Genomic DNA, 72,089 nt, shown 5'->3' with positions numbered 1-72,089 from the left:
ATAAACTTATAACAAAAAATGTGAAAGTTGAGGGAAATTAGACATTGACCGGCTGTCGTCTGCAAGTCGGTAATTAAGAAGGGGGAACGAAGGAGGACTGATGGAGGTGGGAGGTCGATTTTCAATTTGCATTTGAATCACCGTCAGGGCGCGTGGGACCCATGCCACCAACAAAGGCCACAGATTAATTTATATGCAGTACAGTACACAGTACGTAACTACACAACACAGGCATAAAAATGAAACATTTTTACAGCTAATCTTGGTATGTCTGTGATGAATTGACGATTCCTCAAGGAATTTAATAAAATGAAAGCGAAATCTTTGTAGGTAGAGTTCATGAGTTTGGCACTCTTCGTGTTGACTTGATTTGCGTACTTTGTATCCTTTAGGGATTGCCTATTCTATGGGATCTGAGAATTGGTTGCTTAGCTCCAGAAATTTTCGTTATGGTGAAAACACTGTTATGACAATTGCAAAAATTAAAATTAGTAATTTATGTTAGTTTAGTTACGAAAATTAGCGAAGTCCAAGGAACATAAACTTTTTTGATGATCAGATCATTGAAGGTGCTCTGGCAGTTCTGGCACTGACGCTTAAGTGCCAATATTAACGCTGTACGCCGATGCATGTGCTGATACCGCACTAAATAAATAAATAAATAAATGCCTTGCATCGCAAAATGTACTTTTACTGCTTCTGGCTACGTAGAGTAGAAGAAGGTATACAATCATCAACCGAACGTTGAAATTATACAAATTGAATCAGTGGAGATAAGCACTTAAAGTTTGTGAGGCACGTTTGGAAAATTTTAGTGACGTTATGGTACCCACCTACTAACGTGTACGAGTAGGTATCTACCTAACCCACGCACGGAGCCTGGTTCTGTCTTTCCAACTTCTGAGTGCTTATCTCGTTTAACCGAAACAGAATTCTCTCAGCCAGTGTTTCTCAATCGGTAAATCGTGACCTAGCGCTGGGACTGAAAAAAGTGCTGCTGAATATATTATCCATCCTAGACTGCATCCCACTTAACATCAGGGGCGGTTGTGGTCAAATACCTGCCTTGTTATGCATAAAAAAATTATTTTACTCATAATGTGAGCATCTACTGCTACTATTTTAATTATAATAAATAATAAAATCTTTGGACAATTTCACACAGCGCCAGCTAGCCCCAAAGTAAGCAACTTAATGCTTGTGTTATGGGTGCAGCTTAACGGATATACTACTTATAATATACTTTTTTTTTAAATACATACATATTATACATAGTAACACCCAGACCCGTCACAGAAATTAAAATTCATCATTTCAATTTCTGCCCGGCCGGGAATCGAACCCGGGACCTCTCGGCATAGTAGTCTGTTCTGAACCACTACACCAAACGACCGACGAAATTATAGTAGGTAGTTTTAAAAATCAGTGCACATTCGATGATCACAAAGTGGTGAAAACCACTGACAGTAGGTTAGGCTTAGTAGTAGCTTGATGTCGGCGGCTTTATTTCAAAAGAATCATGTCGACCACTTAAACTTTCTATGACTTTTGAAAACATGTCAAAAGTCGACATTTCATGTTTGATGCCTTTGGTTGGTTTGGTTTCAGTTTCAGGCGAAAAAGAGTTACAGAATACAGCTTTAGTTTTTTACAAAGGATGCATATAAAATAACCGGGAACATGCTTAAAAAGTTTGGAAAGCGTTGCTCTAAGCGATGCAAACTTCGCTAGTTACATAACGGCCTAATTACGCTATTAGGGCAGTTACACCGCAAAAGAGACATTCGTTTCTCTGCGCCCGACTTGCTGTAGTTTTTGCGCCCCAAATGTGCTCCCGCGAATATTCCATAACTCAGCATTAACATTTAGTTAATGGTTTTAAACGGGAAGTTTACCTACAGATGCTGAAGTTTTTCATCGTTTTAGTTGTAGGTAGGGAGAATTTGTGGATTTTAGAGAGAACAGAGGTGAGCTCGTATCTTTTATTGTACCTATTGTATAATACAGTAGGCCCAAAGGACTAGGAAACTAAAAGGGCAACGATTCCTTCCGAATCATTGTGTGCCCATAGCCTTGGGTGTACCGCGGTTTTCATTTCAGAATCCGAAACTTACTCAAAGTAGACGCAAAGTTCTCGGGATTATCTCGGCCGCCCGATACAAGATTACTCTTCGATAAAGTATGAAAAACGGGAAACTCATTACATGATAAATCATCATTATTGCAATTGAATATTTTGAGCGTGACAACATATTAATTTGCTATCAGTAGAATCTATTAGAATTTGGTTTGAGTTTCAATATCTATCCTTTAAGCGGATTATCTTGAACACATTTCGCCTATCTAATGGATACGGGAACGGCGTCTTATCTTATAATCAACCGATTCACACGCTGGTGCACACCTAATTTAATGGCTTTGTGTCTTAGGTACAAAGAACGTGCTAGTCTATTTACCTAGTTCCTAGACTAATTATGATATCTCGTCTTTTGTAAGGATTTCCTAATATTTATATGGCGTTGAATACCCTAGTTACCAATTTAATTGTATACGTTTGAAATCCCTCGACGATTTTACAATTGCCTTCAGTAGAACACATCAGCTGTAAGCCGCGCGGTTCGTGGATATAATTTATGAACATAATTGAATAAAATGAGAGGAATCTCCAAAGGAATCCTTGAAATAGAGATTTAATCTTCGATCGTATTTTAATAAGATAAGGGACAGGCATGGAGTACAGGTGCGGAATCTATTGATATTCAAAGCAGCTTTTAATCAAATCGAAGCAGAACTCCGTTCAATTTGCTCTTAACTGTCGATCGGTATTTTTTATTTTATTAAAATCTTCCAGACGATGTTCTAGAGCTCTCACCTCAGAGAAAATGGAGGATATTGAACAAACTGCGCTGTTAGAATGTGTGAGAGAAAAATATCGTTAGACACTTTTGGGGTATTATTTGGCCTGGAATTTATTACCCATCAAGTAAACGGAAACCAAAGTTATTATTTTTTTATTGTTTAACAAGAATACCACCATTTTTATGTAATCTAACTCTGCAAAACTTTTTGAGATTAGGTAGTCTACTTATGTTAGCCAGACGTGGCCAGACCGTGACTGGGATTGCATTACGAAAAGGCGTCCAAGACTGATCAATTTCAAGTATAATAGATTACCTATTACTATGTTACATTGAAATTTAACCAATCACTGGCTTAAATCTATTCTTGATCCAAGTTCAACTTGGATCATTGTTTTATAACACGATCGTAACCTAATTTTTTGCAATGATCTTGGAATTTCATGAAAAGTAAATAGGTAGGTAGTCGAGACATCCATTTTATTAGTAAATCCGGAACACGAAGTCGTTGAACCCCTACTTGCCGTACATTGCAGTTCGACTGTACACCGGAAATATTTTTATTTAGAATATCCTGTAGAGAATATTTTACAGCCCTGCAGTTTACGATTTCATATTTCGAATTTATTTGCGCGGAAAATACACTCACATACCCCTCACATTTGTGAGTTTCACACGTAGTATTAGAAGCTGTAGCTATAATAGTTCATGCAGTCAAGGACAACCAAATAGTCATGACAGTTCCATTCGTGACTTAATTATAAGGGCCCCATAATTATACTTCGGTCCCTTAAAGCCTCAAACCATTTATTAACGGTTGTTCCGTTATTGGACAGCCTGCAAACTATGTGGTAATCACTTTAGGAGTGACGTCGCTATCCGTCGTCAGTCACATTTTTTTCAGTGGAGACTCGAGCAGTCATCTAACTGTCTACAACTGTGTAAACTCAGCTTAGAATTTTCTATGATTTGACGTGCTACAACGTGATGGCCGCTGGGGCTGAAAAGTTCTCGAGTGGTGATCACGGGCTAGAAGATGTAGAGTGGGCAGGCCCCCTACTACGTGGACCGACGATCTGGTGACGGTCGTGGGAAGTAGGTACCTGGATGCGGGCATCGCAGGAACGGTAGTTATAGAAATCCAAAGAATCCTGGACGCAGGTTCAGCAGTGGCCGTCATTTGGCTGGAACGAATAGGAACAAACGAACGAAAATGCCGAAAAGTCGCAAGAGTCAGCAAAGGTGAATAAACCTTTTGTGGCATCTCCTTGACCGCGAACCCTAGAATCTCTATATTGTTCATGCATATTATTGAGCTCATCACATTACCATTTTGTCCCTTGAGGGATCCGAATTTGTAGTTTGATATGAACGAACAGGCCAGACGACAGGTTATTGAAATGGTATCGTAGTAAGGTTTATAAGTAAAATAATTGAATACTTGTAATTTCTTTAAAAAATCCTTTGGGCCTTTAATTACATTACTGGAACGCACTGAATATGTAATTAAAACATTTGTTTACATGATATTATACAGCGAATACTTTCAAAAGGCGATTCTTGGAATACCTACTTGCAATAGAGATATTATTTACTAGAAACACTCGTTGCGTCCCGCCCGTGTAATGTAGTCAAAGGAATCTAATGGCTAAACACCTACAGAATAACAATGCGTTGGATATTTGATACCGTTATTCCGTTATTATCGGATAGGTGCTGACTGGCAGTGCATTGGCGTTGTGTGGCACCACAGAGGTACTGTGGTAGCGGACGGAAGCGGCAGGACGCACACGACCGCAAGGCGCAACTGTATGCTCATATGTAGACTTATGATATTACTAGACAGGCTACGAACTGACGCTAACTTTGTGACGCTTATCAACGAGTCTAGTGTGAACAAGGGAGAGGAGAAATTATTATGCTGTAATGCCCTGCGAAGTAAGTCAAGAAACTAAACATTCGTATCAATTAATATTGGGAATCCTCTTAGTTTACATTACGTAGAACAGATTTAGAGACAATAACTGGACAGAACATGTTTTTATTCTTAACGAGGAAGTTCTTGCCCTTCATCACACCTGGTGGAAACTGATGATTAGGCTGAAGGTGGAAGGGAACTTCAACTACAGAGGAACTATGGCTTCCTACCTCCAAATGCTGACTGACTGACTGACTGACTGACATAGTGATCTATCAACGCACAGCCCAAACCACTGGACGGATCGGGCTGAAATTTGGCATGCAGGTAGATGTTATTACGTAGGCATCCGGTAAGAAATGATTTTACGAAACTCCACCCCTAAAGGGATTCACGCGTACGAAGTCCCGGGCGACCGCTAGTTGTATTACACTCGGCATCAAANGAGTCCAAAAAAAATGTATAAGGGCTGTCTGTGGTGCTAAATTTAGAGATTCTTGCAGACCACTGTTCAAAAAAATGTCACTATTGACTCTTACCTGCCTATACATCAAACAGATTTGTATATTTGTTAAAAATAACTTAGGTCTTTTTTCAGCAAAACAGGTGGTCACTGTAAAACAATTGAGGGAACGTCCTATAAACCTACTTCAGATTCCCCTTTGCAGGTTGACAATGGTCCAGAAAAATTGTTATTATATGGCCATTAAAGTTTTTAACTCATTGCCCGCGGAATTAAGAGGGCTTAGCGGATCTCAGTTTCAAACCAAACTGCATGCATGGCTTGTGGAGAGGTCGTTCTACTCATTAAATGAATATTTTAATTGTAATGTTAAGTGACATACAATAAGTACATTATTATCCTGAGGTGACATTTTCAATATGATATGACAATAATTATTCAATATGACATTCTGTATTAGTTTATAATTTAATTAATGATAATTTATTAGTTTTCTGTTTTTAATCAATTAATGTAATATGACATGTTAGTATTATTTTCGATATAAAGTCTACTACACTTTTTAATATTTGCACGCTTCCTAGTTTGAGCAAATTTCAGTGAAACCTACCAAATCTATGTAAGACCACTTATGTACCTGGAATTACGCAAATAAAGAAATTTGATTTGATTTGATTTGATTTGATTTGTAGTACGTGCGTTACTTAGCATTACTACGAGAACTATGACTTTCATTCTCTTTTAGGTATACTCATTATTAAACAATTTGGTATTTTATTAAAGGATATAGCAAATTATACGTACATAATGTTTCACAATATAGCGGTTCGAAAACAATCCTAGCAAATACACGAACCGCAAGAACGCATGTACCCACCTGATTTAATATATTTATTCTAGTGCTTCCAGCTAGCTTAAAGTTCAGAGCTTTTGCGAATTGCGACAAACACAGGACATATAACAACTTTTGAACACAACCTTACTCACTATGTTAGTGGGATGATGCTGTTTTTTGCATTTCAGGAGGTGTAGATTCCCCCCCAAGCTTTCAGGTCACTCACAAAATCATTCCTGGAAAAAGCTTTCAGGAATTTCAAAGAGATTTTGTTTTTCATCGTCAAGCGTCAGATAATCTGAGATGATGTGTACTTTTGTCCTAAAATCTTAATTACTTTGCGCCTGTTTGATTGCAACATCGGACACTTTATAATGAACGCCTAAAACAAGCAAACAAGTTACAAATAGACAAATAACAATTTTCGCTCAGTTAAGTGAGTTGATTATTTAAAGTTTGTGCTAAACTAAAATGTAAATAGGGTAAACCAGAGAGTGATTGCCCACTGGTAGTGATTGCCCGCTTTAAGAATAATATTGTCAGGTGCTAACTTTGAATCACTCTAGTTAGATTTGAATTTACTAAGTAGATGGCTCCGAGATCAATGTACAGTAGATTTAAAATTTACAATAGGAAACACTAAAACAAAACAGTTATAGCGGATTTTGTCAAGACGGGTGAAAATGTTACTCAAACAGGTAAAGACTTTAACAATTTTACTAAGGAATTACTTGCTTAGAGGTTAAATTTTTTTTGCAAGTTATTTAATATTCAACTAATGGTGTTAGTCATGATCAAATTATAAGTGTTTTCTCCATTATCAATGAAAATAACTGATAAAATTTGATTTCTAACGGTCATTTTAACGGTGGGTAATCACTGCACGTAAATCTGTATATTTTTAGTTATTGCCCACCATTATTTCAGTTATTGCCATATGTTAATGTATAGTTATTGCCCAGGGCAATTATTATTAGAGTGTTGCCATCATGCAGTAGCAGTGTTTAAGTTGCTCATTGCTAGACTTGTTTTGCAATTTACAGGCTACATTTTATTTTCAATGTTGAAATGGCTTTTAATGTTTCATTTTCAGTATGCCAAAGACTCCAAAAGTTCAACATAGCATAGAAAATTTGCAAAAAGCGATCGAAGCTGTACAAGATGTATCCAACAATTTATTTACAAGATAAATTGCTGAAAAATGTGGTTTGGCTTGAAAAAAATTATAAAAATTAAAACGCAAATACAAAAAATGAAAATCCTACGTTAAATCTACTAGTGAAAATGTTAATTGTAAGGAAATACATAGATACAACTTTAGGGAAGAATAACCAACAGCTAATTGAACATTCTGAGCAACCACTTGAACTGATATCAAGAAGATAAAAAAATAAATACATATAAAATTTACATATAAAATTCAAATTTTTGCGTCATCTATGTTTTGAAGTAGATGATTCCGTCTCTACCGATTCTGACTCATCAACATCAGCTCAAGAACTATTTGATAATATAGTTAATAAGGCCAAACGCAATTTATTTTGAAGACTGTACTACTAGAATTTTAGTTTAATGTTTTGTTTTGTTTATTTAAAGCCTATTTTGTCATTTTAAAATTGATTATTTTATTTTAAGATACTGGGCAATTACTGTGCTTTGATGTGGGCAATTAGTGTAAGTAATGGGCAATGACTGTACTTTTTGGAGGATTTTAAATTTATTTCAATATTTTTTAAGTTACGTAAGTTTTAACTAAAAACTGTTAATATTCTGTTTAACAGTTTATTGAGTTATAAGAAAAAAGTCATAAATGGTTGATAATTAAAATACTTTCTTTAATTTTTCATCTCAATGTGTTTGAAATCCCTAAGTGGGCAATAGCTATACGGTTTACCCTACATACACTTACGAATATTTAAAAATTATGTAGGTATGTATCGAGTAGGTTTAATGCTTAAAGCATAAGAATGGACTTTTAGTTATTAAGTCTTAAGAGATGGAACACCACATGTGCAAGAAAAGTCTTTATATATAAAAATCAAAGCTAGTAATCAAAGTAAATACGGCCCTGCAATATAAACAGAGGGATGAGTGTGAGTTTACAACAAACGTTGTCACTAGTGAGCGTGTATGACGGATTGTACAGCGCCCCTAGCGGAAACTTTCAAGTACTAAAATCTATTCTTCTATACTCTATACTAATATTATAAATGCGAAAGTAACTCTGTCTGTCTGTCTGTCTGGCTTTCACGCCTAAACCACTGGACCGATTTTTATGAAATTTGGCATAGAGATAGTTTGAGTCCCAGAAAAGGACATAGGATAGTTTTTATCCCGGTTTTTGAAACAGGGACGCGCAAGATAAAGTTTTTCTGTGACATACTAAATTCAACGCGGGCGAAGCCGCGGGCGGAAAGCTAGTTTTCATATAATTTTTTAACGCGCTCACGGGTGAGAACGTTTGGTGTAAACTCACACTAAATCCTCAGGTCCACGTGAGCGAGCGTGTGTACTTGCCTTAGCTCGGAGTGGCTCGGGCGTGTGTGCGCACTTAACTCGTTCCACGCCACGCGATCGGGGCACGCTGAGCGCCCGCTGACAGCTGTGAGTGAGGTCCCAGCCTAAATCGTGCCGAGTCCCTATTGTATCCACTGTCTCCAATAAAATATGCATTCAATTGTAACGGACCATTTTAATTTGCTTCTGAATTTGAAAAATGATACTCAAAGTTACGTACGAAATCCTTCTGGTTTGTGATGATTTTCTTTTAATGCTGAATTTTTAATTTCATTTCAATAATTTTAAGTTTCTTGCCTCAATAATTTTAAGAACGCCTAGGGTCAGTCGCTATGATTGATATAATAGTGCCTGCATAGATGAATGTTTTAATATTCTAACTTCAGCCACCATAAATCTTCAGAACTCCTAAGGAATCATAAATTCTAGATATAAGATAGTGATATACAAAAGTTATAAGTCGATGCACTGGCACTTGGCACATCGAGATTACTGAGTTAGGTTTGCGGTTTTAGAGCGTTTCAGTAGCGTCTAGGTGTATACGAGTATGTACCTAGTATTAGGGCAGTTGCAGATCAGGCGTTTTTTACTTATTTAAAAAAATAGGCTTTAAAAAAATGCACATGAAAATGTTTTGAACGATAGAATAAGGTTTGAAGTTTACATGCAACTGTACTGGTCAACTCTAACTTTGGTTTAAATCACATTATGAAAGATTTGTAGAACGACAACGTACCTACAGTTAATAATTTTAACACAGCAGTTGAAAATAATATAATAGATTTTGGCTAGGGTCACGACGACAGCGTCAATTAATGTTTACAGACGTCCATACGCCGACGTCAACGTCTGAAGGAGAGTCCACACTTTTTTAAAGAAGTTGTTGGCGACAGACCTTTTTTATATGCGTTTTTTGTATTTTTTCTTTTGGAATGTTTTTTATATTTTGACGCTTTGTTTTTTTACTTTTTTACTTCAGTTGTTCATTAAACACCATTAGACAAAGACGTGTTTCAATATAGTAAAAAGTGGACATCTCCAAATCAATTAAATATATATAGGTATAGTAACGGGCACACCCGGTGCCCAACAGAAGTGATAAAAATAGCGTAGGTACTTTAATTAAATTCGTCTCATTATAGTAGTGATACCCAAATAGTAAAATGACCTATTTAATATTTTACTATCAACACAGGCCTTTCGCTTGCAAATTGGTATGGATACATAAGTATAATTTTGGTTCGTATGCATATGGTAAGTGGAGCAAGATAATATATTCCTTGGGGTGCGATGGTGAGGGACCTCCTCGTGGTGCACCCTGGGCAACGTCCGCGTGGTCTGTTCACGCGGGCGGCTAACTTCTCACCTGCGCGGCAGGTCTCGTCAACTCGGCGGGCCTGTCGGGCAACCCGTAACCCACAATTGAGTGGGCCGGGGGCCGTCGAGGCATTTGCCCGGGCCACGATGCAGGGGACATCTTTAAAAACTCCCACAGGTGGGGGCTGGCGGGGCGTTTGCCCGGGCCCATTCTTTGGAGGGCCGCTCTCGGTACCTCTCTGATCAGCAGAGCTGACCGAGCAGCGGCATAGAGCAGACCGTAACCCGCTACGGCGGGCCGGGGGTCCTGTTTTACCAGGGCCGTGAGGAGAAAACCTCTATAAAAAANAAAAAAAAAAAAAAGATAATATAATTCCTTTTGTCTATAAATCAAAATTATATTATACCTATTGTTCTGTGAAATTCGAATATTTAAGACAAGTGGAACAATACTAGTGTTTTATGAGGTAGACTCCCTTAGCATAAAAGCGGGAACCATCCTGCTATTTTGACGTTTCTAGAATAAATTACGCCCATATTCACAAACGATACTTGCGTAAGTGAAGCAGCAAATCGGACGCACAGCGTTGAATAGAGCTCTGTGATTGGTTCGTGTGTCACCCTGTGCGTCTACGCGCACTGTGAGACCTCATAGTAATGTTTGTGAATACGGGCGATTGATATTACCTACTCGCACACAACTGACAGCAGCTCTCAGGCTATAACGAAACCGATATGTTTTTGTTTTTTTGACAAAAATAACACTACCTACTCTCAATTGAAAGCTGTCCTAGATACTATGACAAAGTGCACTGGATAAATGAATATAATGTTGAGGTGTACCTACTATCCGGCACCGTTCCTGCAGCAACAATACGCGAAAGGCCTAAGATTCTGCGAAGGCGTAAAATGTCACGGAATGGCGTTGATAAATGACGTCCTACTTTGGCAATTTTCCACTGTTACCGCGTCTACTCGATTTGCTTTAATCTGTAAAAGAAATAATGTGACAAAGACGTGACGATTTATTCCGAGAGAAAATTCCATCGCGCCATCTTTGGCCTGAAATAAAATTGTAAATGCACAGAGTAATCAAGGGTCCAAGCGCAAAACGGTCTTTGTTGTTCGTTTAAACTGACTATTTATTTTTAAACTTTGTACCTACTGTATGGTTTTAATTTAATTTTGACAGAGTAATTAACGCCAACCTGTTATTATTTTAAGTAAAATAAAAACTTGGAAAATTCCTTTTAAACTTTAAGAACTGGTGTAACAAAGACGTATGCGGTATTGCGGTAACGCAGCGCACTAAGGGTTCGGACAAACCAACGCGATCACACCGCGATCAGCCGGCGTGCAGCGATGGCGACCAGTACCTCTAGTAGGAAAAACTTTCGAGTTCGTTTCGTTGCGTATTCAAAGTGTCATAGAAAAATTTTGTATGAAAAATTAAACAGCGCCCCCTATATTATAGCCGCCCTAGGGGGCGCTGTTTAATTTTTCATACAAAATTTTTCGATGACACTTTGAATACGCAACGAAACAAACTCGAAAGTTTTTCCTACTAGAGGTACAGACCTAAATGCATTGATCGCCATCGCTGCACGCCGGTTGATCGCGTTGGTTTGGCCGAACCTTAACGACGAAATGTAGAAATATCCAAGGAGTTTGCTGGAAAATAATGTTCGTAAATGCAAAATCACAAGGGATTCAACAGGAGGCCTGCTTTTCCTTATCTGATAACGCATTTTATTTTACTATTATTTAGCCAAAAAATATTGTGCATTCAGTCAGTGCGTGATTACCATATTTTCCTACTTCCGAGTTAGTTCCCTTGAATAAAAATCGTTATCGCGTAGCCATAGTAGAATATTTTTAGGTAAATATACATTATTATTTCCTGCCTGTTATGTGGTTAGATTACTTCTTTAACAACGATACTTAGAGCAAGCCATTTCTATACACTGAAGATATCTCTAGTTGATCATGCTTTAACCCCCATTAGTCGTAGGTACGCCAAAATTGTTCCCGTATATAGGTTAGTTTACGCAATCATCATTTTAGTGCGGATTTGATGATTCCCGGAACTCTATTCATAGTGCGCTGAGGGAACCTGAGCTGAGCTTATGCTTACATAGGCCTAGGTAAGCTGCTTTGCTGGACATATAGGATATTAGCTCTTGCCCGTGGCTTCGCCCGTACGACATTTTGTCTGTCAAAGAAAAACTTTATCACACGCGTCCCTGTTTCAAAGACCGGGCTAAGAACTATCCTATGTCCTTTCCCGGGACTCAAACTATTTCTGTACTTTTCACCAAAATCGGTTGAGTGGTTTAGGCTTTAAAGAGTAACAGACGGACAGAGTTACTTTCGCATATTATAATATACAAGTAGGTCAAGGTAGGATATAACAGATTTTGCTGGAACAAGACGAAATAATCCATCGGCAACAGTAACATAAAGTATCAAGTAACAACTCCGGAGTAACAATACGCTTCTTAATTGATATTTACACGGTAATATTCAACTCGTAGCTGGTACTATTTGTTCACGAATTCCTTTATCGGCTATTTGTGTGCCTTCATTTATTGCGGTTTCACACGAACGGGTGTGCTGAAATAACTACCAATCTGATATAAAGTACGCACGTCACGTTATGGTATTTAGTTTCACTATACCAAGCTTCAAGTTCCGTCACGTATGTGTTTTGTTGGGAGCGGTCATGGTTCAAACTTTTCTCTTTTATTAATAAAAAAAAGAAACAAAAAAATTATTTATTATTGGTCTAGTAGACTCTAGAGCTTAACTACTTGATGTTGCAAACTTGACCTTCATTGGTTGGGTTTTTATGGCGGTCAAGCTGTAGATCCTGGCTACACAGGAGTTGCAGTGGTGGGAACGAGAGGTGGGAATAGTCCCGTTTACTTGATGTTGCGGGTTTACCATCAGGGATCCGTCTGCTCATCTGCCACGGTCTATCACATAAAACACAGTCTCTGAGGTATGAGAGCGGCACGGGACACCCCTCACATTGACATACTCGTATTATGACGTGACAGAGCATTCAAATCTGAAGCATATCTGAAGTCTCGTTGACGTTTAATGTCTCAAAAACACCCTCCCGTGCCGCTCCGATACCTCAGGCACGGCCTCAGGAGTTATTATTATTCTGTGCCTCAGGCACTGACTGAGTTAAGCGCCAGAACTGTAGTATGTGAGACCCCTTTTTAGAGTACTTATGCCGATATTTTTGGACATATCGGCTAGTGCTGGCAAGAAGTGGGGGAAAAAGCTCAGTCACCTTTGTCATGACTAAAAAGATTCAAGAAATCCACTGGTGATAACCATATTTTACTACATCCCTACATCACTATGTTTTGGACATGAATTACGAAGGTTCAAATTTACAATATGGCCTATTCGATTGAGGTTGATCGAATCAACAGAAACAAAGTTTTAAAATTTAGTAACTTATTTACTGCAACTTAAATTGGTGTTCATACATCATTTAATTTCGTCTCACTGATGAATTGATGAGCTTTCAAATTAATTTAGGTACTTTATTTGTTTTAAAAAAATAAAGTAAATTAATTTGAAAGTTGAAATTGTAAAAATACTTGAATGGAAATTAATTGATGGTTAATTAAGAAATCCAAGAGGTACCTACCTAAAATTACAAAAAAGGCATTTTTAATCCTTTTTCGTCGTGTTTCAGGGATTTATTTAACTGGATAAATACTTAGGGGACAGGAGAGAAGACTTTGATAATAAAATTAAAGCTGCTTCATTGACTAGTCCCTAGTTTAATTAAAACCGAGATCGGGAGGTAGTATTGGTTTTGCTGCGCCTGGCTAGCTGTTAATAGTGTATTTTTAATTATAGCCTCCAGCTTTAAGTTTTTTACTGGAATGAATGTCTTATCTAACTACTTAGTTCTAGTCGTATTAAGGTTAGGTTGACTTTGCGAATATAACTCGAGGACAAATTACCTAACGCCCGTATTCACAAACGTTAACATTATTATGAGGTTACTATGGACGCACGGAGTGATACAAATCACAGGGCTCTATTCAACACTGTGCGTTCGATTTGCTTGCTTGCTTATGTGAAGCAGCATCGTTTGTAAATACTGGCGTAAGTGGTGAGTGTCAAAGACGATTGAATCAGATTAGATGAGTTTAATATTTAAAATGAGACGTTTAAAACAATTAACTGTTTCTTTCTTCGATAGGTTTTAAATGCTTGAGGACATACTGTTTTTTTATTGATAAATGATTAATAACTTATAATTTAAGGCAGCGAAAATAGTCAATAAATTCCCACCTTTGGCAATAATTGGATTATTTCAAGTTATTAAAACTTTAAAGATGTGGGTCGAATACGGAATAACCCGAAGATGGGTTGAAGATGGGTAACGATTAGATTCTCTGTCCGGCTTTACTCATTATCCTTATGATCCATTTTTGTTCCCTAAATGTCTGTAATTTGTAACAGTGTAGAGTTTGCGGTTTTATTGGCCAATGGTCAATGTGGGCGCGTTGTACGGTCCAGCACATGATGTGATTGTTTGCTGCATTTCATTGATTATGTTAAGCGATCCATGCTCGCTGTGTAATGTAGATACGGACGAGACGGCACGTCAAGCTTAACACTGCAGCACTCTATCGAGTTGGAATACGAGCGATTTTCCAATGAAAATTTATAGCGTGATGTGCAGCGACTGTATTTTGCCTATTGTCTAGCGTCCAGTTTGTCTCTATTCGACCTTCCCACACTCGGACAGATACAGTGTGGTCGTGTAAACGTTATTGGCTACTTTAGACCACATGTCCCGATTAGTAATTCTAAAGGGCAACGAAGCATTTGTCTAATGCTACCATTTAGATAATTCGTTGGTTCAGTTCAAACTACTTCTGGTCTAAATAGACAATGTATTTCGGTATTAATAATGAACTATCATAGAACACTGTAGGTGTTATAAATATAAAATGGTTAACCACTGATTTTATTTTTAGTACAGCTTCGAGCTACCGTTGCAAAGACTGTAATTACATACGATCTTTAGAAGAAGCAAATAATTTATAATGTCTAAGGGTTATAAAAAGTTCTATATTAAATATAAACTGTATTACGAGAACAAGACTGTTCGACTTTGTATCGTATTCTGAGAAGGTACGTATAATGCAAATATGTTATTGCCCTCTAAGCAACCGTTTCAGAGACTCAAATGGGTTGTCTCAAAGGTAAGTAGCGCCCTAAAGTAAGAACATAAGTAAAGTTGCACGAATTCATCGTTTGAAAGGCAGGTTAATGTTTCGTCTTTAAGTAGGCAAATAGACAAAATGTAAAACACATTTTCCCGTGTATTTTTGTCAAAGGCTTCAAAGTTACGGGGTCTTCGGTTCCATTTATTTCGTTTTAACGTACCTACAATGGCAAAAGTTAAATGTACAAAAATTTACGAGCTTTCCACATCCCACGATTTTACCCTAAAAATGATTTCGGATTCGTGGAACTATCGATGGAAATAACAGAATAAATATTTGTATGAAACAGTACCATATTGTTTAACACTTTTCAACAACACGCATAGTTTAGCAGGCAGGATTCATTCAGCCGCCGTGCGTATCGCTTACTTTTTTTTCTAAACATAACTTTGATCGTTTGCAGAAGTATTTACAGTGTGACGGGGAACATTTTCCTTTGATTATAAAAAATAGCAGGAGAGGTAAAACTTCTAGTGCCGTGCATTACATGTTTTTGTTGTAAGTAATGTTACGCAGCTCTTTAAAATAGTTTAGCTTTTAGTTTGCAAATGCCTTATAATTATGTATCAGTTTAATTAAGGAGTATCGGTGAGATAGTGGACTTGTCATTTGCTGTTTTATGTCTAGATAGAGAAAATGCGGACTTCATTAACTTTACTTCAATAAAGTTTTTATTTCACATTCAAAATCTGAAATAAACTCTATATCATTGTACCTGCTTATATCAAACTACTAGCTTTTGCCCGCGGCTTCACCCGCGTGATATTTAGTTTGTCACAGATAGTCATAAATTATAGCCTGTATATTATTCTGGGTTATAAAGAATAATACTGTAAAGTTTCATCAAATCCGTTCAGTAGTTTTTGCGTTAAAGAGTAACAAACATCCATCCAGACATCCAAACTTTCGCATTTATAATATTAGTATGATTTTAGCAGCTGTAATAACAGCAATTTATATTGATATTCAAATAACATAATACTTGATTTAAATCAACATCGACATCAAGACATGTTGTAATGGACCAGTTAACGAGATTCTCAGTTGATAATTGCTTGTCAGGAAACTAAACTGGCGCCCAACGTGGTGTTCTTGACAAGCTATAATTAAACATTCTCTGAAAGAAAACAAGATGTGAAGACTATTAAGATGAAATAATAAGTAAACAATATGCAAGCAAACAATTATACGATCATTACACCCTCCCTAACTTGGCCTGATTCTTATCTCGTATAATAAGGGCATTGAAATCCACCCCAAAGGAAGTCAAATTGGATTGGAAGGTTGTACTGGGAATATTATCTCTATGTAAACAAACTATGGGTACGGTTAGTGGATACATTAGTAAATAATGAATACCAAGTCAGTGCTTTATTTTATTTAGTTAATAATATCGACTTGCTATAATTGAATTACGGGCAAAATTTGGACATTCCAAAATACGGAACCAGACTTATGGGCTATTTCTCTTTTAACACAGCACCCCTGTAAATATTGATGTTGAATGAATTATTTACACGCTAAAGCGGAGATATCTTCACTGCTCGAGGCTACAAAGTTGCGAGTAAGTGAGATTTTTTCAGGATTGAAGGCGTCTCCCAAGTTTAGAGCCTCGGCTAAGCGTTTATCTTCGTGCCCAGGGAAACTTTCCCTGGGTAATTGGAGTGGTTTTCAATTCACCAACACTTGTAATGTGAGACGCGCCACAGATTCAGTTCGCAAGATTAGACATTGTTTGTCGGAAGCTAATAAGGTTAGGAACTTCGGAGTTTTCGATGATTCGGATTGTTGTATGCTACTTTTGATAACCAATTAGCACAGATTCCGTGTACTGAGCGTTTCGTAGATCTTTGGTAGAGACTAGGGTTGCCAGGTCCAAAAACACAAAAGCCGGACTCTGTGCTTAATTTGGCCGGACATTTTACCTTAAAAACCGGACATNCAATTAGTGTCATAGCTCACGAAGTACTATCATCATCAGTTGCCTAACTTGATGCTTGATATTTTTCTATCGCTTGGCGCGGTAGCCAAATAAAAAGCCTAACAAAAGCCGGACAGGCCGGACAAGACAATATTTGGCCGGACAAGACCGTAAAAAGCCAAAAATGTCCGGTTAAAGCCGGACACCTGGCAACCCTAGTAGAGACTGCATTTTGCTGCGGATTACGCCAAGTCGCTCTTCGTATGCGCGTTGATTAAATTTTTCAAATTGAGTTGGCATACAGAGGAAGACTTGAAGAACTCGAACAGGAGATATGAATATCAGGATCTGGAAATAAGTTAAATTCATAAGCAATTTTTAATTTGGTTGCGCCATGACGCAATTCTGAGTTGACTCTACATGATAGCTGAACTAAATTGATACAAAAATCAAGTTATTTTTGCTGAGTTACCTACCCATCTCTTTTTTAGTATGTACTTAACTCGAAATGCAAAATAAAATAACGGTCATTCTAATTTCAGAAAGGGTTAAGCTTGCAGTTTCATATTACAAAACGATGGTCGCCAACTTAATTTAGATGCTGTGAGAGTATGGAGATGAATGGTCGTCGAAAGAACCTGTAGTTGATAGGCATCTTAATACTGGCCACTTACGGTTAGGATAACCGTTTTCTCCACGAGTTAAACGAGCATTTGTCCTTGGAAATAAAGATTCGCACACGCCGTGGAAACCGTAATACGTAGGACAGAAAATAGGTAGTAGGTATTGAAAAGAAAACGAAACATTTGACGTAATCGATGCGTTTCAGTTGTTCAAATTAAAAGGACAGACGTCTGTCCATGAAAATAAAGGTAACTAAATCATTATTATTCTAATTTTAACTAAAAAGAAATCCTTATTATATTTTTAATCGTCAAAGCAATCACTGTATTAGTATTTGTTAAAAACAACAATAAATATCAATGAGGAATTTCAATGTAGAAATGGTGTGAGGAGCTCTAAGAATTTCAAGATAAAGCTGATTTGATCTTAAGTAATATTGGTGAAAAGTCTGAAGAAATTACAAAGAAGCGGGAGCTCTGAAACCACGTTAGCTAGCATTTCACTCATGACCTACTATTTAATAATAATATATGTATAATTGTACGGTGTATTGTGTAAACAGACACATACAATATAATGATAGCATTGAAATATAAAGGATAAGTTTTAAATGTCCTTCATTGCTGGAGCTTTAAAATTATGTTTGTGAAATATTAAATTAAGTTTTTACAGTGCGTCAAAAATCTGAGATTTTCATGAAAAAAAAAAGTTGCTAAACACCGTTATTCGCTGTATCGGTTGTTTTCCGTCGGACGCCGTTTGTTCTATACCGCCTTCCGCAACCGAGACAAGCCTATTTTCCTGTTTTTTGAACCGAAGACTTTGTACAATGAAAAAGTTCGTATTTAAACTGCGAACAATATCACGTTCACTTTTTTAGAAAGCCCGGTGTCCGGCGGGGTAATGCTTAAGCTGGGGGCAGAGGAAAGTTGGGGTTGCACGCGGCGGGGCGGGTGGGGGCTGCTCGCGCTCCGCCTCTCCGCCTCTCCGCAGTCCGCTCCGCCACTCCGCACTCGTAGCCGAGAGCGCACCGCGCGCGCCCGTCTCTCGCCGCGGCTCACTCGCGTTGCCATGTTCGCGCTGAAACTTTACGCGGACCTCTAAGTACCAAACTCAGTGAAAATGAAAAAACAAAGACGGCGACCCGGCTCGAGACGCATCTTGAGGTACGTAATTTTTATTTACATTATTCACATTACCGTCTAAACAATTTTACTTAACTCGGTGTTTACTTACGTCGCGTTGTTTTCGGCGGTTTGCGAATGTTTGTTTATGACTGGGCGACTGTTTTTTCGTGCTTTGCGACTCAACGTCTTCGGGTAGGCTCGACGCTTATGTAGAGCACCGTGGATTTTTTTAAACTTTTAGTTCTTATAACTAATTGTCGCGCAATTTTGAACGGAATATTTTAATCGCGTATGTAGAAATGATGAAATAAATTTTAAGCTAGGGTACTATTTCTTTTAAGAGTGGATAAGTATGCTAATGGCCATAATTTATTACGAGAGCTTTGGGCGCCGTTGAAAGTATAATTCGGTGGGTTATTGCTACAGTTTTCAAACAGTTAAGAAGAGTGCAGGCTCGCAAGAATATTTTATGGGACATACTTGATATTTTTATTTGATTGATATTTTAATGTAGAGTACGTACTTGTGCTCTACATTAAAATATCAATTGTAGTGATATTGACCCTTCCCCGCCGGGGCGAAGGCGTTAATGAAGAATGGGACAACAATTCCAATTGGGAAATAAATCAATTTCCCACCCCGGGGTGAATCCAATCAAACATATTGCCTCGGACCTTATAAAAATATTTTTTCGGCTGACTTGGGAATCGTATAAATAATAATAATATCACGCGAACTTTATAATGTTTATTTGCGTTTATTATCGACGTAGTAGGCCAAATTGTTTCTTTTATAATTTTATACTGTTAGACCTTTGTCTCTGGCTATTTCGTTACTGCCATCGATGTATTTACATAACAATAACGTATCTTTATAAATAAATATATTCAAATATCTCTGTGCGAGCATAAAAGAAGCCGATATCAAATTGAATTTTCTTTTGGGACTTGAAAAGGGTTGGAGAAATAGATTTGTACAGCGGCACATCAAGCTGAACACTGGCGTCTTATGGAGTTGTAATAGGTGCTGTTTTTCAAGAAAAATACGTAGTGTGACATACTGGCCATTGTAACAACGCGGTCTGCGTAGACATATCTCGGGGCCTACTTATTAATAAACTTGCGCACATTCCGACAGTGTCTCAGAAACGGATTGTAACAAATAGAATGGCACTTTATGATATTGACTGCCTTTAAATACCTACTTAGGTATTAGATAGAGTTCATAGTTAGAAATGTGAACAGAAAATATTTAAGAGCTCGCAAAATAATTTACTCGGGCTTTACTCAAGATGAAAAAATAATGATGAATCAGACCTTCTTACCTGACCTTTATTAAAATTCACTTACCTGATATAAAGGTTAAAAAGATGTAAACCGCGCCAATAAAATTTCCTAAATAAAATTACTTAATTGGGTCTCTCTGGTTTTGTAATTCTTTAAATCCTTCTAGCCTAAATATTTAGACGCTTGCTTTGAAATATTGGGGCTCTAATTGATCAAAACTAAAGTATGATATTTAAATACTTGTGCTACAAGATTTTACGTCATTCGTAGCAAATGCTTAAACTTTTTTTTTACATAATAATAACTGGAAAATAATTTAATTAGTCACAAATACTTAACTAAAGAAAATTCATTGCTCATGCCATTTGTTTGTTATGTAAGAAAGTAGGTAATGTAGAGTGAAATACAATCTAAGAGTACTGTGTCACAATGTATTTCCCACAATGTTTCACATTACTGCCACTCCAGCGTGGATAGTCAGTCCACGTAGGCTTGTACATTGTTGAATACATCCTTGCTTATGTACTAAACAATGTTGCCACAGGTAATAAACAGGGAATGTGCAGTACATCCTCATTTGTTCTAGTTCGAGAAACTTGGCAAAGTACTTTTGAGTTAGCACCTCTCTCATAGTAAGTGAGCGGAATCTTGAAACCAAACTCGGTGCCTTAATGTGTTCAATCACAGTTAAATAAATTAGTTTGTTTTCAACTCACAACTTAGAGCTGAAGTAAATTAGTTTGTTGCAGACCTCAGGTCAGGTTGGAGAATTGGGAGAGCATTTTCTGTTAAATCTTTGTAACATTCACAATGAATCTTTAAACATTCATTATGTTGTTGATTCTCGTAATAACGTAAGCTGTTCGAGAAACAATGTAAACAAAATTAGTCGGGAATAAGTAATTAGTATGAAAGATGAAACTTAAAACTTATGAGAATAAGGGTTTGACTGCCGGTTTTGATCCATAGTTCGGCGTTGTCTCTTAGCTATTCTAGTTTTTGTCGGCTCCGCTCGAAATACTTTGGCTCTCAATGAAAATACTACTGTAACAACGTGCCTCTCATAATAATCTAAGTAATTGGAAAAATCACAAATAAATAACAACATTGAAAATCTGTTTAGATTTTATTCCAACGAGAAACAAAGAGCTTTATTTGGTTTCACAATTACAGATACAAAGCAATCAATATGTTACACGCATTGTTTTAAAGGATGAAGATAAAAGACTTGTTTGTCAAAAACAGCTACACAGAGTTTTAAGCTGCGGTTTCTCCCCCGAGCTTATATCGCGCGATCGAGAGTGTAACACAAAGATACAGATTTTGTAATACCGCTCCAAAGAATTACAGCATTACTATGTCATAGAGATAATTTAATTTAGCTTTTAGAAGTATTTAAATATATGTACTGGTATTTTGTGTGTGGACCAACACCACGTTTGTTATCGTTTTATTCGCAAAGCACGACAAACACAGTAAGGTTTAAGTTAAAAGTTTGTCAGTCGAAACGTCTACTGGAATGATTTTATTACTCTGGTTTGCAACGAATTTGGATTAGATAAACACCGGGGTATTGTAAATAAATGGATATTTTCAGGAGAGGTCAATCTTTTAAAGAAGTTTCACTATAACTTTACCGGGCTAATCTTTTTGAAGCACTCCAGTCATTTCCCCGGATTGGCTGACAAGTTCAGGATTATTGCCACCTTGCCGCCATTAAAGTTTGTGGGTTCCGGATCGCTTCCGGAATGCGAAGGGTAACATACTAAACGACCGGTCTTCCCCTTTACCTTCCAGAAACTTAAGCAAAGAAAATGAGATTTTGTTTACTACGGTTTTAGTGCCTATTTACGTTAAAAAGGTACCTAATAAGTACTACACATAGTAATAAATGAAGGTGGAATTCTTGCTCATGAACACAGTTAAGCTCCATCTTGCTTTCATTTTGTCACAAGCAATTTGACATGCGACGGAAGGAAACAAAACGCCGCGTAACTAATCACCTGTTACACAACGTTCATAATTAATGGGGATAATGAAGAATCACAACATGTTTACTGACTAAAATGTTTACGCGGTATTGTTGACACTATCCACAAATAGGTAATATCTTTGTTTTCACTTCATTGCAGCGCATAGGTATAGTTAGTAAATTAGCATTATTTTCTGTATTTCTATACTGAGATAAGCAGTTAATTTTATTTATACTTTAGTAGAGTTAATGTTAAAGTTACCTGTTTATATTTATAACATCGTGAGTCGACTAGAGGAATTCTTAAAACTATTCGATCTATCTCTCTAGAAAGCTCCTTCTTGAATCAATGTTAAAGTATCTCTCTTTAAAGCTCCTTCTTGAGTTAAAGTTAAAGTATTTATTTCTATAGCAAGCCCATAAACTAACAAATTAGGTCTCGTGTAATGAGAAACATTACGATTCAGCTTAAACATTGTCAGCGCGCCAAATTTCCGTTATGGAACTAATTGATGCAGCTCCGAGCCAGTCCAGCTCAGTCTTAAATCTCCTATATTTGGCCTTCGTAAAAGACGTCCAAGAATTAATGGTATTTTACAAGTCACTTTTGTGGACTAGCGGCTCCATAATTAGCATATTAGAAACAAATAAATAATATAAAGTGCCAAAAGAGCAAAGAATATTTAGACGTATATTAGTGTTTTGACCATAGCATACTGGTGTATATCTCTGAAATCACTACACCTATTGAGGAGCCCATATCTTTGTCCTTGAGCGCAGAGAATTATTACCCATAACTGTTCGCGGAAGGGAGGCAGTAGGGCTACGATTGCGTGGACTTCTGGGGAAAACTCGTGGAGGCAACTATTCAAAGTTAATGGGTTCAAGGCGCTTTGTAGAATTTTTATACTAAAATATAAAATATATATTTTTTATGTACTAGGTATGTCCTGAGATTTTTCATTGTCGTCATTACGTTATTTTTTGCGTAAAATGGTTTCGTTAATCAACACGGTTAATTCTTACCGACCAAAAACTTCACAATTATGGAGCTTACTCTTTTATACAGTATTATAAAGAATAACATTCTTAATCATACAACACTACGCCGTTTTCGTATACAAACACAATGAACAAAATGCGGGAGAACTCAAAGCAGGGGGCGTGAGGCCGTGAATCGTGATTTTATTGCACTGCACTGGATCTGAACCCATGGGTGGTTTATGTAATGTCAATAACGACCGCTCCCGATACAACGCTACAAAGACAACGTGGTGTATTATAACTATAAGTTACCTAACTCCGCGGACGTGAAACTGGATCTATTGTGTTTTATGGGCAACGACACCAACGGATAGGCTAAGGGTTATGACAAGGTTGACAGTATCTTTTTAACTGTTTTTCGGCTACACTAAGGCTGAGTTGCACCACCTAAATATGACCGTAACTATGACGATAACCGGTGTATTTTGTATGGAGTTTGACAGATTTTTGAAGTTTGTCAAAGTTAAAGTAAGATGGTGCAACCCAGCCTAAGTCATATCGAGTTTCAACACGTAATTTATGAGCTTACTCGCTAATGTGGCTCCAAGAGTTAGTAGTATTTACTCAAAATATCAAGCCATATCGAAAAAATAAACCTTAGAAATTACCCGTGTCATTAACCTCTGATCGTCCACGAGCAATAAACCTAAATAGAGCGGCGCTACGCCCCAAAAGGAGACGAGAGAGAATTTTCGTGAAAGGCTGAATTAATCTATCTTCATGGGTAATGTCGGTAATAAATACCTCATAGGAAGGTTAAAGGCAGCCCTATAGAAAAACACTGAGACTGAATGATGGTAGAAAGTTCGGTCGCGTCTCGCGGCGCGAATCGTGATTTTATTAGACCGCCCTGGTTCGGCCGTAGGTCATGTCTTGCTCTCCGCCACTATTGGTGTGACCTATTTACGGGGCAAATAATAAAATGCCGTCTTATTTTTCTATTTTTTTGGGGAAACAATCATTGTTTACACTCCCCGACGCACGTAAATTTATTGCCAAGACACTTTATTGAAATTAACATACCTGCCTCCCAACCTTGGCTGTTTACTAAATTATTGGACTAAAAGCATTCCATTATCTCGTCACTTTGCAAATAATGAAGTTGTCTAGCTTGTTAGTGTAAAAAAGATGAAAGTTTAACATGACGATGGAAATCCTATTTGTTTAAGTATAAGCTCCCGACTGAACTCTAAGAAAATGAAAAGTATTGTAAAACTATCTTTGTTGGAAAATTTTGTATCAAATGGCTGTTTTCTTCGTCTGTTACTGTAGTTTGTTCCAATTTCAGTTTCTTTGAGTGCAGTTTCAGCTTGACATGGAACTTTTGTAGTAATATCGAGATTTTATTTATTTAACCCATTTAGACCGATAATTATTTTTGTAAGTAAAAATTGATTTATCAGCAAAAACTTACAAAGGGGAGCCTAAAAATCATGAAAAAAATATTTAAAAAAATATTCCATAAATAGGGGGTCGTGGGGAGCCCGTACCATATAGGGTACAGTAGGTCTATAAGCAAGCAAAACATAGTCGTTGTTCAAAGAAGGTTTTTATTTATTTTTGTATGATATAAAATAAAAATAAAATCACATAATCACTAGTATCACACATGGCATATTTTGTAAGACGTTTTCTGTGATACTAACTACATTTGGTTCTTTTTTCCTACCTTCTCCGAAGTTAGTGAGGATAGCTGAAGAAGACCTGGCTTCTTCTGATTTGTTACGTTTAGTGCTATCCATAATCGCATTTAGCAACACGACGATGGAAATTTAGCAAATCCATCGAAGAAAACTCTGAGGGTAATTATTTACATTAACACTATCTTTATCGCCTAAATCTTCGTCAGTCTGATCATCATTAGCGGTCATCTGACAAGATAGCAGTAGATAAATACCAACATTGCTTTATTTTTGCTGAAATTATCAAATTTTTCATGAGTTACGGCAATACAGTAAAGCATCAATAGCCTAAAACAAATAAAAATAATAAAAATTAAATTCATTTTTTCGCATGATGTGCTCGTGCATAGACCTACTGTACCTTATACGGTACACCTATTTTAGACTGGAATAAACCCTATAAAAATAATCTCAATAATATTTTTTTTGTAGTCATGTTATCTATTGTACTCTATTTTTTAAATAAAATTGATAAATAACATAATTTACCATGAATAATAAGAAATTATACCTTCTTAAAAACATTGTAAATATTTTTTTTGTTTTCTGTCGAGGAATTTTATAAATATTTCCAAAACCACTTGTTAAAACATATTTTTAAATATTTTTATGTAAAATAATCACTTTAAGCTTACTGTCACAATCATTTTTACAAATTAACAACAGTTTGGTTCTTCGAAATATTTTCATAAAGGTACCGTACCACATAGGGTACGGTAGGGCTAAATGGGTTAAAAGACTATTGGTAAGAAATGTGATTCTGTGATTAGTTGCATCATTAGTAGTAAGTACAGGGTTAAATTTCTAGTGGAAGCACATCTAAAAAATTCATCACCATCATCATTTCAGCCACAGGACGTCCACTGCTGAACATAGGCCTCCCCCAATGATATCCATGTTGACCGGTTTGCAGAAGTCATTCTGAAGTCTAATAAGTACCTCTTCTTACTTACTTGACAACCCACATGATTGAAGAAAAATATTTGGCTACCGTTAGTACTTTTAATCGGGCAGAGTAATCCACCATCAGAATCACCTTTGCCAGAGTCATCATGTTCTAACAACCAGTAAACATAATTTGCGAAACGTCTCGCGTGCAATTATCGTAAAGATATTAATTTATAGCCTTCAAAGTCGTTTTTATGAAATGTTGAGTGTTCGAAGCAGCAGAAGGCGAAACTCTTCAAAGAGAATGTAAATACCCATTTCTCAATTACGTTACGAATCATTCTTCAAAGCGGAGGGTTGACCACAGTATTTGTTCGGTTATTTTATTTTCGCTAGCAAAAAAAAAAAACACTTATTTATTATTTTTATTTTTTTATTTTATTTACTTACAGCGTGTTTTTGTCGCCGATTTTTTGTAAAACTGTATTTTTTTCCAAGTTTTATATTTAAATTTTATTTGCTCTTCATGGTGATCAATTAGTTTTATTTAGTTTTTTAAACAAACACTGTTTCAAAATAACAAAAAAACATTTCAAAATAACAAACATTGATAGGCCATTCCTCGTAAATAGTTGTTGATAGTTTCTTAAAAATGAATATTTTTTATCATTGCTAGTTTCCAAGATTCCTGGTATGTAAACAATAACCTGCCTTTTAAATAATATTCGTGTGTATACGGTGTGTAACACAGCGCCATTCCAGCCCGCTTCGCCGAATCGGATACCTAGGGGAGGCCGAGGAGAGTTGTGCCAGAGAAGAGTTGTGACATTACAAATTTTTGGCAATCTATAACATCAGTGAGCTCGCAACAGCGCGTATTTGTTAGCTTGAGACTTGAACTAAAAAACGCACACGTTAGGAGCTCTCTAATCCCTACTAATATTAAATACGAAAGTAACTCTGTCTTTCTGTCTTTGAGGCTTTCATTCACGCCTAAACTGCTGAACCGATTTTGATGAAATTTGGCATAGAGATAGTTTGAATCTCGGTAAAGGACATAGGATAGTTTTTATCCCGGTTTTTGAAACAGGGACGCGCGCAATAGTTGTTTTTCTGTAACGGGCAAAATTTCACGCGGGCGCAGCCGCGGGCGGAAAGCTAGTATGTAGTTAATAAGTTCCAAAAAATCGACAATGAGTGACAACTCTCCTCGGTCTCCCCTACCTAATTTGCCCGGAGCTTTCCTGGGTCTTTTGTTCCTGTGTTACGTGCACATTATAAGTAGTGGGTAAACCCAAACACAGGTTTCTTGGACCGTTATTTGCTAAAGAACTGTAATAGTAGAGTATTAGTTTACTTGTTTTGGTTTTAGTTGATTTAAATTCTTTAGTATCATCAATGTCTTGATTCGTACTTCAATGTCTTGATCAAATACAAAGGGAGAATAAATAATGAGATTTTAATTCAAGAAAACATGCCTAACCGCTGAAACATGAATGTCAGTAAGATAATAAGTTTGCGTGCCGACTGAGGCCTGGCTTTCTAGTCCAGTCATTATAGTAAGTTCACCTCGGAATTCGAGATACCCAGCTGTAAGTCTGTAAATACGTGTATATTGACACCCTAAAAGTTGTCTCAAAACCTACATATGGTAGGGTGTAAGCAACTATTAAATTTCAAGGTCAACGGTCACAAAAATTGGTTTTTTGCGCTTTTTTTAGAAATATCCCATTTCCTGTGGGTTTTTTGCTATTTGTATTTATTATCAATATTGTAGAATACTAAATTCTCTACAAATTTTGTTTAAAAACTTTTTTTATACGGTGAACCGTTTTCGAGATAGAGGGCGGAGAGCGCGCGGTCACTGCATCACTTCAGGTCTACTTAAGCGGTTTAGATTTTTCATACAAAAGGATTTTCCCGCTAATTCCTGTGGGAATTTCGGGAATTCCTTGTTGTAACTAAGCTTTGAGTTTACTAAGGTACCTACATGCCAAATTTCAAGCGTCTAACTTCCGTTAAGCGTTTAGATTTTTCATACAAAAGGATTTTCCCGCTAATTCCTGTTCCCGTGGGAATTCCTAAGTATACTATAACCTGCCCAGGTGTATGAAGAATAATTGTACCAAGTTTCGTTAAAATCCGTCGAGTAGTTTTTGTTTCTATAAGGAACATACAGACGGACAGAATTCTATACATGAAATATATTTTCAAAATAACTATCAGGGGGTGATTAGTGATCGATACTGATGCCAAAAATGCAATCAGTAAAATTTTTGTCTGTCTGTCTGTCCGTCTGTATGTTCCTTATAGAAACAAAAACTACTCGACGGATTTTAACGAAACTTGGTACAATTATTCTTCATACACCTGGGCAGGTTATAGTATACTTAGGAATTCCCACGGGAACAGGAATTAGCGGGAAAATCCTTTTGTATGAAAAATCTAAACGCTTAACGGAAGTTAGACGCTTGAAATTTGGCATGTAGGTACCTTAGTAAACTTAAAGCTTATTTACAACAAGTAATTACCGAAATTCCCACGGGAATTAGCGGGAAAATCCTTTTGTATGAAAAACCTAAACCGCTTAAGTTGAACTGAAGTGATGCAGTGACCGCGCGCTCTCCGCCCTCTATCTCGAAAACGGTTCACCGTATAAAAAAAGTTTTTAAACAAAATTTGTAGAGAATTTAGTATTCTACAATATTGATAATAAATACAAATAGCAAAAAACCCATAGGAAATGAGATATTTCCAAAAAAAGCGCAAAAAACCGATTTTTGTAACCTTTGACCTTAAAATTTAATAGTTGCTTACACCCTACCATATGTAGGTTTTGAGACAACTTTTAGGGTGTCAATATACAAGTATTTACAGACTTACAGCTGGGTATCTCTAATTCCGAGATTCTTACCTAATTTAAGCTTAAATGACTGGACTATTCTATCTGTCTCCGGCAAGATAAGAGTAAAAATAGCATGATTGATAACGAAAATTATAATAATCCTGAATCACGAAATAGGGCATAAGTTCATAATATGATATCTACCATCGCTACATGTTTAATTATTTTATAAAAGTTACTCGTTGGGCTTAGCGATGGTGTATTGTGAAAATTAAAATAATATTTAAACGTAAATTAAAAACTGCTTTATAATGAAACATTTTCAAAGTTGTATATCGTTACACGCTTTGTTACTTACTGCAAGTTAAACACTTTTTTACGTTTAAAGTATCTTATCCAAAGGCTATGATGCTATTGATGGCCATGAGTATCGATTAAGTGTGGTGTCGGTATAAATATTTCTGGTTGCATTCATGGAAAGTTATCAAACTGGGCTAATATTAGGTTACGTTACTGGGAATATTCCCAAACTGCAGAATTCTCTACAAACCGCAAGTATCTAAAATACTTACACATCGAAATACGAATCTATTCCAAAATCTATTAACACATTATTGCAATTCACCTGTCGCTGATAGGCTAGTGCGGTTTGCAGTGATTGTAATCTAATTGCATCCAACATTACAATTAAATTGAAATCAGACTATCAGGTTTTACATTATGTAACATTAATCGAAAACACATTTGAAATAACTGACACCACAGTTTAATGGGAAATCGAGACCTTGTTGAGTTCTGTAAGAACTTAAGCACAGCTTTTTATAACATACGGCCTAACTGCAAATTAATCATTCGAAAGTTTTGTTGTTTATCAGTGTAAACTGCTACAGGAAACTGGCGACCACTCCATCGCCATAAGCGTTTTGTCTATGTATCATACTACCTAATAATTACGACCCTTAGTTCGCTACAGAACACCGTTCGGAAGTCATGAACGTTTAAATATGTATCCGTTATCTACTCGCCTAAGTACAAGCTTTGCTCAGTTTGGAAGGTAATAGTGGGAATAATTAATTGCATATTTTGAGTAACAGGAAGCCCTCATTACAAATGTCTACAGCAGTATTTTCTCGTTATTCAAAGCAGAGAATAATGATATTTATGTCGGAAAATTAAAGAGTAGATTGGCCTGTTAACCGCGCAAACGTGCCACCAAGTTCGCAAAGCAAATTAGATGCAACCAGGAAAATCTCATATTGCACAATATTTTATGTCAACTCAATTACTGACGGCTCAGTTTTAAATTCATTCGTAAAAGAGGGTGTGAAATTAAACTTTACAGCTTAAAATATATTTCAATATTGTGAGGAAAAGAACGCATATCCACAACTGAATTAAAACCCGTTTCGGTGATAAAGTGCGCTTTTCAGAAAACGGTTGACTGCAAAAATACAAATACAACTCACTTCTTGTACGTGAGCCAAACCAAAGCACTAGAATATTAAGTTTTCAATAAAACGGTAAAAGCGCAATAAATGCAATTTTTTGATAACATCGCGAAGCAAATGCTAAAAGCCAAGATTCCAATCGAACTGAGGTATTACATTTAGCAGTGAAGTCAAAGGATTCTACGTGCATAATATTTTATAAGTTGAACTCCGGCACCGGCCCTATTTTGCCGCGTCCCGAAGGAGCCAAATACGGTTTCACAATTTGAATATAAATATTACGATATCGGTAAAAGCAATTTTACCCAATAAAACGCGTGTAATGAAATATTATTAACTTTATAGACTTTATAGCCTGACCAGGAACATAAAAACCCTGGCATAGAGGCGCGTCAATCGCATTTGATAGTGCAACACTGAGTACAGTCGTACCTGTGTTAAATTAATAGGCTAACTTTATGTATCAGGATTCAGGATTACGGGCTAATTTGATATTTTCATAAATTAACCAAAAAATATTATTATAGGTAACCTGGTTTAAATAAATTAAATGAAACCATCAATCGAGCTAGTAGGATTTATTTTATTGTTCATCAATAATCAAATTCAGAACTTGAATATTCAACTGCAATGTTTGGTCATGAACGCTTCAACCTCGGTACTTCTTTCCCAATTCCATAAAATTCAACACTTAGAAAGTGACAGAAAATTTTAAAATAGGTAGTTGAAACAAACCACAGCTAATTTTCATAGTGGACTGTACTATACGATAAACATGACAGTNCGATAAACATGTCAGTCAATTTGACAACCTTTGTCGGAAACATTATTCAATGAAAATATTGTCCGAACCCTTAGTATTTCTCTTCGACAAATACTTTAACACATTGTGAACCACTTTTCTTTCACGACTATAAAAAGATTTTAGCAATTTAATTCACAAAATCAATTGCGCACATTTAAAATAAAGTTTGTTTACACTTTGACAGCAATAGACTGACATGCAAGGTGACATGTCAATGAAGTTTTCAGTTACTGTTGCCATTAAAAGAAATTAGTACCATTAGTTTTCCGCAACATGGCGAGGGTTTTTATGTTCCTGCCCCCCTAGACAAAACGCACTTTTTGATCGAATCGAAAATCGAATCCGTCAAAACTCCATACAAAACAGGGGCTTTTCGACCACTTTTCGACTGGTTTGCGATTATAATTTGCACTTTGTCTAGACCCACTGGTCAGGCTATACATGTATATTTGACACATTGAATTATGCTGGCGATATGACATAAAAATCAAATGTTTGAGCATGAAATAGCTTTTTTATTTTTTATTATCATGCAGGCTTTTAAATTATAAAAGGGTACAATGTACATAGCAATTTCGAATCACGTTGTTGTGTTTAAATCTGTTGCATTATTCTGGAATAATTTAATAATTCTTCTGGAAGAATAAGTTGAGTTTATGTTTTGAAAACAAATAAATCTTAAACAAAATAATCCGTATCTATCACTCAACGCCAAATAAAGTCCGACGAATTATTTCAGTCAACGGCTGTTGCCGACTGACAAGTAGAAAACAAAATACAGTTTTCAATGTCAAGGGAAGGGCAGATGGCGTTCATTCATAAAAAAATTGCGAATTTAAAATATTCAAGGTTGAATTATGCGAATGGACATTAAAGTGGGACCCTCGTATTTATCGGGCCACCCCTGTCTGATCGAACCCGAAATGTCTATTAAAATCGGAAGGGGAAGGGTCCTTTACAAGGGTCGTGATGGAAACAAAATTTGTACTGCGCACTTATTGTATCAAAGTACGCGTGCTGTAGTCACGCGCAGCTGCAAGGGTGGCGTCGCTACTAGACTAAGAGCTAGTGAACGTAGGTAAGTGGAATTACAGTCTATTGAATATACAGAAAAAGCCACCGTAAAAGTTAGCTTACGTTATACCATAAAAGCTGATTTTTATATAAAATATTAGGGCAATAATTACAAGTAGTTTCCTCATCAGCCAGACAGTTTTGACAGTTCCAACTCCTTGCCAGACAGTTTTTTTAGGATAGCTGCCAAAGCCACGATGACCCAAACTTCATGATTCACCAATATTCTATCCTATGTTGGAAGCATACACTGACAAACTTTCAGCTTTTATAAAATGACGTAGGTCTGGCGTTCAACAGCTCTTAGTCTATACGGATTAGTTGGTGGGGAGCAACACAAATGTAGCTTACACTTTAATACCTAGGACGAACATTTTACGCAACTTCGCGTCGTAATTGCTTTTCCAGTTATTGTCCAGTTAACTAATACATCTATTTATGTGGGATTGCGTCCAGAAGCTCTTTTGTTTATGCTCAAGCCACGAGTATTTCATAGAATTTAAATTAGATTTTTAATCCCATAGTTCTATGGTTTTATTGTCCGACTAGCTTTCCGCCCGCGGCTTCGCCCGCGTGGAATTTTGTCTGTCACAGAAAAACTTTATCTCGCGCGTCCCTGTTTCAAAAACCGGGATAAAAACTATCCTATGTTCTTTACCGGGACTCAAACTATCTCTATGCCAAATTTCATCAAAATCGGTTGCGAGGTTTAAGCGGGAAAGCGTAACAGACAGACAGACAGACAGACAGACAGAGTTACTTTCGCATTTATAATATTAGTTGGGATGTACAAGTTCGATGAGATGCGACGCGACGTGATGCGCTTGCGCGTGACCCATCGGACCATATTAGGCAACCCGCTCATACAAACAAGCCTATAGGGATACCATTGGAATATTGGATTCAACGGGATCTCTACAATCCGATATTTCACACAACGAATCAGATTCAGCTGCCCAGTGCGATTCCACGAATGCTTCAGCTAAAGGTGGACATACACTAGATGATTTTCTCGAGCATTTCTATGTAATTTAACGTTCTTCTTACATACGGGTAAAATGACAGTTTCCAAGGCATTCTATTATGTGATATGACGTACCTGTTCACGAGTGTGCATTTCTCCGTAACACTTTGTTGTATCTTGCGTTCAATCTTTGGTAAAATGTGCCACGTCCACGCTCTTGCAAATACTCGACGAAATGTTACACCTTAGGTTGTAACAAAACTGCGAACGTGCTCGATGTTTGGTTCGTGAAAGGGTGATACACTGGAACATATCATAGAGCGGCTCGTTGTTGTTACAAATAATTGCTAGTCTATTCTCCCCTTAATATAAACTTGAGAACTTTATCCAGTCTCTGAATAAAAGAACAACGGACGATCTATCATTTTTCAAACTCGGCGGCCGTCGGCTTCCAAGAAATATATTGCAATGTGTAAAATATTGTTGAACTTCTTAATTAAAAATTCTGAAAGAATGATATTTACTCGTAAATAATGTTGTTCCACTATTAATGTGTCGTATATTTATTACTTTAGGTTGTGGGAAATAAGTATTTGTCTCGTTCTATAAAGTTTGGTAGTTTATAAAGTAATGTCTTCTAAGTAGAATCCTAAAACTTAAGCCATCCAAACAATATTAAGTGTCCAGTTAACTTTTTGAAAAAAAATAACATAGCGTTTAAATCTAAGTAATGTTAATGTTACTTAGAAATGTCAGTTATAACTAAGTTTTTATTTTAATTATACATTTTATCTAGACAAAAGAATATAATACGGAATCCTCTGCCTTACAGGCACAAACACATTTGTTTAGTTTTTACGTGGGTGAATTAGATGGAAACCTTATTTACACACAGGTGTTCCTTCAATAAAAACCGCTTAGGCTGAGTTGCACCACCTAACTTTGACCGTAACTATAACGATAACCGGGGTGTATTTTGTATGGAGTTTGACAGATTTTTGACGTTCGTCAAAGTCAAAGTGAGATGGTGCAACCCAGCCTTAGAATCGCGCTCGGTTCAGCTCGCTAGGGTATAAGTACGTAAGAGCTTGGCAGATCCCAGAGCTTAGATTAACATTTTTAGCCTTACTTACTTAGCTAAGTATTATCGCAAACACGCTTACTGAGTCTGCACACATTACATTACCTACGTTAGGATTCTCAGAAATATCAGGTCACAAGATATCAAGACACTTTTGTCTGCCATTTCAGATGATCTAAATATTTTCTAAATATTCCATGTAAATGTTATAGCAATTCATACACGTTTAGATTTAATCAAGGGGAGAGGCAATGAAGTGATATCCTTATGCGATTCGGTCCATCAGATTGAATATCTTTCTGACGTCGTAACGTTAAAACCAATATTTTTATTTAAAAAAAATTGAAAACTTCAGTCATACAGATCGTCTATTGTTTGTTCTTTTTAAAATAGTCGGAGTCTAGTCATTACATAACACAACACAACTAAAGTTAAAGAAAAGACAGCCATGCAACGCAGCAGTTACACAATGCAGTACAATAACACCAAAATGCATTACAGAGGAATTAATTCCCGTACAATTAACCGCATGATTGCATTTACTGCAGATGACAGTTGAACTCTAAACCTGGTTCTCAACTACACTTTGAGCATGCACTCCGGGCTAGAATACTAGGTAAGTATTATGAAAGCAGGTTTTCTTAATTAAAACTTATTGTGACTTTCAAAGCTGGGATAATGGGTTGTTTAACATTACCTATTTAATTGAACTATTTTAGACTCCCTTTATAATCAGTTCAAAATGGATTACCTACTAAAAATATTTTACAGGCGATTTCTGCGATCGACAAGATGCATTTGAATAAGCCTGCTATTTTTCCTATGCCATTATTACACTCATCACTCTAGTTGATAATAAAAAAATGGGTAGGTTTTCTTTTAAAACTTTCAGTTAGGTTTAAGCCGTGTTATTTCAGCTTAACGTTACCTTGCTCTAAAATACATAATTATGGCCACTATGTTATATTTACCACTATCCGACGTCCGAGAATAGTGGCGATAATTTTAGGGTAGTGCTAGTCAAATCGTATAGGTAACTGTGGTTAGCATGTGGTAATGTCTGGCCCTAATGGCTGCTGTCTCGGAGGTGTCTGTGTAATGTTTGGGACGGCAAATGCATCCAATATTGGAGTTCTATTTATGCGTATTGCCTTGTTGTGCTACCTCTGCGGTTATATGTGGATTGGCGAGGCTTTACCTCACAATTTGTATCTTAGGCTAATTTAGAGTTGCTATTGAATCCAAAAGACGTTGTAATTATTTTGTCGAATTATCAGTAAACTAGCTGTATCCGCGACCTCGTACGCACGAAAACAGTTTGAATGTAGGTATTTTCCCGTTTTTGCAACATTTTTCATTACGCTCTGCTACTATATTGACCGTAGCTTGTCAGTCTATAAGCCTTTCTTGATAATTGTTTTTAAAATCGGATCATTAGTTCCTGAGATTAGCGCGTTTAACCAAAGAAACAAACTCTTCAGCTTTATTATATGCATTAGTAAAGATAGATGAATATTATTATGAGACCACAACAGTGAGCTTATGCCATTTTGAGTCATTTTCAGTGTGATTGAACGTTTTTGGCGCCCGTAACGCAGAGGAAAGTGATTTAATGTCCGTAGGTAGCCGAGTGCCCTGTCGGCCTGCAGTCCTGCACCGAATGGCTCTAAAGTGAGGCTCGTTCCCACTCTGATGCGATTCTGCGGCTCGTGAATATCAGCGGGAAATGAAATATCGCTGTGTACCTTTTGAACTTTCACAAGATATTGCAAACTTTCAAAATGATACCGACAAAGTTAACAGTGATCCTCGTACGTCGGTAAACCTTAGTGTTCCTGTCAAGATATTATGTCACAGAGTTATTAGGTAGCCTTTGTATCAGCAATGCTTAAGACAAAAGCTCCACGCTGTTGATCCACTGCAGCTAGTTAGTTGTTTACGAACTCAATTGCCAAAATTATACTTTGACAATGCACCGCTAAGTCGATATTGGCTGTACAATAGCTCCGACAAGACGCTGTGCCGCTGTACAGAAGCAATTGGGTTAAAACTGCCGAAGTTCCGAATAATGTATACCGAACTGGGTAAAATATCCGATAATGGTGTTACTGCCACTAATGTTCTCGGGGAAGTTATGCTTCCGCAGACACGTTGTACCTTAATGTACCTATTCCGGAACTCATTTTGAGCTACGATGTGGACATTTGCGCTCGGATCGATGTTTATTATCACATGAAACATATATTATCGTAAACAACGGCACCTTACTAAGGTAAGGTAGGAAACTATGGTTATAGTACCTGGAACCTTGCAACAGTGCGATCAAAGAGTAACTAAATTGTTACGAAAAGTCGAAAGTTCAATAAAAAAGTATGTTTAGGAAAACATCCTAGCCTAGCTCTCACAATTAAACTATGAAATTAGCCTTTTTATTCACAATCATGGACGTACACTTGAGGGCGTACTCGATCGAACTTCAGTAATTCAATTAGACTTCGACAATAGTTGTCGAGTAATAGTTCCGAATGTTCTAGGGTAACCGACTCGCTTATTAGCATCAAATTGGCGGAACTTTTTGGAAATATTTCTTGTGCACCAGACGGCCTCGGCACTAGAAAAAGAAGAACACTTAAACGTTTAAGCGTGCGCCCCTCCCGACGGAATATTATACCGAAGTGGAGGTGAGCGGAATGAATTGTACAAGCTTAATAATGAAATAGGACAGGCAGCCCGTATCTTCGCGAGGCGCATTGCTGCATACACTGCGCTAAGTGCCAAGTTTTGAATTATCCTCCACAAAACAGGTCGAACTGAAGGCAGCAGAATGCCAGTCTAACGTCGCTACCCGGCGAATGCCTTCATCATCGGTATCTGACAGGCACGCACGCCAAATACGGGTCGGCAATCACAAATTCAAGCTATATTAGGATTAATCCACAACACTTCCCTCGACCACATTGATTCAGAGAACCTAATTCCCAAAAGTAAATGTTCTTTTCATTACATTCTCATTCCCTTTAGCGATGGACTATTAAACATCCTTTTTTATTTAACGGAAGAGTCGGACAACAATAGTTTCGGGTTTGGAAAATCCGATCGGTCAAGCATCTCTCCTTTGCGCTTTGGGAAGTTTCGCATCTGTCCCGGGAAATATTACACGAAAAAATAGTCACTCATATTTGATTTTTCCTGCTAAGTTATGTTTTCTCTGAAACAAAACATTGTTATCAAAAAGTAACTGATCATTATTTATTTAATGAATATGTAATCGGATACAAACGACAAACGTATGTTTTAAGGAAAACCCTTGTTGTTCTCCAAGATTAAATTGTTAGCGCGTATTTTCAGTGGGAAACATATTTTTGTGAAAACCAGGGCAGTCCATAAGATTACCTACTCCATATCTACGCACCGCCGCAGACATGTAATAATGTGGGTACGATTTCCCATTTGTAAAGAAAAAGGGGAAATAAAAGAACCGTTCCGTGGCCGCGACGTGTTAATGCCCCTCATGCGACCAGCGCCATTGTACCTATCTACACGGAGAACAGGCACTGGTTTGCGATCGTGTTATTAGTAGAGAATGGTCGCGCTGATCTTTATACTAATAGCGGGTCAAGGAATGTCACCCGCTTGGGACTCGCCCGGACTCATATGTTAATAACTCACAAGGTTTTTCGTTGGCGCTTAAGCCTGCATTATTTAATTATGATCGCGATATGCCCTTTTGAATATAATTACATTTCAAAATGCTATTTACTAATTGAATTCTAAAAGCTTTGAGGTAACCGGAATATAATAAAGAAGTACAATGTTTTTTCAGGAATTTAAAATTCTTATTCCCTTGCCCATTTTGTTCATGTTTCGAAAAAAGCTCACTCCTAATTTTGCTCTTTTTTGTCGGGGGCTAGTAAAACCTCATGGAAACTTGATCCCTTTTATGAAGCTGGTATTGTAAAATAATATAATCTATACTTATAATAAATCTGTAGAGAGGTCAATTCTGTACATGAAATATATTTTCAAAATAACTATCAGGGGGTGATTAGTGATCGATACTGATGCCAAAAATGCAACCAGTAAAATTTTTGTCTGTCTGTCTGTCCGTCTGTATGTTTCTTATAGAAACAAAAACTACTCGACGGATTTTAACGAAACTTGGTACAATTATTTTTCATACTCCTGGGCAGGTTATAGTATACTTAGGAATTCCCACGAGAACAGGAATTAGCGGGAAAATCCTTTTGTATGAAAAATCTAAACCGCTTAAGTTAGACGCTTGAAATTTGGCATGCAGGTACCTTAGTAAACTTAAAGCTTAGTTACAACAGGATATTGCAAAATTCCCACGGGAACGGGAGTTAGCGGGAAAAAAACATTTGTATGAAAAAATCTAAACTGCGTATAAGATAGATGAAGGGGGTAAAACGGGATCCACGCGTACGAAGTCGCGGGCGGCCGCTAGTACCTAATATAATGACAGCCATATCATGTATCTTTCAAAATCTATAACAAGAATTAAATGTGATGCTGCGGCAATGCAACATTTGCTGAAACAAACACGTAAAAGTATTAAAAATTCCCATTCCATAGAATAAAAAGACAACGTTTGTGTGCGGTGGCACATACTCGTAGTTACAAATTGCATTAATGCCCCGGTGTATCGCCATGCCAAATAATAAATACTTGATATTATTTTGTTGGAAATTCCGCAAAATTCTATATCTTTTATAGTGTTAAATGGGATGGGACATCAAAAATAGTGGGAGAATCGAGTGTGAGTAAACCTTTAGTAAATTGCCTTTGCTTTGTCGATCGCCGATAGCCGCTTCGAGTCGGCATTGTGAGGCTCCACTTCAACAGATATTCGTGCTGTAACTATATCTGGTGTCGAAATTCAACATTGACTTTAGCAAAAACGCTATTCCTGTTTTGTTTGTTATTTTAGTTGAAACATTCTAGCACTATTTGCTGCTATTCAACAAAATACTGTAAAAATGATTTTAGTGGCTTTCCGATCTATAAATAAAATTGGTCGATTGAGTTTCCAAATACGTGGCTTTCAATCTTTGTTCAATAAAATCTTGGTGAATCGCGCTTTGATAGCTCATAAAAAGTAAGTCAATTGACTGGTGGCGTCAACTGCCTTAATCTTGTTACTATTAGCTCTTTAAAATATTTATAGGTTTCTCGTCAAAGTTTAAATAGCTAGCTTTATCGCTTGTCACTTTCAGGCAAGTGCACTGCTTTAACTTTATCCATAAACCTCCAGGAACGTGATCAGATCGCAGGCTACGAAATCCTTTGTCACTTCAACCGTTAATAGGTTTAGTAAGCCAGCTTCACTTCTTGAAAATCAGTAGGCTTAAGTTGGAAATCTGAAAGGCTCTTGAGCGCAGCCCTTTCATCGGCACATGAATGAGTTTCAAACTCTTTGTTGATTATATCAGGCCCGCTCCCTCTAACAAATTAACAATTTCGCGTTATTCCAAGGTTTTGTTGCTAATCATGAACATTAATTTTTAATGGAATTAGTATTGTTAGAAACCATGCACTTACTACATTATTGTATGATTTCACAAATGCTTCGAAGAAAAATAACTTTGTTAATTTCTTTGTTTAATTACGAATTCATTTCCAAAACTGTACGCAAATATGTGTTATTCCAGCCTGACCTCAAACCATGAAATATTTTAATCTGGCCGAAACAAATATATAAATACTACAGAAATAATAAATTATGTTCTCTGTCGTTAATTGAATCCGGGGTTGGTTGGTTGAATATAAAACAGTAAATAATGCTTGTGGGCTTTTGTCCTTCAAAACCCTCGAGATTCCGTCCGAAGGCCTTCCCAATCCGCTTACATTACATGTTGTCGTGACAAAGTTAACATAATAGGTACAAGGGCCACGATGTAATGCTGAACCAGCTTAAAATCCCCGCGCAAACTTTGCACGCGGAACTGAAGAGCAATCGTCGGCCACGAACATTTGACTGACCATCGCTATGGGTACCTACCTAATCAACGTACTGACACTTGACTGACTATTGACTAAACTTGACAAAATCCTTAAAGCAGCTCTAAATACAAATATATCCACTGATTAAAAAACAACACCAGAAATACATAGTAGCATTATTGTTCATTAATATTAAAAAATCTCATACTTCTTTGATTTAATGGCGATGTTCTAGCTTAGGTTTCCTAGAGAGCTATGTTCAAGTGTTATTAAGGTTCTTAAAGAGCTTCATGTTAGGTATAACTCTACGAGCTTCTTGAAAGCGTATATTGCAATAAGCTCCACGACGTGTTCGCTATATTTCGTTTATGTTTAACTACTCTTATTAATCTTAATATTTCTAAGATGCAGACACCTAAAACTTGATTTATTTTCAACAATAGATTAAAGTTTTCGATTGGTTGAATTTCAATAGGTAGGTAGATAAATCACAGGACAGAACTGTGACCGCCATTCAGAGTTGTTTTATAAAACGGAAATCAGACACTCATTTAACTGAAGTATCATGTTTGGTTACATTTGATCGCATCTATGTATAGGTATCTGAACTAATTGTAAGGTCATCAATGTCTTGCTTTCAGGTTTCAACTATAAGTAGTAGATAGGTGTTATATCGCAACTAATAGAGTTACCGATAGTCTTGCCTCGATGGGAGAAGTTGTAACGGCCAAATTTCGCCACCGAATACTATAGTACGACCGCTTAAATGAGACCTCGCCTGCGGAACGTTTAACGTTAACCACTTCACAGTGACGTCATATATCTTGAGAACTATCCAGTGAACTTTTTTTATTTTATCTCATGTCTAACGACCCCGCCCGCTTCTTAAGATATGTGACGTCACAGTGAAGTGGTTAAGGGTAAACGTTGCGCAGGCGAGGACTCATTTAAGCGGTCGTACTATAATCAATTGATCGTTAAGAAAATAGCGTGTGCAGGTGTAGAGCTACGAGTATTCCCTGACTCCACGTATTGGAAAGTGGTGCACGGGTAATTGCTATCAATTGTGTAAGCTTTAATAACAGCAACTTAGACTAGAAGTTTCATGTACAATGTATATTATTACTTATCATTTGTCTGTTAATATCAAATGCAATCGTTCAAAACAAAGTACCTAATGAGTAGAAAGTAACACTATAAAATCAACCCAATTTATTATGTAATGGAAAATCTAGAAAAAACTATCGAAAACGCTTGCCAAACAAGTGAAGAAGTTTCAGGGTTTTTTAGTGTTGGGAACCCAACAACGCGCGGGAGGAGACGTGCGGGCGGCGTACGATGACTAACGTCACCTCGGGCCGACAGCGTCATCATCGTCTGCGCTCGGGTCACACACTCGCCTTTTGGACACCACCGTCGACGCATGATTACCGCGTATCCTAGATAATTGATTGTAAATTAGGCTGGCGAGAATACAGTCCACTATTTTATTTCTAACTAATATTCGTTAGGACCCTAACATTTAGTGTGAACTATCTACGTATCAATTATGTTTCAAAGGACAATGTTCGTTCTCCATACATTGTTCGCCTAAGAACCAACAATTTTGACATATTACTACCCGAAAGCGAAATAATACGATTCTGTGTGTAAGAACAATGATTCCTGATAGACACTTGCCATAAAATTAATGATTAAGAATATTAAATCACAGCGATTTTATAATATGTCGTTTATGACAACATGGCGTCTAATGTATTAAGTGAATGTATGAACACCGATTCGCGAAAAATGTTTTGTATTGTCGTCACGCCGAGTCGCAGCCAAATAGTATAAAATAATAGAACAAGTTTTAGAAATACAACTCGGCATTCCACTTTTATAATATGCCCACATATTGCACGTAAATAAACAACATGAATCGTAGGTTGTTTGCACCCTTGTCATCTGACACATGAAATAAACTCCTATTGTATTATAGATATCGAAGCCGAATCGTATATAATAATAGAATGGGTTTTGGAGATCACTCGGGGTTCCACTTTTATAAAATACCTACATATTGCATAAAAATAACACGAATCATGAGTTTTCTTTTCACCATTTACATCTGACACGAGATAACAAACTCCTATCTCCATGACTACCGTCGTAGTCTATGCCAAAGACTACAATATTTTAAGCAAGAAGTTTCAAACCTTAGCGGCTACGGTAACCCCTGGGCCACATACATCGTGATAACATTCGGTCGACACTGGAACGAAGTCTTGCGATTATGCAAAAAAGCATCGTATTCTAGTGCGGCTATATCACGTTCAACCGGGGTTTTAATTCGTTTTTTTTCCATTAGATACAAAATAAAATTTTAGGCAAATAGGCGTATGTGCAAAACTACGCCACGTATAAAGCCCAATCATACGATTCGTCAATCTATACCAGTAGTTGCTTACATAAACATATATTTTTTATAATCCAAATCTTAAATAAATCCATGAAAACATTTAGCAAATTGTTTTATTTATAAATTATGACACATTATATAGTTATTTAATTTTTAACGTTAAGAGTCGCATCACAAACTAATTTGAAAATTATAAATAACTTGAAAAAATCGAACTGCCTAAGGCATCGTGGGTTCAATTCCCGCCTTAGGCTGTCAATATCTTTTTAGCTTTTAACGCAAATCTAGTCTTCAAAGCAGTTTAATCGATTTATTTTATTTTCAAAATCGATATTTTATTGTCTATGATGGCCGCAGGAACATCACTATACATGGACTCCCAGCAATAAAGTACGGTAATGCCTCGTACAGATTTTATCGGCAAAAATTATGGAACTTGATAGGTTTTAGACCATGCCACGCACCAAAACGTCCGGAAGTTGTAATAGTATTATAGAATAAACGTTAAAAGACTTATTTATTTAATTTTTCAATGCTTAAGTGTCCATTAGAACGAAAGGGTGCTTAATGTATTAAAAAAAATAGAAAATAATTATGATGGGTTAATGTTTTTTGGCGGTTTTTTAGGCGGTTTCTGACAATGTCCTTTGCATAGCCCTGCCCAGTTGAGGCATTCAACAAACGAAGGCTAGCACGAGGCATCTAAGCTAGCAATTCTCTTCTGGGTCGGAACACAAGCGTCTCACTTAGTCAAATGTGTCATCTCTATGTGAACACAACTTTACCGAAGTTCGTGTTACTATAGCTGAGAGTGGAATTAGATGCTGAATCTTTATAGCACCTTTGGTATCGTAACTAGCTCAGCCATTTTTGATTATGCAGCACGGGCGGAACGGCTTTTTCAAATGTTTCCCGAGTGAGCAGTGTGCATTAGGGTCACAGAATTTTTTGCGACATCCACCTACAAGGCGGCCCTGTTCTGTCGGTTTTGTTCCAGTTTCAATTTTGATTTCAAAGCTCACAAAATGTTTATATCTAGGGTACACGAGCTAACTGAACTTCACACTGACGTATAAAAGTAGGGATGCTGTTAGTTCGGTAACTATTACTACAAAAATACCAGCAGCTGTAAAAGTAGACGAGGATAAAATGGAGTGTTGTAAAGCCCAGCCAGCACCTCCCAGTTAGAATTCAAAGAAACTTGGAGCAAAGAGCTGCAATTATTTAACTCGCCACTATTTTTCGAGGATAAATATTTCTTTCGTTGAAACTACAGTGAAATGTGTCGGAAGTGGCAAGTGCACACAGATTCGGAACATTTACTTTGAAGAATTTAAGAATGTTTCAGCTAGTTTCATTAAAAATTTAGGCACATTAGTTGATTATTGTGCTTATATGACTAAGTTTTAGTTTCGCTACATTTTAATAAATAATTAGTAATATTGTGCCCGCTTTCAAAAGACGCGTGGTAAAAAATTTTATTCATAATCGTGGAACTACCGTAGCTGAAAATTATTTTTGTGCTCATGCAACCAATATTGAAGAAAATTATTGTTCATTAGGATTATACCGACTTCAATCAAGCTATCATCTGAATCTACGCATTCCATGAGCAATCTTTATAAATAAATCCATTCAATTGATTGCGTCTTTGATTTCCTATTGAGCAATGACTGTCCATGGCAGTCAATGGTATACCCATAACTCCTTCAATTTAAACTCAATGCAGAGGTGAATTAAAGGTCTTGCCCTTTGATCTATAAATATAATTCAATTGGGTATCGACGTTCAAGTGCAGCCCGCTCTCGAGACAGATAAATAAAGAATAGTATAAATTTTATACTACCGACCACGTATCGAGTTGCGGCCGATTGCGGTCAACTCTGCGGCTTTAGAGGGCTGTCAAAGGATAAATAAAAAGGTCAAGTTCGAATAGATGCAACTTTGAGACAGCAAACAAGAATATTACGCATCAAGCTCTTTTTTCAACAAAAATCCGACGTGCAAAGCCTGCCGTAATAGGTTTCCGCAGGACCACAAACGAGCATAGATTAATAAAAAGCTATGCCCAAGGCTCCTTATGAAAGGGTCTGCGGTTATAACCATGACCAGGAAAATGGGAAGCTAGTAACTAAGGTGCCAGGTTTATTTTAGGGCGGGGAAGAAAACACAAGTGGTGTACCTACATGTACGGATCTAGGTCTGCAGTTGTGCGGAGCGGGAAGTACGTACGTGTCTACAATGAATCCACTTTAAAAAGTTGCTAACACACACAATCAAAATTTTTAAATGTCGTTTTGATGGCGTGCTCGCGTGAAACTGAGTTGATTATAATCAACTCTTGACATTGTTGACCACAACACACTACTATTAGTAAGTTATTATAATTGTATACTATTAAGGTTCTAGGTAAATATTTGGAAATGAAACAACTAGTTTTTAACTACTTAATTTTGACGTGGTTTTCACCTGTGTTTTCCTTATCAATTTATGTTAACTTTTAAACACGTTAATAATACCAGTGAAATGTTTAAGAAATGTTGGGAAATGCACTAGTAGCTACATGGATTCGGAAGCCGTAAGGCAAAGTTCATTGCTGTTCATTGCACGGGACGGGCTTCTTGCTTCAGGCTCAGAGCAGAGCAATTTGAACATGATTGAATGAGCTAGCTTTTGAGGTTTCGTGTGTAATTACTTAAATGTATGACTAGTTTTACAATAACTTTATATTATGTTTTTTTATAGATAAATTCAAGAGGAAGCTTTTTAGGTATGATTCATTGTTACCTGTGCGAAGCAGGTAGCGACCCGCTAGTTTCCTAAATAAAAGGGTAGATATAAAGTAGGGCACAATCACCTATTATATCAGCACTAATCAGGGATTATTTTCATGGACGGAGAACATGAATCTAATCCTTAACTTAGTTATTCCTTTCGTTGGCCGAAACAAGAATGGCTCTTATACTAATTACTTTTTTATCAAGTGGTGCGTTTACGTAACAAGCTAGATTAGGTAATTAAGGACTAACTATACAAATTCAAGTGAATACAGTCACTTTCAGATGTTAGGCGGAATTGTTAGCATTATAAAGCTTTGATGTTTGTTGGGGAGTCAATTTTACTATTGAGGCCTAAGATGTTAGCTAAGAAGATCCGTTAATGAATTGTTAATAAGTGGGCAATGAGCCTTAAAATTACCCGGGAGGTTGTGTAAATATTTGATTGTGTTGAAAATTAGTTGTCCGGGTATTAATGCCGGTGCCGGTGTGCTCTTGATATTTGCTTAGCACACCTACCTGTGTTATCAAAGAAACAACGGTTAACTAGGTCAACACTGTAATAACTACCTTATTAAAAATGGAGTAAAAAATAACATTCTTTGAGAATGAAGTCTTCCCATCGAAAAGCAACACAATACCCTGGTGTTTATTATTAATTTATTGTTCGTTTTTACTAAACCGAAGTTCAAAGAAAATTGAGTATTGATGAAATCTATTTTATGATACTCATATATTTTTTTTAGGTACCAATAAACTCTTAAAAGCACTCGTTCTAATCGAAATTTATTTCATTAAATCAACATACGTATTTTGGCGAAGTATTTGATTCCTAAATATACGTTTATGAATATTACATGTTTGCTACTTGAAAGCCGAGAGTGCCGTTTATAACAAAATTTCCACGCTTTCTAAGGAATGGGAAAGTAATTACGCTGGTAAACCGTCTTTAATACAGTTACTTTTCAATCCAGGGCAGATAATTTTCTTTTGGGGGGTAGCTAAGAAAAAAATAATTTCTTTTTGCTATCTACCTATTTTATTTATATAAAAACCGATTTTTCTAGTTCTTTATTTGTTAGCCTGGAGAAGGTTTTCTTATGTAAGTTTTCTTATTAAAATTGGGCGGAAAATTAACAAATTGAGGAAACTTAATAGCTATAATATTAACTTTTTTTTAAGACAGGGTACGTCATCTGTCGGGACAGCTAGTAAAGTATATTTTAGTTTAGACGCAGTCTGTTTTCTATTTATCTTCCTTGCCTGTCTGAAAGCCAACTTTATACCTAACTATAGCTAGTAAATGTAGAGAAGTCACCGTAATTGCTGTTAACGGCCCCAGACCCAGCCGTAAAGCCGAATCGAACCAACAGTAGGTATAAGAATTTCACGATAACCTTGCCAGAGTTCGCAGAATTGGAAAATATTTGGCAGCCACGAGTTATCAGCGTTCACTGAGGCCACGACAAAACACTGCGAACTGAAAGTAGTGCGGTTTTCGCGTTTTGTTGCTTGAATCAAAACGGTTACAAAACAGAAAAAATGTAAAACAACACGACGCCGCGACGCGAGGCGTAGATGGTAATTGAATTTAGTTGGTCCCAATAACTAACAAATAAAGTTCAATAAAATTTATTTTACAAATCCAAATAAATCCGTGTTTTTTTCTTTTTTATCGGTTATTCATGCAATGCGTAGATGGTAATTGAATTTATTTGGTTCCAATAACTAATAAAGTTCAATAAAAGTTATTTTTTCAATCCAAATAAATCCGTTTTATTGGTTATTTATGCGCAAGTTTTTATACATTAGGTAGGTAATAATACCTGTTTATTAACATCAATAGAATACCTACTTCTCGTAAGCACGCAGATTAGGGTTTCGTTCCAAATAACTATGAGGTAATAATTAAATACAAAGATTACAGAATGTTAGCTATTAATTTTTTCATCGCTCACCATTTTCTATGAAACTTAGTTAATAATGCTTAGGTACTTTCGAGTAATTTATTACTTACTACGAGTACAAATCTACCTACTTCTCCATAAAAGTTTTTGTTAAAGATTTTAAATGGTAAATATTTTTTTCATGTTTTATCTCCATGAAATAATATCGACTCTAGATCGTAGAGTAGTGTGGCAGAGTATGAAGATAGGTACTTCAAATTGTAGAGCTTTTTAAATAAAATTATTCGAAATCATGCAAGGTATCGTGAAATGAGTAAATACGAGCCAATCGTTACAGCAACACTAAAATACTGACCGTACTTCGAACTCGAGATTGCTTAAGTATCTATTTACTGTTGAATGGCAACAAAAAGGAAATCAATTTTGTACCTTCGTCCACAGTCCGCTAGTTCCGAAAACTGAAAGTAATAAGTAAGCTCAGCGAAAAGGATATTACGCATTTTTTACATACCTACTCGTGCCGTACCATCTATCTTTAACAACTGCGCCATCCGGCATCATTAAGCCGTGATATTCGCATTCGTATATCAGCATTCGACGTTCAATCTTCCCTCTGTCCGTTTTTACGGATATACCTTTTTAATCAATCGGTATCCCGGTGATATAAATGATAACATTTATTTTTATCGCCCATATTCAACATTTCGACGCTGTAACCGTTTAACAACAATTAATTCTGTCATTGATGTATCGCACCGGTTTTTTCAGCCGAAACAATTTTCGCCGCGCGATCGAAATAAACGTTGAAACGTTAATTGTGCCGCCTATTCAATTTGCTAGCGTGTAGAGCTAGATTGTGTATAGCTAAACTGTTTGTGGTTAGTGCAAGTACAAGCAGTACAAGGCAATATAGCGGGTGAGCAAGGTAGTGGTTGGAGAAAAGGGTCCTCTGGGCGGGTGCCTAATCTTTTCTCCATGAACCAAATCCTACCCTATTACCCTCAACGGTATTCTTATTAGGGCGCAGAGACCGCGCCGCCGCGCCCGCCTCACACGCATCAATACTAACTTTATTCCATTTAAAATCTCTCTTTGAATATCAATAGGGCTCCTTACAAATGCCTCGGCCGTTTGCGGCTTTACCAATTTCAAATTACGACATTCCATGCGAGCATCCACCTCATTCATGCGTACGCACGCTGTTGCGCTATGAATTGTGATTCTCGATTGGCTATTAATAAAAGTTTCGCTTTTTCTTTTACGCCTTATATTTTTTTGGAACGCGTCATAAGACATCGTGTTTGCCATTGCTTTATTAGTAAAGTTTTAGGATAGTTCGTGCTCTCGATCGTAAAGATCTTGAATGTGTTTCGGATAGAAGCTACGATAGATAAGCCGATGTAATTTTACTGCTAGTTCGTGATTTTGGATACAACACACTATCATGCATGCAAATTTTCATGTTATTATAAACTCATGTATGGCATTAGCACGCTTTATCATAGACATGTTTTGTCATAGTATGATATCCTGTGCATCGTTGGAAATCACAAATTGTTAGTCACAAAATTGTTAATAACTATGAAAAATTGTATATTAAAATTAAATAATACAACAACCCTAACGGATTTTTCAATAGGAACGGGTTTTATTAACAGAGCCCTTTTGTAATGTGGAAATAATCTAGATGTACTAAAATTGGACATCTGCTAGCTCATTGTTAAACTCAGGCAGACGTTCCTGTATGTGCAAATTCTTTTTAAAGATTACATGAAACCCGATTTGCATTATTGTCCTGGTTTATCTTCCATAGTAATATGAAAGAGTATTCCTGAGAACTTTTGTACAGAAACTGGTTCAAATGTTTAACGGTCTTTTATAATCTAGATTTACTAAATATGGGCAGCTGCTAGCCTTTTGTTAATGCCTGGTCCAGACAGCAGATGCCCGCGCATGTGCGATTTTTTTAGGGATTAAAGGGAACAAATTGGAACCCGATCTGCATAATTTTAATGCCAAATTTTATAATAATATGAAACTGTTCATTTCTATAGAAACTGGTTACATTGTTTTGATCGAGCTCTTTTGTAATGTGAGAATAATCTAGATGTAGGTACATCTGCTTGCTCATTGTATAATGGTCGATATGGTCAAACCAGATGTCCCATAGTATTCTTTTAAAGGATTAAAAAGATGTAATGGGATTCCGATTTGCGCCATTTCAATGCCCAATTTCACAATATTATGAAACTGTACATTTCTATAGTAACGGGTTCCATTGTTTTGATCGAGATATTTTGTATTGTGAGAATAATCTAGATGTAGGTACAAAATAATGACATCTGCTTGCTCGTTGTAGAATGGCCGATGGTCAAGCCAGATGTCCCATAGAGTTCTTTTAAAGGATTAATAAGATGGTATGGGAATCCGATCTGCAATTTCAATGCAAAATTTTATAATAATATGAAACTGTACATTTCCATTGAAACTGGTTCCATTGTTTGATCAAGGTATTTTGTAATGTGGAAAATATAATCTAAATGTACTAAGATAGGACATCTGCTAGCTCTTTGTGTGGTGGTCAAGCCAGAGGTCCTTAAGGGCGTTCTTTATACGGACTAAAAAGAATGTAACGGGATTCCGATTTGCACAATTTAAAAGCCTTTCACAATAATATAAAACTGCCTACTTTTCTATAGGAACGGGTTCCATTGATTTTAAAGTTTTTTGTGATGTCGAAATAATCTAGATGTAGGTACTAAACGTGGACATCTGCTAGCTCTTTGTGTGATGGTCCAGCCAGATGTTCACATACGAAATCCTTTCAAAGATTATAAAAGAGGTAAGTATAATGGGAACCCAATTTGTATGATCTCATAATAATACGATGAAACAGTATCCCTGTGAATATTTTTGTAAAAAACTGGTTCCATTGATTAACGGTGGGGTGAGCCCATTCATAACGTGGAATAATCTCGATGTACTTTAGATGTACCTACTAAAGGTAATGCGAATTCGTGAAGCGGTCCAGACGTGCAGATGTCTACACGTGTACGTATTATCAGAGATTTAAATACGAAGGGGGAAAAGATAAAAAGTAGTATTGTTTGACGACCTCAATTTCAAACAAAACCAGCTATTCAATGGGACATTACTTACTTTGGTCTGTTTTCTTTTAAACTGGTCGGTTGAATTAAACTAAATTGCGATAATAATTTTGCCGGTCCGACTGAGAGCGCTCGGAATGGCGTCGTGATCGTCACCCCTTCTTCCCCTAATAGATGCTGTAGGTATAATACACTGGTATTTGCGCTACGATTGTAAATTTTGGAGGGTGGCACCCCAAGTGATTACATACACAATTCGCTGCCCCTTTGATGTCCTATAGGTTCATTGTGTGGACAGTCTGGACATGTCATGCACGTGCCTTCGTTATTAAGCTGTCCGTTTGGGCTTAATTAATTTCGGTGGAAGCCTGTTAGATTTGATGTTGGTATAGGTCCGTCAAAGGGAATAGGCTCGCAGAATTTTGCAGATAAATTATAATGGTACTAAATTAATTTTCAGCGGAGGTATCAAATTCAAATTCAAATTCAAATTATTTATTTGCAGAATGTTAAATGACAAATCGCGATAGCGCACGACTTGCACACTGAAAAGGATTCCAATGAATCAGCCCGTAGTAACTATTAGCGCATGACAGTGAAGTAGTTCATTTCACGCTAGCTCTTTCTCGAGGTAATGCACTAACTTTTATGAAGTACTATAATATTTTTCTAATAACTATACCTGTGTGCTTCGAAAGTAATAAAAGTGTAAGATTTCAAGACTGCTTGGAATTTACTTCTTTAGATAGCTTGTGAATTTGATTTCATAACAAAAGCTGAATGCATATCTTGACCTACATTTTTTCATCTTCAGCCCATATTGTCCCAAAAAGTGCCCTAAGAAGTCCATTCTAACAAAGAATTTAATATACATTAGTTACAGAGTAGGCGTATCTCGTAAGGTCAGAGTAGATATATCTTAGAAGGTATTTCAGGCCTCTGATTCGGGGCTCAGGTGATAAACAGAGGCGTATAGGCGCGAACGAGTACTGGCACAAAACCGTCAGCCCGTAACGTGTGCCTTATCGAGCTTGCGTCCCACGGGCCCCGGGAAATCAATTTGTACCGCGTCGTCATGTAAAATAAAGGGATGTAAAAAGATTCTCCTACAAATGTGCTTCTGAGATAAATAATATCGATAAAGCCCCTCTATTTGACCCACGGAGAAGATTCTTTATATAACGCCTTATCTCATTGTGCTCGATCCACATACAAAAAGACCATTGCAAGCTTTTGTTATTTGCAGAATCGAAGTAGCCGCTACTACACGCGGGGCTCGGACCAAACGGAGATAGATCGCTATCTTGTTTCAGAATACTTTTAAACGACGTTGAACCAAGGAGTTTTCAGTCGGAATGTTAGATGCTGAACCATTTGTATCTATTTGGTAGTGATTATCTAAATAATAGTGACAGAGGTTCTGAGAAATTCATCTTATTTCTTAAAGAAAAATCTAGCACGTAAAATACTCGTTTAATGTTGTTCGATCTTCAAAGCACTTTCATTATAACATAAAATTAAACTTATTAAAAATTAACGTATAATAAAGTACCTACTTATGTCATACATCCAAATTAATGTTACTTGAAATAAGGCCCATTAAAGAGTATTCGGTAAAGGATTGATATAACCCACTGATTGTGGCTTCATTACTCGAAAGGAACGGTAAAGGATGTAGGTACTTACGGCCTCTTGGAGCACTCTTATTTTTATGTGGTTCCACTTGAGCCCGTAATTAGATCTGCTGTGCATTTTCTACTAGATTGAGACCAAATATAGCTCCGTTTACAGAGAGCGCGCGTACGGAAGTAAAGGATACGTTATAGGTATAATGTACATATTTCTTAATCTTTGTTTATGTTAGATATGATGGAGTTTGGCGAACTAGAGTTTGTAGAGCCTATGTGCCTGAACGGTTTTGAAGAAGAAAGATAATTGAGTTCGCTTAATCACATACGATTTTTCAAGGTTTTATTCAAAAGGATCATAACTTTCCAATTTGAACTCATTGTGTGCATTAAATCTTATTCACACTTAACAAACTTAACACTCTTATTGTTGTTTACAAGGCAAGAAACAAATTTTCTGTTCATTTACACCCATTAACCAGTCTAAAGCATCATTAATTAATCATTGTTAAGTTGTTAAAAGTTAAATCGATATCAGTGTTCCGTTCACGGACGAGGGGCCTCGGCGCGGTTCCGGCCGCTACCTGCTCCCTCCGTAGACGGCCCACAACGACCCTAGACAAATTACATTTTTGTTGGGGTGTTCTGGAATCTGCGCATAAAATGCTCGTAAATCTTGCATTGCATTTTTCACGGTCGGTCAAGCTCGTAAAAAGATGACTTACCTAACTCTAACACGAGCCCCGTGATTGATTCAGTCGGCGTGCATTAATGTTAATTAGAAACGGGCCGGCTTCCCGCGCGTAAGGTGAAAAGTTATTACTAACTTAGTCCTTCCCGCTGCGCGTAATGTCAGGAATACTTATCAGATACTGCCCCGTGCATGAATAATGCATCGTAACGCTTCGGCTGCATAATTCCCTAGACCATATTCGTAAAACACGGCGCCGCCCAAGGGCCTGAGTCCGACCAAATTTTCTATTAATATTAACGGTCGAATATTTTTGGCCCGTTGTTCTCATGGCGGAGTGCAGGCAACAAAAATTTGATTATCACTCGAGTGTGTTCCACAATATCATTTATATCCATTCAGAGTCATTATCAAAACACTTACTGTTAATGTAATTTCTACTACATCCAATGTGTTCCCCCACCTTCAATTTGCTTAAAAAGTCCACCTTTAAGTTAGATTGGAATAATATTGCATTAAATGAAAGCTGGAGATTTGTATCGCGCTATTTTCATTGGGCGAAACGAAATTACTGGACGAAGGACGGTGCTGTACCTAGGCTACAAATGACAGAATACGAATGTCTGCCCTATCATTACAGTGGTGTAACTTTACAAACCATCCTGAGTAGCAAGTCGGGAAGACTTGAAGAACATAAAGTACACGGCATGATAGTCTGTAAAAATTCAAAGATTAGTTTGTTAAGAATGCAAATTAAATGTAAGTAAGCAACAACACCGCCAAGAAGCGGTTTTTGTGAATGAATAATTAATCTTCACTATTGGACGAGGTGTAAAACAACAGAGTGCTTTTTTGTCCTGAAAGCTCATTCGACTCTAATTTTCTACGTCAGCTAGGTACTTTATACAGAGAGGCTAATTTTGCATGTAGCGTGGTATACTGCGTCGTTGCGTGAGCCATAAACGGCGCGTACAAGAGTTTTACGCTTAATCTTAAACGAAGGTCGCGTTGAAGCGTTCTCGATTAGTAATAAAACGAATATAGTTGTAATTACGGATCCGAGGGTTGTCATAAAAGTCGGGCAAAGATGTCCCCGCAGCGATTCCGAGTTTACGCGGGCACTAGCTCAGTACGTGCCGGGTGGATGCGTGACTACTTGCTTTCATCGCGCTGAAAAAGCCTATTTATTCATCACACCTTATGTAAATAGACTTGTGTAAGTATTTTACGGGAAAGATAAATACGTTTGTTACGGAAGCATACTGTTTTAGAAACATTATGTTTAGGTAGGTAAAAAGCTTTCATGGATGGATTTTATGTAGCATAGTAAAAGCTTTGTATTTTTCTAACCAGTAAATTTAATAAAACAGACAAGGTACGATATATCGTAGAAGTACCTACTTTTTTCCTAAAAAACACGATTGATTTTTTCTCAAGAACAAATTAAAAACCCATTCTAAAAACAAATGAATTGTGATGACAATCAAAAGACCTCTATGTTAGAGGCATTTTAATAGTCATAATGATCATAAAGAGATTAAATATTGTGATAACAATTCTCTGCGCGAGTTTGTAATGGGAAAAGTTCAGGAGTTAATAAATTAATCAAAGTTTTTAGAGTTTCGTAGCCAAATAAAATTATGATTTTACGAGTAGGTACACGAACCTTATCTTCGCATGGTACGTCTATTAATACTATTCATGTATTTTGAGTTTTATTTGAGTTTGTAAATTGACTTTTGGTTCAATAGAAATAACTGTCACGAACAAATTCATAAGCAAATATTAGACATGCAAAATTTACTCTGTACCTCTAGTAGGAAAAACTTTCGAGTTCGTTTCGTTGCGTATTCAAAGTGTCATCGAAAAATTTTGTATGAACAATTAAACAGCGCCCCCTAGGGCGGCTATAATATAGGGGGCGCTGTTTAATTTTTCATACAAAATTTTTCGATGACACTTTGAATACGCAAACGAAACGAACTCGAAAGTTTTTCGTACTAGAGGTACTGATTATTATCCTTTCACGTGAATCAATTTTGATTTAATGTTATTTGGTGTTAGAGGAGAAAGTTATAAAAAATAACCATTTCTCATCTTAGGGATTGTATACTTACAAAAAAAATTATCGGGAGATGCGAGCACCATTTCTGTGACACCAAAATCCATGTAGACAAAGCCGCGGGCAACGCTATGTGTCAAACATAATTAAAATCTTTTACTATAGGTGTTGGTATCATCGTCCAATTCAGGCCATTAACGCTTTTTATGCAGCTTCCTAACTTTTTATTGGTGGCTGGAATGAAAAAACTGAGCATTCTACTCCAAATGAAATTTTAAAAAGTTCTGTTAATACTCGTAGCACCTTTTTTGGTGACTCCGCACAATTTCCAGTGGCCAAACCAATCGTATTTAAGTGTGTAAGTTAATGTATAGCTGGTAAAAACGTGAAAAATAATATTTAGGCAACCGTTTTCGAAACCGATATTGGATTCGAACAATCGGAAGCACATTTATTTTTAAAATAAAATTTTTATGCGCTCCAAATTGGCAACTATTTTTAGTCAATGGATCCAATTTTGTAGAATTGATCAACGTTTTCAGACTCAATCAGGAAAATCAACGTTTTGCTCTTTACTTTCGGTACCTGCAGTGGACTGTGCGCGCAGAAATTGAACCTTTATGGATTTTTTGACACTTCATACCGAATATCGAACTTCTCAAATTAATATTAATACGAGTACAATAATAAAACGACGCAATTAAGATGATTATTTTATTATTTTATTTCTGCTCCTAATTCGTCCTACACAGTATTAGTTAGGTTAAAACAACGGGTTTATTTATAGTATTGTTTTCCTTTTAAGACACGATAATTAGCCGCCTACATTGAATTGTTCTCTGCGCTATTTTCGTCGTAAAATGTAGGCGAACGAATCATTTTTATGATTTATGAACAGTGATATTTTTAGCGGTTAATACTTCACCTGGGCTAGGGATATTGTTGGAAGCTTACTATAGCTTCAATTCAACAGAGGGCTTGGAGAGATTCGACGCGTGAAAAGAGGTTTTAGGCTTAAATCTAGTGTCCGTAGGTGTACCAACTGTAAGACGTGTATTGTACCCGGTATTATGAACAAAGTCAGCGTGTAAAGCTAGCTTAAAGGCTTGGACCACGTAGTATTTCACGGAAAGGTATAACACCTTCTTTAATACTACACAATACGAGTATGTGCTTCTTGTTATTATCAAGTATTCATCTATAAACGCCCTATAGATATGTGTGTGCTTAATTTAGAACACAATATGTAGCGATCATGTGCATAATTATAATCATTTGCACATTACAGAATACAGACTGCATTAATTACCGGTTGACACAGATGGCGACATAAACGATCCGTTAACGCTTGTCAATACGATACATACCTATAATTATTAAAATCTTAGATTAAACAAGCTTATGCCCGCGGTTTGTGTTTAGTTTGATTAAGAAACACTTTATTGCGTGCAGTCCCCCTTTTGAAGAATCTGGATAAAAACTTTCACGTTTCCCTGAGTTTGAAACTATTTATCTCTCTCCATAACAATTTTTTAAGTTGGTTTAGTCTATGGCTGGATTGCACCATCTTTAACTTTAACAAACGTCAAAAGTCTGTCAAACTTCTAAAAAACGTTGGTTATTATTATAGTAACGGTTAAAGTAAGGTGGTGCAACTAAGCCTTATATAGGATGTTCAGTTTGATTGAAACACTTTATTGCAAAGTTATTCCCCTTTGAAAAGCTGTGATATAAACTAGAGTTTGGTCTGTCGAAGAACTAATTGAGTGCGTATTCCCTTTAAAAAACCGGGATAAAAACTTTCCTATGTGTTTACCTGAGTCTGGAAGTATTTATATTTTCTTTACCTTTAATTTAAATCGGTTCTGTGGTTTAATAAAAAGGTTAGACAGACAGAGTTACTTTCTCATTTATAATATTAATACGGATTAATTAATTAATAAACCGATCTCCGATCTCTCCTCCGAAAACAGAACAGGAGGTGAGATAAAGATATTCTGGGGAATTCTTTTAGTCATTGATTTTAGTACCCCAAAAACCCGCTGACCTTTAAAGGTCTTCGAGGGGTGTACTTCACCTGAAGTAGGGAAAGCTAATGCGGCATTGATCCAAACGTGGAACTTTCCCATCCTAAGTGTGTAAGCGTTTTGTAATGATTTTCCCATTCGTTTTTTATTACAGAATGAGATAAAAACAATTTTATAATTTAACTTGATTTAGCTTTCAGATCATTCAAAGGTGAGGTTCTTTTTGCTGCCAAATAAAGTGCTTCTTAGAAAATGACAAATAAATAGTTAAACAGAATAAACCCATAAATCCGAAATTCTTATGACAAAATATTTTCTACGAGTAATAAAAGAGGTCTTTTTCACTTACTTTAAGTCGCACAAAAGGTACCCATATTCGTTTCAAACGCCATTACACCGTGATTTGCTTATGAATACGTCCCCAACAGTTAGTTACGGGTAAGTGTATGCTTCTGCAGCTCAGCCGAGCGTAAATTTTACGTACACGTACGAATGGCGAGGATCACCCGGCCCTCGAGATAAGACAGTTAAATACCCAATTGATTCGAATCCAAGGGTCGGGAATTACAGACCCAAGATCCAGCTCGGATAATATTGTGTTTATTGATTACTAAGCGTCATGGAGACTTGTATTGCGGGGTTAATGCGACCTGTCGTGCAAATAGTTTTAATGGACAGTCAAAAGGTAGTTTACGCCTCAATACTTAATTGGAGGTTATGGATTATAATTATTGAAATGTCGACTTTTACAGTCGAAGAAAAAGACTACAGAAAAAACAACGGCGCTACTTCATGAAATAGCAACAAAACATTCTATTCTAGATTCCACATTATAGCCTGACCAGGAACATAAAAACCCTGGCATAGAGGCGCGTCAATTGCATTTGATAGTGCAACACTGAGTACAGTCGTACCTGTGTTAAATTAATAGGCTAACTTTATGTATCAGGATTCAGGATTACGGGCTAATTTGATATTTTCATAAATTAACGAAAAAATATTATTATAGGTAACCTGGTTTAAATAAATTAAATGAAAACATCAATCGAGCTAGTAGGATTTATTTTATTATTCATCAATAATCAAATTCAGAACTTGAATATTCAACTGCAATGTCTGCTCATGAACGCTTAAAACTCGGTACTTCTTTCCGAATTCCATAAAATTCAACACTTAGAAAGTGACAAAAAACTTTAAAATAGGTAGTTGAAACAAACAACAGCTAATTTTCATAGTGGACTGTACTATACGATAAACATGTCAGTCAATTTGACACCCTTGTCGGAAAAATTATTCAATGAAAATATTGTCCGAACCCTTAGTATTTCTCTTCGACAAATACTTTAACACATTGTGAACCACTTTTCTTTCACGACTATAAAAAGATTTTAGCAATTTAATTCACAAAATCAATTGCGCACATTGAAAATAAAGTTTGTTTACACTTTGACAGCAATAGACTGACATGCAAGGTGACATGTCAATGAAGTTTTCAGTTACTGTTTCCATTAAAAGAAATTAGTACCATTAGTTTTCCGCAACATGGCGAGGGTTTTTATGTTCCTGGTCGGGCTATATATCTCTGGATAGCCGATGAAAGATTAAAAGTGAATGTAAAAAATATTGCAACAATATTCGATAAAGTTTAACCTCGCCGAAAGTGTCGTGTAACTGAACGTTATTGATAATTTGTTGCACTCAGGCGCACGCAATGAAGTTAGCAGTCTAGCCGGGTGAGCGCCGCCGTAATACATCGACGCACCATTTACCGGTATTCCACGAGCACAGCATAATATCATTAACTACCGGTGTTAACGAGCCAATCGAGATTTGTGTTGATAAACGAAACATGAGACTAATTGGCAACTTAATTGACACTAAAAGTAGACACTGCCAAAATCAGCCAAAATAAATTATGCACTCGCAACATTAACGCAGAGCATTTTATATTACTCCACCTGAAAAGAGTTTTCAAAATGGATTTAGTATGTAAATGTAGCGAAGTTAACGCTGCAAAAAGTGTCACAGGTAGAGAAAAGTTTGAACGACGAAAAGGGATGGGTGGAAATTCATCTCATAGGACGGATTGTTCATGCTAGAGAGCGCCAGGCGCTTTTTACTGGAGTAATTAATTACAAAAGCAAAACCCAGTGAGGACACAACTTCTGATAATTATGGAAAGTTCTCGAATAACTCAGTCGAAGGTAGAGGTTATGGCTTTTTCCAATAATACATAAATAGTTTTGCTCTAAATAAAATGCGTATAGAATAAAAATATATTGTTCCAATTAAGAAAATACAGCGATCATAAAACATGACATTCACGCTGATAGTGACAGAAAATAGATAAAAATAGGAGACACAAAAATTTTATAGAATTCCATGTTGCGATAACGAGTACCTAGTAAGCAGTAGATGCTGACTGATGTTAATTGGGAGCTTGACACCAATCAATTGACGTATTTTTTGACACCTGCCAAATCGCAAGTCTTTCAAAGAAAGGTAGGTTTAAAAAAAAAGGAAAAGTTACATCACTTTTACCGACACCCGGACCCTTATTTCGGAATACCGACACCGTATAGGTATAATAATGTTCTCTCGGCTTTAAATTTAAGTCTTTCCTTAAGTCTAGTGACTCGACATACGGAGGCATACCAAGGATTTGTTATAAATAATATATGAAGAAACATGCTTCCAGGATTAAAGCGTTGACGCTTGGCTAATTAATTTCAAGCTTTTGGAGCTGTTTGAACAAACACGCCGTATTATAAAATATATTAGGTACCTTCATGGTAATAAAACACGATAAAAGCACCTATTTCTTTTTTGCCAATAAAACATTTCGTGATTGAGTCTCAGACAGATTACCATTAACATTTGCCTCGTGAAAAACTTAATCTGCTTAAAAAATAGATGGCGAAAATTGTTAAATGTACAGTACAGACAAAAGACAGACAGACAGTATTAAACGCTCTATTTAAGCTACTTACCTATGTCTAAAAATTTTTTTGAGCATAGAAAATAATGATTTTGTTATTTCAGCAATGTCCATGGAATAGTCGACACGACCCGGGCAATGTTCAAAACAAAAACATATTCGCCACGGCACGCACCACGATAAAGTTGGTCGAATGAATCATTCTCGTGATACGTACCGGGCTTTTAAATAAATTTTGTTTTTTATTAGCAGCATTAAGGTCAGTCGCTCACATCAGACACTAATATTTTATTGTGATACAAAACCGTACCTTAAGGACTCTACACATCAATCCCGCTGACAACCCGCCTTATTTATTTCAAAAGAAACACGTCGACGACTCGCAGTTTCTATGACATGCAAAAATGCACTGAGTAAAAAAAAACGGTAAATTGTATGACAACTGCGTCAGAATAAAATTGACAATAATAATTATTAATTACGAATAGTTATTGTGCGGTCCTGCAAGCACGGCAGACGTGCAGCGGGCGTCTAAATCGAAAGCGCCCTCAGTTACACAGTAAGGGCATGCATGCATTAACGTTTAGGTACAGTCGCGGAATGAAAAGGTTCGTCACCTTAGTGTCGGTTTTCGCTTGCACTGGGTACTGTAAGAGTCAAACCTGCCAACATTACAGTGCAAGAAACAGTACTGCTAACATTTAAATAAATATGACGGTTGCTAACGAATAAGGTTTTGCTTGTTTATTTTTCTTTCCCATCAGTGCAATGCAGTGATGACATTGACCAATTGACAATCGTTTTTTTATTTAATAGACATAATAATGGCAGGTTGAACCAACAAGAAGGTTTTAGTTTATCAATCATGATAATCTTCTTGACAAGATAAATTGTCAAACAACTTTGATCAGAATAATTTTGAACTTTACTCAGAAACAGTTAAAGATTATTTTCTCTAACTCGAGATTATTCTGTAACATAGTTTCAAAAGGTAATATTATTATGTGCTCGCGATTCGTTGAAGGAATCAATTTGAAAACTGACGAACCTTTTCATTCCGTGACTGTACATAAGATGCCAATGTTTCGTTCAATGTGTCATCCATACCTAAAAAATATCCATCAATTATTTAAATATAATACTTACTTATTCTAGGTATATCTTTAATTTTCGCGACTCGACAACGGATGTACAATATCCGGCCCGGATATCCAGTTATAGATGGATTTAAAAGTAGCTAAAATCAAATGGGCGGGACGTAATAGCTCGTAGAGCTGATGGTCGCTGGCGCAGAAGAGTTCTCGGGTGTCGTGGAAGACGTAGGGTGGGCAGGCCCTCCAATAGGTAGACCGACGATCTGGTGAAAGTCGTGGGAGGTGCCTGGATGCGGGCAACGTAGGACCGGTTTTTGTGGATCTTGGGGGATCTTTGTCTCCTGTGAAACGAACGAACGAAAAGTAGCGCTTTGGATAATTATGTTACCTACATCTAATTATTATGTTTAATGAGGGTTTTCGCGATTGAAAAATCCGCCAGATGGCAAAACGTAGACGGGAGGTCCAAATGCTGCATGATTGGTGGATTTTGACATAACTGTCAATGTCATGTCAAAAATAACCAATCATCCAGCATTTGGACCTCGCGTCTACGTTTTGCTATCTGGCGGATTTTTCAATCGCGTAAACCCTCATTGGATCGGAGCTGTTAGGATGTTATTCTAAGAAATATGTATCAATTGGAAAGGGCTTTGGCTAACGATAAATTACTGAGGCCAATATTCTCGTGTTGGTCCCGCCAAACAACTTTTGTTCGCAACTATCCTGATAATGAAACAAATATTATTCTATGCGGTTGAGAGATAATATCTAGGTCTTGTCTAGTGTTCTTACAACTTTTAGGTTACTCGTATCTTAAGGAATTATATTATACTAGCTCTGCCCGCGAATTCAACGCGTGAAAATACATTTAAATAATATTTCCCGTTTTTGCAACATTGTTCTTGACTGTTCTGTCCCTATTGGCTATAAGGTGATGTTATAAAGCCTTAAACCTTCCTCGATAAATGGGCTATCCTAAAAAAAATATTTTTGTAACAGGACCAGTACTTCCTGAGATTAGCGCGTTCAATTATTATATTGTAGTTATTATATTATAAGTATAGATTAGTAGGAAGGGCACTATATTTATAAACGGAGTGCCAAGTCGGTAAATTGTAGTAAGTCCGTGTATATACGAGTAACGTTGGTCAGCCGGGACTAAGTCTGAGTTGCACCATCTTACTTTAACTTCAAAAATCTGTCAAACTCCATACATAAAGCACCGGTCATTGTTATTGTTACGGTTAAAATAAGGTGGTGCAACTCAGCCTAAGTCATTTTATACCACTTCACTGAGTGGACGCGCTTACAGAAGAAAAGTTAAGTGGTCAATGCGAGAGTCTGAAAAGATAGTCTCTAGTGTACATTAGATTTTGATCGAAGGGAAGTTTCTCACTTTTTTAATCGTCACCCTATGGGTGATGCTTTATTCGTTCGTAGGCTACTTGTACAAAGCTGAAGTATAAATTATTTTTGCAAAATAACTTGACCTATCCTAAGAAAGCCTTAGAGTTATGACGATTTACCATTTTATTATTTATTTGAGCAGGTACATAGTCAATGTTAATCAAGTTAAGCTTTCGTCTCACAGCTCGGAAACTTATTGAATTGTTTAGCAAGATTGTAAGTACCGTTTTAAATACCTACTCCATATTCAAGAAGCGTTGTCGGGTAGAATCTCTTTAGCCATTTATCGAAAGCTGTCCGCCCCGATGTAAAATTAGGCGAGTCAACTGACCTTTCGTAGAGCAAAGCATTATTAATGTGGTATTTTCTTTTGTAAAGAGGACTTACGATACGTTTTGTGTGTATTAAATGAGAAAACACATTTTCAACAAAACACTGTCTGGCTATCTTGTGATTAGATTTATTTTTTTGCGAAATAAAAAGTAAACAGATAACAATAGCATTCTGTAACCTATATTATGCTAATTATTCCAACTTCAAAATACAGACCATTCTGAAAGAAATTAGTTTATTAATGTAACCACAATACTGTTGACCCAATAAATCAAGGATTGGGTCGCTGGCACAAAGAAAACAGATTTAGTATTTGAAGAGTAAAAAAAATGAATACAGAATGTTCTTTCATTTCTGATAGAGACTATATCGAGTTGGGAACACTGATCCGAGTTCATTGTTTAAGTTTTAACGAGCCTGTATATGATGTTTATACGAGTATATACGCCCTGTATAAGTAAGTGCTTACACAAAACAAACACAAAGAAGGACGTTTGTTTTTGGCTAGGACTAAGTGCACGTTGATAAGAGGATTTGAAAAAGCTGACACTCCCGCCTGATTGATATTTATGTGAGAATGCATTAGGCAAGAAAATGTTTTTTCAACACATTCAGCTTATGGACGCCTGATGGGCGGCGTCATAAGGAGGTTTGATTTAAAACAAAACACTTTTACAAAAAAGGCCCTAATGGCTGTATAGTCAAAACATTTCATATAAATTTTGGTTGAAAATTAGGGCCTATTACAACTGCTTAAAATACTATAGTGCTTAGCTAGATGTGTCGTTGACCGTCTAGTGAACACCCCACTTGAATCCATCTCCTCTGACGTGGGTTCAAAGTCAGTAGTTTATTTGCCAAAACTCAATACCAAATCCGTAATGCCCTTTGAAGTATTTTGTTGCTTCATAATCTTCATAATCAATGTTGTCACACCGACCTTATTCTAACAATGGGATTGACCGAAATAAGATATTACTTGAGCACAAATTATTTATATCATTTGGTTTCTGTGTTTTAAAAATTGAAGCAGACATTGAGTAGAAAAATGCCTGAAATATCGTGTTTCATATTTATGTAACAACATAACTCGAAATGAGACTATTTTCCACCACTGCACTGGCTAATAAAATGAGGTAAAAAGAAACGAATTTTCCCTTGCCGAATATTACAAATTACCTTCCCTCCCAACCTTCAACAAAACATCATAAATAAAACATTTCAAATTACTATCTTAAAGAGCTTACAATTCGCATAACGCTGTTTATTTCTAATAAGCCCTGAATTACATCATCACAAAGCAGTACTATATTAAATACGACATCAAAGTCAACGAGGCGGAATTTTCAATCTTCGGTCAAAGGTTACGGCTCTTTGCAATTATAATATCGTATATTATTATGTCGCGTCTCCAAGGGTTACTCCAGTTTCACGTAACATTTCATTGATTTTCAACCGACTTCAAAAAAAGGAGGAGGTTCTCAATTCGACCCGTATGTTTTTTTTTTTTTTTTTTTTTTACAGGGTGTTAGGTAAATGGGTATATGAGCCGACACTAGCCCATGTTAACATGGTCATATAAATGGTATGGTGAAGTCAGAAATTTGATATCATCATTTTATTTTTTTTAATTTTCATACATAATAAATTTTATAAAATCCGATTTGTATGAAAATTAAAATAATTAAAATGAAGATATCAATTTTCTGACTTCACCATACCATTTATATGACCATGTTAACATGGGCTAGTGTCGGCTCATATACCCATTTACCTAACACCCTGTATATAATTAAAATACATAAGTAGGTATCAACTCTTTTGGTAAATTTGTATTTCTGGAAGTAGTAAGCGGTTATAGTGCCCGAAAAAATAAATGAAGTGTAATTTAAAAAATCTTATTTTTTAAATCGTTTAGAAATCTAACTAAATTAAAAAAAAATATTCACAGACGTGCCTTACAGAATTTTAATATAATTTTGTTAAATTTTACATGTGAGTCATGTTATTTTCGATTAATTTTCAATTCAGTTACTCAAGGTGATTATTAATTTAGTTGGCAGTCCATTAAACTTTATACATCCGAAGATTTATTTGGAGGCAGTTAAATATATTTCTTTCAATTTGATAATAAAATTCACCTGAAACCTAAGTATTATTAAAATAACAAGTCAGAGTGTTTTCACATTCCTATTATGTTTTTAAAACCAAAATCAAGTTCAGTATTATTTTTGTATTTATTATTATTTTTGTTCACTCGTTTAGATTAATTATTATCACCAATTACTTCTTGAATAGTAGGTGGTTAGGGGTGGCTGTGTGGGGTGTAGGGAGGCCACTAGTTGTACCCCATATTGGCATCTAGGGGTACCTACATTATTTAAGTTTATTTCACACGTTTAAATTAATTCATTTCATTTAAAAAGTTAAAATACATTCCAACTTTTTCCGACATTTCTGGCAAATACAAACGATAAAAATTTCAACAATAAGTAGTTGGTTTTCTTTTATTTTTTCTATTAATCATAAATCTCTTAAAAGGCGATATNTTTTTCTACTTTTTAATGTAGGTTTTTTGTATCTACGAGTAAATACATACTATACCTAGTTGAGTGTCAGTCGTCGGTACCTATTTAGTACTATCACAGAATAATAATAAGTACTACGTACAGAACTTTTATTTCGCGAAGGTATTTAAAAAAATGTATGCTCAATGTCATTAACAATATGGTGTAATTTAGCCTGTCTCAAGAGTCAAGCACCATTTTGTTGACAAACGTCAGTGATCGGCACTGCGCCGAAGCTATAGGGCTGACTTCGGTAAAATGATGTGACGTGAGGTGCCAAACTACGGAAAATGGCGGAGGAAATACATGATTTAGCAAGAATTATCATGAATAATATTAACTACTTATTTACCTCTCAGTGTCTTGAGGAAACTTAAAAAAGTACATTCTGTGTTTTTATTATTATTTAGGCAGTTAAATACTGCACAGTATTTAGTACACCATTTTCTTTATTTTCTTCCATCATACACAAGAATACGCGTGCGTCAATGTTCGCTCGTATGTGAGGCCTTGTCGAATAGTATCCTGTAGGTGGGCCATCGTGCGTGTTTTGTTTTCGATGTAAACTCGCGGAAATGAACAGGCCTGGTACTATCCCAAGTAACACAAAACACAATTATAAGAAGCGTACAACAGCATGAACCTACGTGCAGAGCAGTATTAAGCAGCATATGTAGCACTATATCAGCCGTATAAAAGTCTATAAGTGTCTTGTAAGCGCAATTTGGGCCCCAAATAATACGGCTTTGAGCATTATTAAAATTATTAGTGCTGCTAACCAGCGCTTATTANCTTTAAAACGTAAATCAATCTTAACTTCAGTGAATATACAGCTTGCGTGTTACTTGGGATGTTGATATTTAAACGACATTTAATTAAAACTGACCTAAAAGTTTCTTCACAATTAAGTTAAATACAGTTCAGTCTTTCTTGGAATCAATTCCTTTTAACTGGTTTCAGTACTGCTGCTCATTATACGTTTCGAACTGGAATTCTATATTTTCTGTTCATAAGAAAAGGCTGGTATATTTCAATATCAAGGACACGGCTAAAAGGCAAACTTTTTCCATAGACAAGTGCCTGAACGTCATTATCCGGTCGCTCGGCAAATGACAGGTAATCTAGGGTGAATACACGGCGCCGATGTGATTGGCGATTGGGCTAGACGCTAGAGGTCGATCCATCTTAATATTAAGTACGTCTGTTTCAGTAGGGGAGATCGAGGCGAGTTGTAACAGAGGAGAGTTGACATTCTTGATATTTTGGAATAACTACTAGCGAGCTCGTAACAGTGTGCGTTTTTAGTTCAAGACTCGAGTTAAAAAATACGCGCTGTTGCGAGCTAGCTGATAGTTAACAAGTTCCAAAAATCGACAATGTCATAACTCTCCTCTGTTACAACTTCCATTAATCTCCCCTACATCTAAGAACTTGGCAAAACACTGGTGACAGACGGCGCATGATTGTTCGTACGTTGTTTGACTTACACTGCGAAGTATTTTTGAGACAATTACCTAATTTTAAGTTACTTGTTTGATAAGATAAACGTGTCATTTTAGGGTTTCGTAACCAAGGGTTAGTATTAAGAATCCGCTATCTGTCCACCTAAAACTTTGTTGAACGTATTGGGGCAGAACAAAAATACTTATTTAAGGCAACAAAAATTTATTAAATATTCAAGCAGTGCGTTCTTTTCGCCAATATTAAAAAGAAAATTAACGTTAAATATTTGACGCGTTATCCTAAAAATGTATTTATTCGAGAATTTACTGAAAAACATCATAATGTTAAGTATTTATCGCTAGGAGTAGAAAACAATTTTAGATAATTTAAAGAGCAACACTTTACATAGTTTGCATAGCTCTCCACTCAATTCAATAGTGATTCTCTTAGCCAAAGAATAATTGGTACAAGTTTGCGTAGAGCGGGCTACCACAAATACTATACCGTATAATCCACTAAGAAGCCCAGCTGCATTGCAAAGAAATACTTAAACAGCTTGTGAAATCCAAGTTTAAGTCGTGTTCGTTATGCTAAGTTGAAGTAAATAATCCCTTTTTATATATTTAAACGTTACCTATTATTATTTATTCAGTCAAATGAAAATAAAATAATTTTACTTTATAAAATGTTAGGCATACTAGTCTAGTCAATTTAATACTTGATACTTTATTGCTTCTCCACATTAGCATTTAGGTCTTACAATTTACAATAGTTTACTTCTATGACATCAAAATGAACTAAGAATACTCATCTCCATATTCTAATAGTTCATTTGGTACCAAGTACAATATTATAGTCTGTATTCTCTTCATCTTTCATGTTTATACGTCTTGAATTAATGTTAGCAATGCGAAGTGAATTTCATTTGACATCTCTTGAAGCACTCTTCTGCTATAAAAAGTTAGAAATGGATATCCAATAGTCGAGAACCTTCTGTAACCTTGTTCGTCCGACGCGCGACATCTTAGTCCCAAGTACATACTTTTTTATTAAAACCTTGTTTATGCAATCCAATTCCATTTATGGAAGCTACATTTAGTTTACAATTATTGCTTTAAAGTTAGAGCAGTTTGTCGAGACAAGAAAACGAAGTTAAATGTTAATATTAATTTAGATTGTTTCTCATTCTACATAAGTCTAGGTACAGACAGACGAGAGTACATCAAAAACTCGCCCCTATAACAACTTACATAAGATTCCACAGTGTTTACCTTGGTATGCTGTTGTATTTACTTTAAGACTGCCCGACTTTCTACCGGCTAATAACGGTTAATGAGCTTAAAATGTTGAAGTTCTTAGTATATTTTGCTAGAAACCAAAATTTATCTGCATATTGTTTGTGTATTTCTATGACTAAATCAGATAAAAGAGCACATATTGCAGTCTATATCAGCGAAAGAAGCACTTAAAACTCTAGCAGTGTGTCCTAAATGCTCAACAACAATGGGATCGATATAATTCATAAACCATTCATCGCGTTTCAGAATAAACGCGTTAACATAAATGCCCGGGGGAAGTAAGAAAAAACACAGATGAGTTGATTCGGGCCCAAATTTTAATTATCAACGCGAAGAATGTACGCACGTTGGTATTAAATTTAAATTAGACTGAGACCATGTATGTATACCTATAGTAGGTATACATTGCTAAACAGCCCAGAGAAAATACATTTTTCCTTTCGAGTAGAAAGTTACACTATTTGTGAGTAACATAGGCACTATCTTTCTGTGATAGGCAAAACCTTGTATTGTATTGCTACACTACCTACTTTAGTTTTTCAGAATCGTACTTACCTACTTTCAATTCTACTGAAAACATAGTAGGTATATAAACATACATGGGACATTGTGTGAATGAATGCCGCCGGTAATTAAGCTATCTATTAGTGATACGGCACGTCGGTCCATTTAATCCTCAATTAGTTTAAATCACAGCAACCGCTGCGAGCCATCAGTCTGCGCTCCGCCTTATCGACGGCGAGCGATCGCTGAGCACTTCCACGCCAGTGGAGAGATACAATCGTAGATACATAGATAATTAAACGAGCAATTACTAATTTCAAAAGCTGTTAATGCCTAATTAAAATGGTTTGGAGATAAGTACCGGGAATGGTGTAATTAATGGTCGAAAAGGATCGAGTATGATTAACAAATTGGAGCGCTGAACGTCATTGTTATGTCTACATACCTACATCGCTGTGACGAAGAACCAATCGTATCGTGAAATAATTATCGCTTATTAATATGAGGAATCGTGTTAGGGTGTTTAGCAGTGAGTGTAACTCTCACTCACGACCCTACTATGGGTATTTAATTGCAAAGATTAATAACAAAAAGCCTAATAAACTTTAAATTTTAAACACGATAGTCTATATTCGGGTTACCAAAATTTCTGTCACGTGTTACAGTCGAAACCGCGATGAAAGAAGTCTAGATAATAGGTAACTAAATGAACGGACCTGGTTTAAGTCTGGCGGCGGGAACCGTTTTAAACAATTATTCTAGCAATTAGAACTTATGTGGTGAATGTGCAGATGAGTGACTGCCGTTCGTGCTCACTTAGGCACATTTTAAACGTCAGTCGCCATTTCCCTCCGCTAACAAAAGCTTTTATGGAAATTTTTCGTGTAATTTTACTTTACATCGGTTTTAACTGGATGATCATGGAAATGGTAATGTAACGATCTGACACAAATGGTGATATTAATTTACGAAAATTTGAAGATTTCTCATTTTGTGTACTTACTGCTTGATAGAATTTAAAGGGCCAGACTAAATGGTAGCTAGATATCATGGTACCTACATAATAAAGGCGATATTACTTGCGTTGTAAAGTCATAACTTAACTAACGGTGAATGAAAAGAATTTCTTTTTTTCATTAAGGTGCGAATGAATATTTCGGAATTTCGCGTAATGGTTGCCGCTTAGTCGTCGCGTCAAAAAGCCTTTTGTTATCTTCACGTTATTTTTCAGGCGGTTCGGATTCAGCGGACAAAGCGGGCCGCATATTTCACAAGACTGTAATCTCGTCCTAGTTCACAGGATTTAGGCAAGTTTTTACACTTTGCCCGGCTTTAATTCTTCTTGATTTATTCTGTCCGGCCGGCAGATCTCCCGGGAACAATTACGTACTGAATATTATGTGTACCTGCACACTTTTCTTGCAGTTATGCGATTTTTTAGTTGTGGATATTTTAATTAGCTTTTAAGTCCGTGATTTTATGTCAATGTTGACCGTCAAATTATAAGTTTCGTTTATTAAAGTTGTTTTTCTTTTGTTTCAGACTAACTGGGCGACATTGGCTGCTGTTAGGATGGACAATACTACTGGCGATCAACAACGACGGAGCGGAGATCACTTGCCCCGAGGAGTGCAGCTGCCGGACCACCTTCCACAGGGAGGAGGGCCGGCTTCTCCGGATAGCTTGCTCGCGGGGTGACATGCACACTATACCTGTTGACTATTTCGATAGGAACGCTCAAATCATCTCCATCTCAGCTCCAGCAGAAAACCCTAACTTCCTCACCATCGGACCAATTTTTACTCAGCCCATTCCATTCGTGAATCTACAGGAACTACACATTGTCAACTCAAACATACCATCTATAGGCCAGTACTCATTCTGGGGCCTACAAAATCTTAGACTTATCAACTTGACATACAACAACCTAACCAGCATAAACGCGGATAATTTCCGCGGGCTAATAAATCTCACCGAGCTCCATCTCGACCACAACAACATAGAGCAAATGCCGAGCGAGACGTTCAGACATCTCACCGCTCTGAAGACTCTGGTATTATCGAATAATCAGATCTCAACACTGGTGCCCAGATTATTTCGGATGTTAGCGAAACTGTCTTATTTGGATTTAAGTGATAATCCTTTAGCCGATTTAAACCCGGAGGTTTTCAAAGATATACAGCACTTAAGGGTGCTTAAGTGTAGACGATGTCTACTTAGAAGAGTTAATACTCAGATTTATCATTTGGTGCCTCATTTGGAGGAATTGGATTTGGGGGAGAATCTGTTTAAATACCTGACACCGGACGAATTTATCAGTCTTAAGAAGCTGAAAAAACTGAAGTTGGACGGAAACCAGCTGTCGGTCATTGTGGACTACATGTTCGGACGCAACCGCGAGCTGCGGGCGCTCTCGCTGGCGCGCAACCGCCTGGCGCTGCTGGCGCCCGCCGCGCTCACCAACCTGTCCGCGCTCGTGCACCTCGACATCGGCCACAACAAGATCGACAAGTTCCACCTGCAGACCTTCGCCCCCATCGTCGACACGCTCAAAACCATCAACTTCAGCGGCAACAACCTCCCGCTCAACGAAATCGCCATCGTCCTCCAAATCCTGCCCGACATTCACGGCGTCGGAATGGCCAACTTATCCTTGACAGATATTCCCCCCAACTTCTTTACATACAACGAACATTTGGTCGCTCTGGATATATCATGGAATAAATTAACAAAATTTCCATATAAATTACTCACGAAGACGAAATTCCTGCAGCGGCTAGATATATCGCACAACAAATTACAAACGCTGAGCGAGCAAGATCTGCAGCGGTTGGAGGCCATAGCGCAGATAGATTTATCAAAAAATACTTGGCACTGCGACCAATGCTCGGCCGGGACGATGATCGTTTATATGACCACGACCGTTTTGAACGCGACTATAAGGAATCTGAGGTGCTATGCGCCAATGCGGTTGCGGGGCAAGAGTTTTGCGGACATGAGCTTTGACCTGCTGGAGGCGTGCCCGAGCACGCGGGAGGCGCAGATGAGCGTGATCGCGGGGCTGATGCTGCTGTGCGTGGCGGTGCTGGCGGCCGTGGCGGGCGCGCTGTGCTGCTCGCGCCGGCGCGCCGCGCACTACTACACGGACGAGGAGAAGCGGCGCGAGCACGCGCACGAGCACCCCGACGAGCTGCTGGCGCGCGCCGAGCTCGGCAGCGTGGCCACCATCCACGCGCCCTTCGCGCTCGCGCCCAAGGGCAGCTAGCGGCCCGCCCGGCGGCCGGCGCCCGCGCCCCGCCCGCAGTGCGCGCTCAGCATTGCCATCCAAAACGAGTTCTGGACCCCCAAGCCGATCCCCGCGCCCCCCAAGGACCTCGAGAGCGTGCCGCTCAGCTACTTCCCGCAGCCGCCTCCGCCGGTGCTCGACCCCAAGGATTTGTGATACGAAGAAATCGAGGACGATCTCGTGTGACGTCAGAGATCGTCCCGAAGGACGACGAAAAGACCCAGAGACTCTTCGCGTGCGCATTCGAGTGCACAATATACAATTTGTCTTAGGAATCCGCACGGACATCCAATTGAAGTGTGTGATCTTACTGGTGAATGAAAATAGCTAGACATCAACTTCCAATTTTAAGAAAAGGATATTTTTCTACGACCAAAGTTTTACATGTAAGTTTTTCGTACTCCACTTGAAAGGACTGCTAATTATAAATTATGTATATTTAATTATGTACCTAAGATACTGAATCTAAATAAAGTTGGTAAAAATATACGACTTTATTAGATTCTATTGTATTAGAAACCGTAACAAATTCAGGGGGATGTTAACATCCTCGCCGAAGGAGGCTCTAGGCCTGACAGACCATGCTGACCCACCGTCAACTTTCGCAGGGTTTGAATTCTAGTTTCCATTCCCGTGCTGATTGTTTTGGTACTGATTATCTAAATCAGCTATTATGACAACCCTATGGGATAGAGAGATGACCATTATCTTCTTTATCC

At 37.0% G+C, this 72,089-nt stretch overlaps 1 protein-coding gene across 1 annotated transcript; it reads left to right on the top strand.

Moving 5' to 3' along the window:
- The first annotated feature begins 18,746 nt into the window (after positions 1-18,746).
- Positions 18,747-71,349, top strand: LOC114357860 (insulin-like growth factor-binding protein complex acid labile subunit). Its single transcript, XM_028311645.1, has 2 exons — positions 18,747-18,886; positions 69,627-71,349. The coding sequence occupies exons 1-2, from the start codon at positions 18,843-18,845 to the stop codon at positions 71,347-71,349; spliced, it is 1,767 nt and encodes a 588-aa protein (XP_028167446.1). The 5' UTR covers positions 18,747-18,842.
- Positions 71,350-72,089: the final 740 nt, after the last annotated feature.

The sequence above is a fragment of the Ostrinia furnacalis genome, unplaced genomic scaffold, assembly GCF_004193835.3.
Source record: "Ostrinia furnacalis isolate ACB-3 unplaced genomic scaffold, ASM419383v2 OfSCF3526, whole genome shotgun sequence".
NCBI lineage: Eukaryota > Metazoa > Arthropoda > Insecta > Lepidoptera > Crambidae > Ostrinia > Ostrinia furnacalis.
Note: the sequence above shows the minus strand (reverse complement) of the source record. Positions and strands in the feature narration are given on the sequence as shown.

Coding starts and splice junctions, on each gene's coding strand:
- LOC114357860 (XM_028311645.1), top strand. CDS start 18,843: ATGAAAAAACAAAGACGGCGACCCGGCTCGAGACGCATCTTGAG. Junction 18,887..69,626: donor GGCTCGAGACGCATCTTGAG/GTACGTAATTTT, acceptor CTTTTGTTTCAG/ACTAACTGGGCGACATTGGC.